We start from the raw sequence: 60,948 nt of genomic DNA on the forward strand, positions 1-60,948 counted from the left end.
GTATGTCTTCTTGCTTCCAGTATTGTGCATACAATATTCTTGCTGCAACAGTCATATAATATAACAGTGTCCTGTCCCCCATATTTACTTCTTGCATGTTTAATCCTAGCAACAACGTTTCAGGGCTCTTCAACAGTTTACACTTCAAAATTGACAGCATCTCCGCATAAATCTTAGACAAAAATATTTTGGCCTTGTCACAAGTCCACCACATATGGTAAAAAGAGCCCTCGTGTTTTTTACATTTCCAACATTTGTTTGACATTTCACTGTTTGCATTTGCTAATTTTTTCAGCGTTAAATACCATCTATACATCATCTTATAACCATTTTCTTTCAAATTATTACATGTAGAAGTCTTCAAAGTGTTCTTCCATAAATATTCCCAACTTTCCATTGTAAACTCTTTATTGACATTTATTGCCCATTTCACCATTTGAGTTTTAACAACCTCGTTCAATAGCACTCAATAATGATACAAAATCCCTAGGTCTAAAAGCACCCCAGTTTTAGGCTTTTTTCCCAATTTGGCCCCCTAGGAGAAGAAAGAGTTGATCTTGGATTCAGCGCCAAAAGTTGTGCAGATGTCAACTCACTATCACTTCAGTTATCATTTTAGATGTCCTTTCTGGGAGATAACAGCATTCATCTCCTTTTGCAGACTCAGAGAACTTATGTGAGAATGAAAATGGTCATATGTGACTGATCTTTAAAAAGGCAAGGCAGTACGGGGCAACCATAGTTAGCCTTGAGCACTCTGTGTGGATGGAATAAGAGTTATTTGGAGGCCGGCAGAATTAGCTGGATGCAACATAGCAAATTCCTTTGGCAGAATCCATTTCTATCTCTCTGGGGTCTGGTTATATACAATTGGTACTGAAATGACACTTTATGTTGACAGGCAATAGAAATTCCATTCTAGAAGAAACTACAATCTCTCAGAGTTCTGATGTATCAAAGCTCAATAAACTACATGCCAAAGCCCTCATATATGATGTGAGGGAAAGATTCTGTCAACATTGCTTGGCTGTAAAAAATGGGGACAGGTTCTGTTTTGACTGCCGTCCTGAAGCTACATTCTCTTGAGAAGTTCTGTTGAAGCAACTTCTATGTATTTCAGTAGCTCTCTAGAGCCCATGTGGTATAATGATTAGAGTGTTGGGCTAGGATATGGGAGAACCAGGTTTGAATCCCCACTCTGCCATTTAGCTTGCTGAGTGACTTTGAGGCACTTTCAGCCTAATTTACCTCATAGAGTTGTTGTAAGACAATAATGGAGGAGAGAATAATAAACAGCTCTTCCATGAAGGAAGAGAAGGATAATTGTAGTACTAGTAGGAGGAAGAACAAGAAACATGTTCAGTATTTCCAGGAACCTAGTGATTACCTGAGTGTTGTAAATATGTGGAAAAAGTGGTTATCTTAGGAATGCCCCTATGCTTGCTTAGAAACAACATAGTATATACGTTGTATATCACAACAAAAAAAATCACTGTACCACTGTCTTAGGAAGCAGTGAGCATCTCAAAATTACTAAATGTCCTTAATCAAATGTTTCCACACATTTAACAGATCTTTCCAAATAAAACAGTAACTCCAAAGTATGCTTCTTTATTGTGTAATATAAACCTCTTTATCATGTAATTTACAAACATTGTGAAATTCCCAGAGAGGGCAATGTTAACAAGGTTTAAATGACATTAATTTACACTTTGACAAGCTGGTGGTTAGTGCATAGCAAAGCACACAAAATCTAAAAATCTTAATGTTTCAAGATGGGGTGGGCGCTACTAATTATCCCAAAAATAAGGAGAAGAGTTTCTCATGCCCAGTGGCATTCTAACTAAAAGACAGCAAGGATAAATTCTACGGTGTATGTTTGGAATTTTTCACCAGAATTGTAAAAGAGCACACACTTTTTTTTTTTTTACTATTACTTTAATGGGCTTTGAAACATGTCCACGAACCATGGTTCCTGGTTCCTTGCCATTACATTTAATAGCAAAGTTCCCAGTGACACAGATAAGGTCAGGATCTCTTTACCAGATACTCTGAACCACGTTGATATTGCTAGAATGATTTTACATTTATTTTCTGCAACCATGTACCAAATACTTCTCAGTTAATGCTTGATTTCACACATGACCAGAAGAGTGCATCCAAGTCAAACTTTTTTTCCCCACATTTGGGAAATACCCACAGCCAACCCAGGCCTTCTCCCTCACAAGGGATCAGGTAGCAGAGACGGGGGAGGTGTTAAAAAGTCCCAAGGAGCCCCCACACAAGTGCAACTGTACCAGCATCAGGTTTACATTGGTGTGGCCAGGGCTTTTTTTCCAGGACCTCTTGAAAATGGTCACATGGCTGGTGGCCCCACCCTCTGATCTCCAGACAGAGGGGAGTTTAGATGGCCTTCTGCACTGCTGGAGCAGCACGGATGGCAATCTAAACTCCCTTCTGTCTGGAGATCAGGGGGCGGGGCCACCAGCCATGTGACCATTTTCGCTGAGGGCAACCCAACGAGTTCCACCACCTCTTTTCCCAGAAAAAAAGCCCTGGGTATGGCATTGTCAGGACAAGCATGTCTCCCAGTTATGTTAGCCTATTTCTGCATGATGCCAGCATGGGGTTTAGTTGCTCTCCTAAGTCAATTACAGATTGACCTTTCAATTATGCATTCATTTTTTCAGTAGATTTGCCCCCCCCCACAAAAAACCACCCCCAAATGCTGTCGATTTGGAAAGAACATAGCTGCAATCCATCAAAAAACTTATCTAATTTTAAGCCACATTTTCATCAGTGGGAGAATTAAGTACATGCTTCACTTTCTCCCTTGGAAATCAATGAGACTTCATAATGCTTAACTTTGGTTGGATTGTGCCCCACGCCAGCAAATAGTGACAGTGGCTGACACTTTTAAAGATTCATTTCTGATACGAGCAACTACCAAAGCCAGGCTATTCATTCAAAAGAGCAGCTTATCATGATTCTTGCTGTGTTTGACAATTCCTTTCATTTCTGCTTAATTTTCACAAGTGTAGTACTTTAGATATTCTACTTTCCATGAGAAAGACAGAAGAAGGAATGAGATAATCTGTTTGAAGACAGCTGACCTAAGAAAGAGATAACACAGATGAAAATTTCTTGACATTTTTATGAACTCATCATTTCTGCCATTTAATATATATACAGAGAAAATCCTATTTCCACTGATTGATTACTTTAATGAATAAATGTACTGTACTCTCAGTGATTTGGTGAGTTGAGCGGATTAAATTCCCTTTGCTGGCAGAAAATGGACTTGCATGAAAAGGGTTTGAAGACTTGTTCATTTTCAGTACACGCACACAGATTTTTTAAAAAATCTTAATCTGAAACAACTTTCATTTGTATTTCTTTTATGAAGTATTACCTGTGATCTTCCAGCTCTGATGTATGAAATACCATACGTGACTAAAATTAAAAGCATACCCGCCCCCTCCTCAAAAATGTTACTACTATATAAGGGCTTCATTTCTCCCTCTTTTACATCTGTCTTTCTGGCTACAAGCATCATATATTTTCTACCAGCCAAGTGTGGCCCCATCTGCAGATATTTAAATCTACAGATCAGGGCCACACTGGCAGAAAAGATAGTTTTGCAATCTTGGGGGATCCACCAAGGTTTGTGGGAAAATCTCAAACTTTAAAAAATAAATTGGGGCGTATAAATCCTCCCCCCCCACACACACACAGAATGGCGTAGCGCCCCAGGCAATGCAAGTTTCCTGCCTTTTCTTTTTTGATCTCCCAGCTCCCAGCCAGGCCCATGCAATGACATCATTTCCGGTGATGTCACCACGCAGGAGGCAGCCACCCCCCTCTGCAGCAGCTGCCTGCCTCATCACAGCCAATATACTGAACCAGCCTTCTCGAATACAGAACTAGAAAATGAAAGTGGAAACCCATAATTCAGGGAAATGAACAATGTTATGCAAAATTATACAAAACTTGTTTATATTTAAGTAGAGTATAAAGTGAACAAGTGCTCAAAAATATACTATTGTAATAACAATAAATATTTTATGCAAAATGAATATAAGCAATATCCCAATCCAATGATATCTCTCTCTATATGTCTGCTCAAAAATGGGCAACAGCCAGAAAGTTCATGTAAATGAATCCAACAACATCTTCTGAAGTGTTTCCTGTTTTCTTATATGTGCGTGGATCCAAGGTGCTCCAGGAAAGGTATGTATTACTCTCACAGGTAAGTAAAAGACAGGTCAAGGACTACTGTTTTGAATTGAAGATTCTCAGTTGTTTATCTTTTGTTCTCTCTTTGTGTAGATGGATCCAGAAAAGTCAGGACACAATCCTGTGTAGAACCCGACAAGCAGCCAAGTAAATTACACTTGTTTCATATGGAATCATTTCATCAGGAGTTCCATCAACAGTTCCACCAAAGAGCGGCAGACACACTTGCACATTCCTGTGGGTCTGTCCCGGCACACCCAGAACTAAGCCGTGTGCATCTGACGAAGACAATTGTGGTTCTCGAAAGCTTATGCCTCAATATAGTTGGTTAGTCTTAAAGGTGCTACTGGACTTTTTACTATTTTTCAATTGCTGCAAAATTGATTCTCAAAGCTCTGCTATGCAGGTGTGGCTTTTATGCAAGGCAGAGAACTTGCAAAGGACCAGATTTTCTTAGCCTGGCTGTGGTGGGCTTTCCAGTTTTTCACAGAGTATCACATTCTGTCCCAGAAATGCATCATACAGTATGTGTATGTTGATGTCAATAGAGATGTTTGTCCGAGGCTGGGATTCTTGTCAGATCTGAAGAAATGCTCTGACAAGCAAACACAGGCCACAATGCGTAGAGACACATATACTGATGCTCTTATGCGAACTGATAGATCAGATCTAAATTTGCACTTAGCGATTATGTCCTTTGTGAAGTTTTTAGGTTTGAGACACCCACTCTTCTGGGAGCTTATATAACAACAGTCCTGTACCAAAATCTTGTGTATCCTGTATGGGGGTGCAATATTTTTTTCTTTATAGTCCAAATGGCTCTTTTTTGTATAATTAAGTGTTGTCAACTCACAACTGACTCATACTTACAAGTACAAACAGGCGTTTACTGAGTAGCTACCAGGTTAGAACTTTTCACACGTGCACGAAATTCCACCCACATCAGCCTGTCCTTTCCCAAGAGTTAGGCTAAAGGGCTGCTCGTACCAGAGACAATTCTCACAACTCTGTCCTCTGTCCCTGCTCTTTTGCTGAGGCAGACGCCAACTGAACTGCTGCTGCGTTTCCCTCCAACGTTCCATCCCTCCTCTGAAAGGTGACTGGATGCTGGAGCAGCGCTCCCATAGGCTCAGGGATGCAACAGCTGAGTGGCTTCCTGGGGCAGGACATCCTCATGTCTGTCACAGGTCCCCATGAAATCAATTATCTTAAAAGGATGTAACCCTGTTTATGATTGTACTAGAAGTATGGGAAGTAGTGGTAGAAACCTAGAAGACAAGGACTCAAAGCCTTGTTCATCCATGTATTCTCTGGAAGGCCTCAGATAGACCTCAGTCACAGTTCCCCATATACTGAACCCAAGAATTACTGAGTATTACATTCATTAATGGAACAGTTCACTGCTCGAAACAGTCGATGCCACAAATTAAATTACTGTTACAGTCCCAGTAGGGGTTACATCTACATGCTCCTTATGCATTCTGATAGTCAGGTGCTTCACAACACAACACAACGTGATCCAGTGTTGCTCAAGTCAAAGCAAAAGGACTCAGACAGGAGTAATTCTGCATCAGATTGCGCTGTCAGTGTGTGGTACAGGAAACTTCCATGGAGTGCTTTTTTGTATACAGTTCTACTTGGTTTTTAAAGCTTAAAGTTCAGCAATATAGGACATGACACTGGCTGCAACTCAGACCAGGGTTTTCTGTGGAGTAGCCCTTACCTCTGTGGAATCATCATCTAGTAAGATGTGTTATAGCGTGTTTCTGCAGCCATAGTGCAGTCTTCAGTGGTAAGCTGAACCTTTGAGTTCATTTTAGATGGTGGTGGATTTTTGGTTATGATTTTCAGTTTTCAACTACAGTGAGCTTTTAATTAGAGATGGGCATGAACTGGGAAAATTCTGAACCATGTGGTTCATGGTTCATCATGTTTCATGAACCACAAACTTTCACGAACTCGCCCCAATTCACTAACTGGTTTGCTTAGTTGGTGAAAACGTCACTTCCGGGTCAGCAGAAGGGCTGCAGAGAGCCCATCTGCACCCCCCTACCATTGCCTAGGAAACTGATTGATCGGCACCAGACTGTCTGCAGTGATGAACCGAAATACGAACCAAATGAACCAGCTAAAATTCATCATGGTTCATGAGAAATGAACTCCCATGAACCACCGGTTCCCAAACCACGAACTAGTCTAGTTCGTGACAAACTTCAGTTTGTATTTCGGTTCATGCCCGCCTCAACTTTTAATAGTATACAATTATTTCTGTTGTTGTTTTTTTTAATTATGGGCTATAAATGAAGCAACAAATAAAAAACAAGTAACTTTCATGCTTGCACACACATACATAAGCAGGGCCAGCGCCAGAGTTTCCTGCGGCCACGAGCGCGCACACTGTGCGCGCACACACCTCTGACTGTGTGATGATGTCACGTCATCACGCAGCACAAGATGGATGGGGCGGCGCGCGGAAGCTTCTCCGTGCTCCGCACGCCGCCCCAGCAGCTGCTCGTAACTTCTGCACCCGGCTGGGGCGTGTGGGGGTGGAGGAGCGCGCAGCAGAGCTGGCGTGGCTGGCTGCAGCAGTAGCTGCAGCCAGCCAGCCCCATGCCACTGCCGCTGCCACACACCCCAGCTGGGCGCAGAAGCCCCAAGCCGCTGCTGGGGCGGCGCACGGAGGCTGCTCTGCGCGCTGCCTCAGCAGCGGCTCGCAGCTTCTGCGCCCGGCCGGGGCGTGTGGGAGTGGAGAAGCACGCAAGCCAGCCCCATGCCGCCGCTGCTGCCACACGCCCCAGCTGGGCGCAGAAGCTGCGAGCCGCTGCTGGGGCGGCGCACGGAGGCTGCGCCCGGCTGGGGCGTGTGGCAGCGGCAGCGGCACGGGGCTGGCTGGCTGCAGCAGTAGCTGCAGCCCAGTCATGCCAGCTTCGCTGCACGCGCCTCTGCCCCCGACACGTCCTCCGGCGCCCCTCCAGTGCCATCGCGCCTGAGGCCACCGCCTACCTGGCCTCCATGGGCGCGCCGGCCCTAAGGCACAAAACAGCAACAACTACTAATCTAGATATAGCTCAGAATTCTGCTGTAGTTTTTCTTCCTGTGAACCAAAGAAAGAACAGCATAAGCCTGAAGAACCAAATGGCACATTGATTAGTGGCACTGACACAATGCCTCTGATTTCCTAAACAACTAAGCTTATGGACACGCCTTGAGTAGATTTCAAAGTATGAAGAATCACCTGTACAAATAAAGCCAAATAGAAATTTTGCAAATCCAGATCACACTTCTGAAAGACTGAAAGCCTGTTTGGAACAGGCAGATGCTGCTGTAGTGGGCCCATGTTAACATTACATGGAGCCTGTCCTTAAAGTGGAGAAGTGCAGGAGTTAGGAGCAGAAAGTCCATTGCCCAGTCATTTTCTGGGGGGCTTTAGATCAGTCATTCTCCCTCAGCATCCCTCACACTTTTTCTGTAATACAGGCATAATAATACAGCTTTAATGGACAGGGTTGTTAAAGATCACTAAGATATTGTCCACCAAGCACTGTTGAACACTGCTACAGACATTCTTGTTCGTTGTCATTGATGCCTATAGTTTTTAATCAATCCAGGAAAAGAACCTGTCAGTATATTGGAGAATGAACCTTGTATTACATGTTCTAGCAATTTAACTAGATACCCAACTTGAGGGCAACATTGAGGTCACCTCTCTTCCTACGGCAAATTCAGAATATCATAAAGATGTTCTGTTACAAAAATTTCACGACAAGCTGCCATCGTATCCTGTGGGGCAAATCCAGGAGCCTGCTGCTGAAGACGTGCCATCAGAGCCTGCCTCAGGTGCTGACAGCACTTCTTTAACATGTTGGCTTTTCTAACACAAGCCTCCTTCACAACAACAGCTGCTAGTGATCGAGCCGCTACTGATCAGATGTCTCTCTTCTGGGTTAAGCAAAAAAAAAGGCTTTGGGAAATTGAGGGAATGGCTGTCTGCCGTGGAAAGTGATAGATCATTGCATACAGTTGTGGAATAAAGAGAGCCAACACCTTCAGATGGGTAATTAAAAGGGCAAAGTTTATTTATTTTATGTCAATTAAAGGGGATCTGAGGCATCCACAGGCTAATATTCTGTGCGGGCCATTAGTAGGAGGCAGAAGAGTCAAGCCTCCTCTTGTTTGACCGTCCCTGAATTTACAGGCAAAGCCACCCCAGATCCAAGTCTTGAGCCATCACGTACGTATGTCTCAGGTTCTTCCTTGCCAAACTTTCTTGATGCTCAAGTGATGTATGCCACTTCTTGTCCCCCTAGCCACGGGTTTGTGGGTCAACGGTAATGATACCGCTCAAGGGCTTCCTGCCCCAATCCCATGAATGCACCTAGGCCTGGTCTGAGGATGAATCTTTCATAATCTAAACTCTCCCCTTGCTCCAGCTGACTGGCCCCAGTCAGCTGGAGCAAGGAGGGGTTAAAGTTTAAATCGCCCTTGGCGCCGTCCCCCCACCCCTGCTGGAGCAAAGAACAAGGTGCATGCTTTACCCAGTGCGAGAGGGGTGAGGGGATTCCCTCATTCTTTTGGTATTGGGAGAAGTGGGCGCCCCAGTGGCGGGGCAGCAGGTTTTTAAACCTACTGCCCCACTGCGCTTCCTTCACCCAGTACAAGAGAGGTGAGGGGATTCCCTTGTCCCTCTGGCATTGGTTGAAGTGGGATTTTTTTTTCAGGGAACTGATCTCTTTCTGGAGATCAGGGGGTGGGGCCGCTGGTCACGTGAGCATTTTCAAGAGGTGCCAGAAAACGTTCTGGCTGAAAAAAAACCCTGAATGTCAGAGATCAAGGAAATATTTTTGAATATTTCCCTGTGCAGCTGTGATAAACTGACTCGCCCAAAAGTTTATTTATGTCAATTAAAGGGGATCTGAGGTTACAACCACAAAAATCGGTCATAAATAAATGCTGTTTCAATAAAATCCTACCCTGTGGTGTTTATCTGAGAAGACTTTAGTAATTCTAATGGCTATCACTCAGTCGGAATCGGCAGTGTTCTTCCACATATGCAGTTTTTGCAAAAATCTGACGCAAACCAATTTGGCAGGCATTTGCAGGTGTTCAGCACAAACCACACATCAGGTGATCAACACATCTGATCAAGATGTTCAAACACAGTAAATTCGACTGTTTAATATGTTCGTGGCGAAAGTAGCATCCCTATATGTAACCAATGTTTTTATACTGTGATTTTATTCTGTGGTTTTAGTGTTGATTTATGCTTGTTTTTATTTTATTTGGTTATTTGTAGCAGAAAGTGAGCAGTAAAAATGTTTTAGATAATAAATAATGGGTTGGACCTCATGGATGTGTTCCTTTAGCAGTGCCGTCTTCCCCTGATGCAAGCAGGAGAGCTTCTTGCATCAAAGGACGGTCCCTTATACCTGAGGCAGAAACCACCAATAGTAGAACGGATTTATAAAATTACAGATGGAATGAAATGGAAGCTTCCACATTTGTATGGAAGTGCATGTCTTTGAGCGCACCCTAACATTTAAAGTTCTGGGATCAAATTAACATGGGAGGAAAAAATGCCCTAATGCATCTTTTCTTCCCATTTTTCCTTCCTTGTGCAGACTAACTTTACATTTATGATTTATAACTGAATCACCAATCTCGACTACAACTCAGGGAAAGCATGTAGACAATATCTAGTTATATTGTTTAGCTTCTGCCTTAATTGGCTACGGCTTCTGTAATTTTAAGACTCAAAGCTACATTGACCAAAATTATGGTACCGCTAACAGCAATATGACACACAAATTTGCTGGCTACAAAACTCATTTTAACAGATCCCAAAAGTGACATCCATAAAGCTGTCAGGCTTTCTCCAAAGGACAGTCATCCGCTTCATGTTTCAAGCGCCAAATTAATTGCTTCTGACATTTAATTCATAACCTAAGGTACTTTCAAGTTAAAACTTGACTATGATAACAGTAGATTAGAGTGGCGTTCTGTTTGACAGAATCGATTTTTCAAATTCCTTTCACTGAGAATGAGGGTCTTGACATGGGTGTGTGTGTGCGCGTGTGCGCGTGCGCAGCATGCTCATGGTACACTGATACCTCTAAGCAATGTACAACTGCACCATCGACCTCCATCTCTATGCCCCCACGACTTCAATAGTCTCATGCTCCCAGGCAAGTCGCTAGCCATGCTTTAATCATAAAGCTCCACCTACTGGAACGAAGGAGAAATGCATGCAGAAAAGGGCTAGGAACCCGTCCCAAAAGAAATGCTTCCTCCTAACACATTTAAGTGCCCATGAAACATAAATATATGAAAAAAATGCAGGAAACAAGTATTATAGAAAAGAATCTAAATCCTGCTGACTACACTGGAAACTGTATTATTGACTGGCAGGGTACTTTAAATATTCTAATAAATTAATCTAAATTATTTATTTGCTCTGTCAATTACTACCTCTCATTCGAAAAGCGGTCAGGGTGGCTTACAATATAAACCTATAGTAATATTTTAAAAAATATACAAATTACAGCTGATCCCATGCCAACAATTTAAAAAAATCCAATATGAAACTCACTGCTACCCACTGACTAGACAAATTCACGGACGATAAATCGTGATATCTACATGGAATCTCCAGGGTCAAAGTCGATATGCAATTTACAACACAATTCTATACAGAATTACATCCGAGTCCTTTAAAGTCAGTGGCCTTAGAACGGTGTGACTCTGCCCCATCAATAACAGTCGCTCCAGAAGTAAGAGGGTGTGTGTGTTAGTTTCACGCCCTTCTTTGTCAGTTTCATGCCTTTCTTTTCATACCCTTCATGCCTTTCTTGTGAACTTCCCAGGAACATCAGATTGACCACAATGGGAAACTGGATGCTGGCATACATAAACATCTGTCTTGATCCAGCAACGCTTTGATCATGTTCTTATCTCCTAACTAGGGTTACCAACCTCCAGGTGAGTCCCAGAGATCTCCATGAATTACGACTGATCTCCAGCCTAAAGAGATCATTTCCTTGGAGAAAATAGTGTCTTTGGAGGGTGGACTGTATGGCATTATAACTCATTGAAGCTCCTCCCTCCCCACTCTCCTGGAATTTCCCAACCCATAGTTGGCAACCCTACTCATAACAGATCCTAATCTCTGCTCAAACACTGAGGACAAAACAAAACTACGTCTGCCACCTGGATAAGAAACATTTGGAAACTTGAATGCATTTCTTACATTACCAATTGTGCACAAGAGAGCACAGCTTATCAGCAACTGACAAAATCCATGTTGTATTATGCACATATGTGCTATTAAGTCTCAACCGACTTATGGCAACCCAAGCAAGGAACTTTCAAGGTAGCGAGAAGAAACAGACGTGGTTTGCCAGGGCCTTCCTTGACAGGGCCAAAACACGTTGCCTTCCTTCCCCATAATATAGTCATATTAGGCAATATACATATACTAGAAAATGCTGCTTTATATTTGTTCTGCACAGAAAAGCATTACTTTATATTCCCTGTATTTCCAGGTCTGGATATTCGTTCAGATGGCACTACATTTTTGTCGTAAGTTATAAATTTTATGTTGTTATTTTATGACTATGATGACAGAATATTAGCATACAATGAAGATTAATTATTTAAATCCTTCTTTCATGACGTATTTATAGTCTTATTTTGTTTATCTTATATTCTTATATTCTTATTTGTATTTTTATTCTTAATTTAAAGAAATTTAAATTACAAACATCTTTGAGAAATCAATATTTAGTCATTTTAAAAATCTTATCAAAAATTTGTCAAATTCTTTTGGGATATGAATGTCAACTGGAACAGGTCAAAGAAATAAAGTGAAATGGGCCTGAGGTATTGGAGACGGCATACCAGATACCTGGGAACTTTTGTTTTCATTAGAAGTGTTTCAGGAAATAGTTTTAAAATATGAAGAGAATATTATTCCTACTGTACTGAATAAATAACAAATACTATACAGAATGCTGAAAATATTAAGAAACTAGTCAATTATATTTTTTATGATTTGAACTATATTTTGAGATACAACTATATTTTAGAACATTCTCATGTTCTAAAAGGAACTTCAAAGGAAGAATCCAACGCAAAATTGCTGAATTAGAATTCATTAACAAGTCTATTTACTAAGTGTTAAGTGGACCCTGAGATTCCTTGTACATTATAGCTGCTAATACTTAGTATGCCCCTTACAGATGTCAGTGCAGCTATACTTCTTAACGTTCTGTTGTACCTGCTTACTTTGCACTGGGTTTTACGTGAATCCTATTTTGCCTATTTAACAAAAATTGGTTATGGTTCCCCCACTCTGAGTGAACCGAGTACACTTTTGATTAGATCTAGTTTCAACTTATCGCTCTCTGTAACATCTTCCCACCCACCCCCTTCAGTTGTGAATACAAAAGCACCAAGCAAATAGACGCACACTTCTCATGACTCGTGAAACCTCACCTAGGAATACATTTTGTTCATCTTTAAGGTGCCATTAGACTCCTATTTTATTTTCTTATGCACAGTTCTTGCTAGAGTCGTCTGTGACAGGCATTGGAGGCAATACAAATTCATAAAATCATGTTTTGATATAAGGGACTTTCTAATAAGGGTGAAATTAAATCACTATCAATGCAATCCTATGCAGAGTTACTCAAGTCTAAGCCTATTGATTGCAATGCTGCATAGGATTGTACTGTATAGACGGTTAAAGACAAAAAACATGAATATTCTTGTAAGAAACTGAACTTTATTCAATTAGATAGCAACAGCAATCCATCACGTTTTAGTGTCAAATATTGTTTAAATATGGTATGAATTAAGAAATACCAGTTCAAAAGAGAAAAATGAGATAATTAAATTGGTACATGTGGGAAAGAGTTTTATGTGATGGAAGCAAGAATCAGTGAAGGATTGGCTTGAATTACACTATGCCATATAAAAATTCCGCAGTAGAAGTTTTCATCACCTATTTGCCAAAGTGGCATGTGACCCACAAAACCTCGTATTGAAATAAATGTTAAGTCTTTAAGATGCCACTAGGTTTTTGTTTTACTTCTCTTCTATAGAACCAGCCAGAGGAAAAGCAAGCCCAGCCCCCTGCTTTACTATCTTGCAGCTGCACCCTAGGCAGTGTAGTGCAAAGTACCTTCAGTACCTTCTCTTAGTATGGTTCACTGTTACAGTTATTCTGAAATGGTCTAACCTTTACAGGCTTACTGTAGTCTAAGTCCACTTCCGCCGGGGGCAGGAGGTGGTTCTCTTCCCCCCTGTGCAGGCGAAGCACACACGTGCTTCAGCCCTGCTTGACGACGTCAGGTTTGCCTTCCCACTCGCCTCCCCACCGCAGGCAAAGGGACAGGAAGGCGAGCAGCCAGGCAGCCCGCTTCCCCGCTTGCCTCCCTGCTTCCCCATCTACTGGACTGCGGGGGGGGGGGGGGGAGCAGTGCTGGTGAAGGGGCAAGAAGGCAAGCAAGGAGGCAGGCTGCTTCCTCGCTTGTCTCCTCGCTTCCCCGCCTGCCACGCTGCTGGGGTGCCCGGCCGCTCCGGTGAAGGTGAGCAGCGAGTCAGCCTGCTTCCCTGCTTGTCTCCAGGCTTCCCCACCTGCCACACCGACGAAGGAGTGAGAAGACAAGCAAGGAAGCAGCCCGCCTCTCTGCTTGTCTCCCCACTTCCCGCCTGCCACACTGCTGGGGCGCCTGGCAGAACCAGCGAAGGTGTGGGAAGAGGAGGCCCACCTCCCATGCCGCTGGGGCGCCCAGCAGCGCCGGTGAAGGGGCGAGAAGGCAAGCAAGGAAGCAGCCTGGCTCCCCACTTCCCTCCCTGCTTCCCTGCCTGCCACACCTCCGGGGCACCCGGCAGTGCCAACGAAAGGGCAAGAAGGCAACAGAGGAGGCAGCCTGCCTCCCCGCTTGCCTCCCCTTTTTCCCACCTGCCACATTGCTGGGGTGCCTGGCAGCGCCGGCTAAGGCATGGGAAGAGGTGGCCCACCTCCCCGCTTGCCACACCAATGGGGCACCTGGCAGTGCCAGCGAAAGGGCAAGAAGGCAAGTGAGGAGGTAGCCCGCTTCCCCGCCTGCCATGCCGCCGGGGCACCTGGCATTGCAGGAGAAAGGGCAAGAAGGTAAGCGAGGAGACAGCCCGCCTCTCCGCTTGCCTCCCCACTTCCCTGCTTGCCACGCTGCCAGGGCGCCCATCAGTGCTGGCGAACAGACAAGAAGGCAAGCGAGGAAGCAGCCCGCCTCCCCGCCTGCCACACCGCCGGGGCACCCGGGAGTGCCGGCGAAGGGGCGAGAAGCGAGGAGGCAGCTTCTGCTCCTCGCTCTTCTGCTCCTCGCTTCCTCACCTTCCACGCCCATCGGGACACCTGGCTGTGCCAGAGAAAGGGCGAGAAGGCAAGTAAGGAGGCAGCCCGCTTCCCCGCTTGCCTCCCTGCTTCCCTGCCTGCCACGCTGCTGGGGCGCCCGGCAGTGCCAGCGAAGGGGCGAGAAGGCAAGGGAGGAGGCAGCTCGCTTCCCCGTTTGTCTCCCCACTTCTCGCCTGCCACGCCGCTGGGGCGCCAGTTAGTGCTGGCAAAGGGACGGGAAGGCAAGCAGCGAGGCAGCCCGCCTCTGAGCTGCCTCTCTGCTTCCCCGCCTGCCACGCTGCCAAGGCGCCCGGCAATGCTAGCAAAGGGGCGAGAAGGCGAGGAGACAGCCTGCTTCCCCGCTCGCCTCCCTGCCTGCGGCAGTGCCAGACCGCCCAGCTCGCTGGGCGCCAAGACAAGCGGCAGCAGCAAAGGGTCGCTCCTGGGGGGGGGGGGGCATGGACCAGGTGCCCCTTCAAAATTTTGCTACGGGGCGGCTGCCCCCCTGGCCCCCTGCACGCTAAGTCTCCGGCCCGCTTGTCTTCCCACTTCTCTGCCTGCCACACCACCAGGGCGCCCGGCAGTGCCTGCGAAGGGGGAGAAGGCAACTGAGGAGGCAGCCCGCTTCACTGCTTGTCTCCACGCTGCCTGCCGCACTGATGGGGCGCCCGGCAGCTCTGTGCTGTGCAGCCCGCCTCTGCGCTTGCCTCTCTGCTTCCCCGCCTGCCACGCTGCCAGGGCGCCCGGCAATGCTGGCAAAGGGGCGAGAAGGCGAGGAGACAGCCCGCTTCCCCGCTCGCCTCCCTGCCTGCGGAGTAGCCGGAGCGCCCGGCTCCCTGGGCGCCGAGGCAGGCGGCAACGACAAAGAGGCGCTGCTGGGGGGGGGGGGCATGGACCAGGTGCCCCTCAAAATTTTGCACCGCCCCTGCACGCTACGCCTCTGAAGTCCACTACACTGAAGTCGGTGTAGACAGGAGTAAACCTCAATGGGAACGCTCTAAAAATAAAGGTGCTTCCAGTCCTCCGCTTGCTTACTTGGAAGTAAGGCACATATGCGTTCCAATACCACTTACTTCCAAGTAAACCTGCAATGCCCCTAACTCTGCATAGGCTCCGGATGCAGCAAAGACAAACAGGGAGGGGACCGAGATCACGTGGTCATCAATATCAACCAACCGGGCGAGAAACAGATGCTCCCACCCACAGATATTTTTGCACAAGCGCAGATGGGACTTTCGCTATACGTCTGCTCGTCCCTCCTCCTTCACCAACCTACGATTGCAGCGAAACTGATTTGTTAAGGAGGCGGGGCTAAGTACCTCTCTCCTCCAATCACCGCGCAGTTTGTTGACCGACGAGCCGGGAGCAGCTTTCCTCCTTCTCTCGCCGAAGATGGCGGTGGCTGTAGGGCCTGGTTTGGGCGTTGAGGAGCTGAGCTTGTTGGAGAAGTCTTTGGGGTTGAAGAAGGGAAACAAGTACAGCAGCCAAGGAGAGCGGAAGGTGAGGGAAGGATGACGTTGCGTCATAGGTGAAAAGAAAAGACCACCCGTCTCTCATCGCGCATGCGTTCCCGGGTAACGGTTTCTGTAGAACTCGACATCTCTAGCCCCGCAATTTAATTCTTGCGCATGACGGATGCGGTGTCTGGCCTGCAGTTTCCATGGAATTTGACGGGTCGCACTCGTCGCCCCCCTCCCGTTCCTCTGTGCTCTTCTTTTTTTAACTCATCGTTTTATTGGACGGTCAGTTAAACGCTTTACAAATTGTATTGACAAAAGGATTAGGAATGCAATACGCGCACGCTTGATGTATGATCGTTTTTCGTTCTCCAAGTTGCTGTCTCTGCAACAGTCTTCTGGAGTAGGTTAGGGTGGGGTGATAATAACAAGAACTGGCCCAAGTTCACTCATATCCTTCATGGCTCAGTGTTAGAACATCAGCGTGCCATGCAGAAGATCTCGGGTTCACTTTGGCTTACCCCAGTTTTCAAATTATTTCCAAGAATATAAGTATGACGTGTTTAGAACTGCAGGGGCTGTCTGCAGCGCAAATTTAAACAGGCTCCTGAAATGAGATTTATAATGTGTGATTTTGGGATTGCTGTATGTACTGTGTGACGGAGTAACTCGTGTATCAATTCATGTCAGTCAAATACATCAAATGAGGGGCATATGTTTTCAGGCATGTTACAGTTTAAAGAATTGACAGGGATTAATCTCCTAAAACTAATGGTAGTTCTAGATTATGCAACTGTCTGTAGAGACACAATAGCTGGTGCTATTTCTCAGTGCCACTTGTTTGTTTGTTTGTTTGTTTATGTCATTTATAGTCTGCCTTTCTCACTGTGACTCAAGGCGGATTACACAGTGTGAGATTAGTACAGTCAGTTTCAAGGACATTTCCATAAACAATGCCATAGGGTAAATAAACACAATTTTACAAAGACATAGGAACAGAACATAAGTAATTCTAGGGCTGACATTAGACCACATGAAGCACAAGTGGCTCATAGGAGCACAGATTTAAGACTATAGGTAGTACATATGGCAACATAGTGGTGAAGTCTATGGTCCTTAACTCATTAGCAAAGCATCTGAGAGCCCCACCCCACCATACAAAGCCTTTTTCAATAATGTGGTTTTGCATCATTTGTGGAAAGCTAGGACAGTGGGTTACTTCTATTTGCTCAGCTTTAAAGCCTCTCCTTGTGTTGTTCAAAATGATACAAAAGAAATTAGAGTAATGTTTTGACGACATGGTTAAAGGTTTCTGCTCCCTTTTTTTCCTTGATTCTAAACCTGCTTGCAAGACAGTGTTATTGGCTTTTGTGTAAGCAGACTTCCAATGCATTTATTTATGATTTCCCTTTTAAAAAAAAAAACCTAAACAAAGATGAAATCGAATTCAGTTCAGCAGTTTTGAATCGACTTTAACATGCTGAGTCAACTTTAACTTTCTCTGTTCAGATTCCTGTGCTACAGACAAACAATGGCCCCAGTCTGACAGGACTGACCACTATAGCCATGCATCTAGTCAAACAAGCAAAACAGGACCAGTTGCTTGGGAGTACCGCAGAAGAGAAAGCAATAGTTCAACAGTGGCTAGAATATAGAGTGACGCAAGTAGATAATCAGTCCAGTAAAGAAGAAAGTAGAATCATTCTGAAGGTAAGAGCAATTTGATTTGTTAAAACATTGATTTGGGGGGGGGGGGGGTTGTAAGCAGCATGTTTGGACTTCCAGATGAGTAGGAATTATTTCTCTTTTTAGTGCTCTGTTCATGTTTCCTAGTGACATTTGGCTGGCTGGGATTCTTGTATAATCCAGAAAGTGAGCATTATACTCTTAGTACACTACTGTGGTAAACAAATGTTATGTATATTAGTTCTCCTCTAAAATGTTTAGGAATCTTTTACCTTTTATTCATGATCCTTACAAGCACTGGTGGCATGGCACAATCAAGTATAAGTTAACTGCTTTCAATGTGTATTAGCATTTACAATATGGTCCAAATGTAACATAATGATTGTTAATAGATTTTAACACCATGTTAAGGTACTTATTTGGAGTTTATTGTGACATCAATGTATACTGAAAGTAATGAGTGGCCCTTGATATTAACAGTGGCATGCTCATTAACAGACTCTCAACTATTAAAAGATACAGTAAACAGATACAGTACAGGAAAACAAAACAACATCTCTGTGCAGATGTTGCTGAAAGCTGTAGGTGTGGTCACCCTAGAACTATTGTTTTGGGAGCAGTTAAACATTTAATTGTTTCTGCAGACCTGGGGTTTTCTGGCATAATGATAGATGGTTGAGGGTGGCTCTGATTTCACTTTTTGCACTTCAGAATTAGATACAGTGATGGTGCACACAGAGAAGACAAGTGTGTGTGTGTGTGTGAGAGAGAGAGAGAGAATAAATATGAAATAAGGCAGGCAGGTGGTCTAAGGGAAAATTTCATGCCTGTATTTAAAATCTGAGCATTTAATTTCTTAATACATCAGGTAGTTATAAACGTGAGTGTAAAAATGACTCAAATATTTCTCCTCAAATCCTATAACTTTCCCACTGACACATTGTAAATTAATGGATTGATTAATGTATTATTCACTACTTTAGTTATACAGTCTTCAGAATGACTTACAACGCTTAAAGTATATTAAGTATACTCCTCATTTATTAGTTTTCATTGCTGAGTGACTGTTTTAGTTCCTCCACTGAGAACAAGACTTCTTTAATGTCCTGAAAGCCAGGTAGGTGCTGCCCTTTCCTGATGACAGAATGGGAGTTTGTTTGATCAGCTTCTAAAGTGTCTTTCAAAAAGATATAGTTGGTCTCAGTGATATGAATATTTATAAATTAAAGGCACTACAAGAATTTTCTGTTGCAGATTAAGTTCTATCCAAATAGTGAGAAATTTTTATTAAAAACTTGGAATGCCATTATGCCAAACAAGAAAAAAAATAATACTCTCTCATTTTTGAAGTAGCTATTCTTTCCTTCACGTTTGAAAACCAAATGGTTATTCTTCCTCGATGCTTATAGGACCCCTGCTAGTATCTGAAACAAGGTGTATGTTTAGCAAACATATTTAACTGAAAATTTGTTTAACAAGTCATCTCTTAATGCATAACTAGGTGGATAAGAAATGGTGGGATAGGTGTTTAGGGTGTTTAGGACCTTCTGTTCTCTGAGTTGCCCTGGTACACTTCTCTGTGCACATGCTGGAGTGGGAAAAGAGAGAAACAGAACTGCCTTGATATTTGCCTTGCAATTTGAGGTGCATTTAAACTATCATATTTTCTTCTAGGATCTTAATTCATACCTTGAAGATAAAGTCTATGTTACTGGAAACAACTTTACGTTAGCAGATATCTTAATGTATTATGGACTGCACCACATCATAGTGAGTAAAACTGTTAGTCTTGGAAGATAATTCATCCCTGTAAAAATTCCCATTCAGCAATCAATTGTAATTTCAGAAGAAGGTTCATAATATTTCATTATATTAGAGGTGATTTGCATGTATGTTATATTAGGGATAATTTTGAATTCTTGTCAACCTTTTATATTATGGCAGGATTTGCTATCTTCCATGAATGGATGTGGAAATTAAAAGTGCATGAAAGCAAATAATTGAATTCCATTCCATTCTTTAATAGGGCTAAAGTAACAAGTTCAAGAGTAGGAAACAATTAATCAACATTCTTATTTTTCATTAAACCTTCCAAAAATGCTTTAATATTTTGTAGACATTACCATGTATCAATATAACAATAACTTGCATAGATCAGCTATTTGAATATCCTAGGTAATGTTAAGACGGATGAAAACTTGGATTACCCTAAGTTTATATGTCTAGTGATAGGGATAACCTTAAGGAAAATGAAGTCAGAGCAGTACTAGGATCCATTATTTTTATGAATCTTATAGACAAGAGGATTGGGTTACAGTAGTAAGTTCTTGCAGAAACTTTCTTATGGAGAATGAAATCAAATGAAAATCTAATAATTGTGAAATTTCAAATTTTGAGCTTTAATGGGTTGAATGTTTTGTAGTTTGCATAAGTGATTATATGATGGTGTAATGGCTCTTTCTTCTATTTAGGCTGACCTTACAGTGCAGGAGAAGGAGAAATACCTTAATGTGTCTCGCTGGTTTAATCATATTCAGCATTATCCAGGTATCAGACAACATCTGTCCAGCATAGTATTTATCAAGAACAGACTCTATAATGCACATTAAGAGATTTTGGTATTCCTGAGAAATGAAAACCATTGTTTGGATCCATTTACAAGCAAGCATTGTTCTGTCACTTCCTATATGTGAAGCTGAACAGTCAGTGCCGAAAGTAATAAAGTTGCAATGAGTAGCTATCTAGGAATGTGGACTTCATTAAAACGATTGCCTGGCAAATTCAGCAAGTGAAATATGAATCAAGTTTTTTTCAGAAAGTAATTTTAATCCTACAGACATATGGAACCTTAGCATTTATTGTATGAAAACATACATTAACATTACTGCAATATTTGTTGCTGTGCTATTTGTCTGAATTATCATGCATAGTACTTACCTGTATTTTTCTCCTGTGAATGTTTACACTAATTTTGTAAAAGTTACTATGAAAAAAATCTGTCGTGCCAAGGATTTTGGAAAAGACAATGTATTAGTAACAAATCATATTTATGTGATAAATTATTTTAAAATTCTTAGTTTGACCTTGATTTATTTTCTTGAAAAAATACAAATTGATATGAAAGATTAAAATGGCAGAATAGATATATATGTTATAGATATATATGTTGAGAGAAACCTTTTTTCCCCTTTTGATTCTAGTACTACAATAGAATACTAGTTGCCTTTAAGGGAAGAGATGCTTTAATAACTCCCCATCCCTTGATGTTTCCTTTTGAATGCAAAACCCTCTCTGCCCTCCAGAAGCCTCTACAGTTCCTCCTGTGTGAGATCCCAGGAACAGCTTAGTTAACTGTCCTTGTTTTGTGTGCCCCATCGCATGTAACAACAGCATATGTGCATTTTAGTCAACACAGCAGTCTCTTTCTTGCACTTAAGGATTTTGCACATTCTAGTAAAAGATTTGGTGTTTGTAGGAACCCCTGTATATGTGTTAGTGATTGCATTTTGGAACTGTTGCTTACAGGATGGTGTGTGCAGTTACGATATACATCTATCCATGTAGGTAACGTGGCCAGTACCTGGATGGGAAGATGGCTGGAAATCACTTTGCATGCTAGAGCGTAAATTTTGACAATGAAAAATTAAAAGCTGTTCTGTAGCAGAATACATTGGCAAATTGTTCATATTGACTCATTTGGTTTGTTAGTCTACGAACATGTCCCACAATTATCTTGAAGTTTATCTAAATGGAGCCTAATTTTAATTTTATATATTTGAGAAATAGTGCCTTTTTGGGAGATGAGAGAAGCCTGCAGCTGATATGGGTATGAATGATCTTTTAAGAAATTGTTCTGATCGTGGAATGAAGAGAGGTGCATTCCCAGTGTTGATTAAAGGGGGTGTAATGGGTTAACTCTGATGAGCCAAAGGGTGTTGTGGGGGTGACTTCTGCTGATTCCCCTTTCTGCCTCCAGGCACCATCTCATTACTTTCCACATATGAGCTGCAGCAGGAAGTTAGGTACTGTGTGGGGGGGGGGAATAATCCATTCCAGAATGGATTTCTACTCATAGAGTTTTGTATCCAACCCTTTGTTTTATCCCAGCAGTAGGTTAAGCATTACATTTCAGTAGTGTGGTTTTCTTTGTCTTCAGGCCCTGCCCCTTTCCTGGAAAATGTTTTTCGTAAGTGTAATAAATATTGGGCATTTCTTAACTTTGCTTTGTTCCTGCACAGATTTATGAGAATGATTGTAAGAGAACCCCATAAGCTTATTTTCACAGCATTTTCTGAACAAAGATGCTCATTGTTAATGCTCGTCCTTGAATTAATATTTGCATAATTGCTGCATCTAAATTCACTCAAGAGCCTGATATGATGTTGTCTCAAGTATGTGCCTCTGGGGTGCAAGGTCTTCGCCATATGGTGTGATGATGCTCCACAGCAACATATTCAGCAGTGAGATAAATGTTACCAGAGTGCAAATAAACTGCCAGTTGTCACTCCCGCTGCACAAGAGATGACTTTGATGACTAAGTCAGGAAATTGATGTAACTAAGAGAAAAGAATTATGCTGTTGAGATGGATATTCAGATAACTTCAGCCTTCTTCTTTTATCTTAATTTTAACCATTCTTAATATGTTATCCTTGCCTTTTGCTGATGGGAGTCACTTTGTGCAATAAATGTGGTATGGTTTATTTTTGAGAGACCCTTTTAATGCAGATAGGTGTGGGGGGTGGGGAAGGGCTGTATGGAAATGTTATAGTGATCAAAGCACCCCTTTAGAAGGTCAATGGATTTTCCTTCCTTGTCCACAATAAAAGCCACCACGCACTATGACTTCCTTCATTATGTTTTCCTGTTTATGATGCCTTTATTAACAATGTATGTATATTTGTAGTGGCCTCTATTGTGTTAACCAGTGCAAGTAGCCCTTCTAATTGGGGGAAATCTTGTTGTACACAGCCATCTGTTATGCAACAGAGTACAAACTACAATGTCTGTGACCTAGTTTAGAAGAACTACATTTGTTAGCCTATTTCAGGTAGCTAATAGAACATTTCCTGCTTTGTGATTTATGTGCTTTGTCATGCAAATAAAGCTTTCATTTTTTCCTCAGTGTATGGGTAAAGGGAACTAACTCAATGGTGCTTTGCTTCCAGATTTCTTCATCTTTTTTGATACCTGGTGCGATGTGTATTCCATTTAATCATTATACTCTCCAGTACCAAAGTTCATGATTGAGTATCTATTTAGCAGTGAAATTGGCTTCTTCCATTTACTTGTAAAGTTGGTGTCTCATGCCAATCACTACAGCGGCACAACATAGCCCTCAGCCCATGAAGAAATTTCTCCATGTTTATGGGCACCTGCAGGTACACAGAAATAATTTCATCCCTTTCTACTAAAAGGGGGAAAACCTTTAATCTGTCCCTAAATGAATAAAGGCTGCTACTTTCATAGTACTGTAGTTTGCTTGACTGCATAATGGGGTCAACAAACAAGTCCTCACTCTGCATGCTGGCAGGATGAATTGAAATTTGCTGTTTGACCCCATTCAGCTACCAGGTAATGATGGAGGAAGGAATGAAACATTCCTTGTACCCGAGTGGAGTGGTGTGGGGGGTAAAATACAAGAGGTATACCTCTCTGACCACACCTCAAACAATAGTGCTGTAGTCCAGGCCCCTATCCAATGTGAAATTTTGCCCCTGTGGCCCTTGATAACAATGGAGGACTGAAAATTTAGGAGCAAGTGGCTTTCCTTCCCCATACCATCAATAACGTTACGGAAAAACGTGCCTTTAGGACTTCAAAGGATAATTTGGGGGCTTGGCAAGACATGGTTTTCTTAAAATATTAAACATTGCAGTAGTAGAAGGATATTTCTCTATAGCATGGTAATTCAGCACATGGGGAGATAGAGCAAAAGACTATCAACTCCACCATCTGCCAACAGTAGTATGTGGCAAGGGCAGGCCCCTCCCCTCTAAGTCTGAAAAACTTAATAGCAGGTTTTGACTGGCCAAGCTGCCTTCAGTAACCATATTAAGCAAACTGCTGCATTGCCACCAGCAAATTCAAAATGTGCCATGGCTTTTTATTGTGGATCATGGCTTGTTTCCTCTAGTACCAAAGATCATGGTTTGGTTTAAAACAGTGGAAAGGGCTGCCCGTAGACAAAAGAATGCGGAAATGCTAAGAGATGACAAAAAGGCGGCAGAACTTGGTAGCTCCTCTTTTGCCATTGTTTTGTCCCAAGAGGGGGATTGTGTGCAACCTAATAAATTTAGCATGGGTAGTGAGGGGACAGGATTGCAACCAAGGGTGTTAAAAACTGGTGGTGGGGGGTACATAGCTCCTTAAATGAATCCAAGGCTTCTAGATTAATTGCATCCTAGGGTGCTGTTGATGTACTCTCAGAGCAGCTGTCTGTCATATTGGAGGTGCCGCAAGGCTGGAAACAGGCTAATGTCAATCCAGTCTTCACAACAGGGAAAAGGAGGATCTGGGAAACTACAGACAAACTCCTGAAGATACTGCAGTCTCTTCAGTACCAGAGATTATAAATGCAGTGATTAGTAGAAAACAGGATGGATTTGTTAAGAGTGAATACTGCTAGACTTACCTCTTTTTAATCAGGTTGCTGGCTTAGTGAATCGTAAGAATGAAGTGGACATAATGGTTTAGATGCTGCAAATCACCAGCAGAAACTGATGATGATACAAGATCTTCTCCCTCTTGCCCCAAGCCCTTTCCAACCCTAGGAAAGTTTATTCCAGTATGGGGTGACTCATTTGTATTAACAGCAGCATCTGCAATAGGGAGGAAGGACAGGGATTTGCCTTTTCTGTCTTGCATGAGCAGACATTCATTCTTGGAAAGGGCTGACTTTGCTTCCTTCCCCCTCCCCGTTCACCACCTGAACTGTGTAGCTATTAGCACACACAAGCCTCTAGCCAGGGAATAAACTTTCCCACAGCTGGAATGAGCTGTGAGGGGAGGGGGGGGAGATCCAATGATCCTTGTGCCCGTGGATTGTGAGATCCAATCCAATGAGTTGGATCCAAACTAAATCGGCAATTTCTACCAATTTCCCCTTCCAATTGAAGACCACTGACATGTCCCTCGGAGCGTCCTAGTTTCCAGAAGCATTTTGTGGGATGCTGTAGGAAGGAGGGAAGCGAGGAAGTTCCATTCCAATGATGAGAAATTTAATTTGGATCCAACTGAATTTAGCTCGATTTCAACAAAGCATTTGACAAAATTCCCATAGATATTTTTGTTAGCCGTCTGGTTAAATGCAGGAGAGACAATAGGTAATACCATAAGGTAGACTCCCATATGATTGGAGAACCACACTGGAAGAGTGCTCATCAATGGCACTTCATCAGTTGAGGGAGGTTTTGAGAGGGGTACAACAAGGCTCAACCCAGTATTCTTCAACGTTTTTATCAGTGAGTTGGATGGAAGAACAAAGGCAGTCTCTATCACATGTGCAGGTGATGCAAAACTGGGAAGGATAGAAGATGATCCCTTCCCAGTTTCCTGCCTTTCAAAATGACCTTGATAATTAGGAAAGTTGGGCTGAAACTAGTTTAGTGAAAGAGACAAAACTAAGACCTGCATTTAGGCAAAAAGAAAAAATGAACAGGAATAGGACTGGTGATACTCGCCTTGCAAGTACTGTATGTGAAAAAGATCTTGGGATTATCGTCAATCGAACACAAGCTGGCATTGTGACATGATGCAATAGGTTAGTTTTAGTGTGCATTAGTAGAAGTGAATACATGAAAAATAATCATAGTTGCACTTCATTACATTCAGACCTGATGAGTAGTTCTGCTCAGGCACCTGCAGTTCAGCTCACATCCTCTTCACCAGTCACAAGCAGGTCGGTGAACAGTTTGGGTACATTTGAATGTGTCCATTTGCATGATTACCCTGCTGTCTCGCACACAGAATAAAAAAAATGAGTTTGAAACTTTTTAGTTGAGCCTTACTACTTAGGTGTCCATGCGTGCTTTTGGTGTTTGCTCAGGAATCCAGCTAGTTCTTAATGATCACTTCTCAAACAGATGCTGCTGACTGCACAAGCATATGAAGCAGGCAATGCAATCTCTTCAGTGTTGGTCATTTAAAGGATGTACAATGACTGCTCAGGTGCACTGCAAAGAGGCAACAAACAGCAGTCAGTGCTTTATACAAATTGTTCATTTTAATTACCTGAATTACCAGGACATCAGGGTATTCTGTGCCTTCATTGGTAAATGAGATGATTTGGTTCTTGAACCAGGCAAAACCAGCTATAGGCAGCAACAATCCAAGTGGATACTGCAAAAGCTATTTGACATGGCACCATTGTTGAGTTGAACTGCGCCAGGAAACATCAAAGCAATTCAATCAGGATCTGCCCACACATATAACAGGGAATTTAGACAAGTTATGCTTGTGACTATATTTTCAGCACACCTGATCTGGAATCCTGAGTTCTGAGCAAACATACTTTCAGAAGGACAAATTGGAACAAGTTCACAGATGGGCAATAATGGTCATCTTAGGAAAGACTGAAGCAACTGGTATTAACTTGAAGAAGACATGAGGGCATTCTGCAAATACTTGAAGGGCAGTCACAGCGAGGAGGGAAAGGATTTGTTCTCTGCTGTTCCAGAGGGTAAAAACTAAATCCTGTTGCATGGCATGCATCCTCAAACTTTTACCTCTCTCTTTGCAAATCTAGGATGCTTTTAAAGGCACAGACCACTTGGAAGCGAAAAAATGATATTCAGATTACAGTAATATTTATTTGATAGGAGTAATCGAAAAGCAATACCAATTTGTAAACTATATAAAGATCAGATAGTAGATTGGGGGGAGGGGACTTGTATCTCTATGCTATCTAGAAAATGAAGATTTCCATTGAAAGATGGGATTGCATTAACTCCAATTATCCTTGCTCTGAAGGATTTTTACTTTTTAAATATCCCTTTTGGCCTAAAATTAAATAGGTGTTTTTTTTTGTTCTCATTTTCTGTTCTATTTTTGTATGCCAACTCTTTGTGGACTTTCTAGCATCAATCTGCAACTTTCAGCGTACCATCTACAACTTTGGCAGTTTAATGGATTAGCACCTTAACTTTAGCCCTTTGGAGAACAATATTTCTTCTTCACATCCATCATTAAACAAGCTTGCTTGCTGCCCATTATCAGAACACTACATTTCATATACTCTTTTGCACACTGAACACCTTTCTATGCATTAGACAACCTTATCATTTATATTTGATTTGATGATATGTTATGCTGGCTCCACTTTCTTTCTCCATCAGCTTGAATTTTATCAGAAAGTATTTGTAAAAACAGTTTCTCTCTTCTTGCTTTGCTCTGCTTTTTGGATCCATACAAAGGGCTTTGTATTTCAGTGCTACATGCTTTGGATGGTGGATTTAAAACACTTAAGCCCCCCAGCTTTCAAGTAACAGAGAAGGATGTTATAGATCGGAGAATGAGCTTGATTTTGCAGCAGTGATTACTTGTTGCTGCTTTGCCTTGCTTTCCTTCAGGCGTAACCTTTATTTCCCATATCAGTAGCGTCCGCAATAATTTCAGCTGCTGCCTGAACACAACCTGGCTCATCCTTCACTCTAGAGAAAGTAGGGAGGTGGGCATTTTTTTTATTGTCATTACATCTTAAGGATTCCCTCTTTCCCTTTCCTATGTTACCTTAGACCCCGTTAGGAAGATTTGGAGCCATTAAACTTTCCCTTTTATTGGAAGAACTAAATCTCTTTCAGCATTTTGCAGTCTCCTGAGCTAATGTGACAGCTCTTTGGTGATGTCTATTCCACTTCAAAGAGGCAGGTAGCCTAGGGCCAGCCAGCTGTATTGTGGATTCCACAGATTTGGCTTGCTGTTCCTGCTGGGTGTCATCTGTCTTCTTAGTCTTGCGGTGGATAATTTTTGTGCTCCCCTAACATCATCTGCCTGAGCAGCTCTTGCCTGGCAGGCCTGTCTGTCCAGGTTGAGCATCAAATACTGTAACCGTACAACTAATCTGACAAGGCAACTACTCCAAACAGTGCAGCCCCAGGCCTGCTTTGACCAGGATCAGCATCACAACCCACAAACTTCCAACAATCACAACTGTGGTCTCACTCTTCCACCACAGATGCTGCCCATGGACTTATTCTGCTCAGGCAGAGAATGCCTCCTATTCTCTGCCCCACTACAACCCTTCTCTTAAAGGATGTCATTCTAATTCCTTGCATCTCGTGAGAAGTCTGCCTCAACAGGTTTGGGTTTCCCTGCCTGTTGCCAACGTTTGACTCAAACACCGCCACTCGGAAGAAATAATCCTTTAGTGGATTATCATTGCTAGACAGCCTGTGGGGAAAATGACAGGACTCGGCATGTTAATCTGAAGCTTTCGCAATCTGGAATGCTGCTAACACTAATCATAAATGGCAAGATGATCCCTAAAAGAGAAAACAGGTTCCATCGCAAAGCAAAAGTGACACAATTTATTTAGTAAATCCTCCCTAAAACTCTGTATGATGACTACATATGTTGATTTTCATGCTCGTAGCCATAAATATTCCCATAGCTTTATGACTTGATTATTGTTTCTTACAAACTGACAGGTAGTGGATCTAAAAGCCCTGCCTTTTTATAACTATTGGTTCTTATCCCTTCAATTTTATATATATACAGTTCTACAATTAAATCATAGGAAGACTGTATCAGCATCCAAAGTGAAAACAAAACAAAACCACATTATTGTGTATATGTGCAGCAGTATTTTCTTAAAGGGTAAAAAAATCCAAAACGTGGTTCTAAAGACCTCTTCATTAACCTGCTACAATATTGGGCCTGATGCAGTTTAGTTTGGAATTTATGTTAAATCTTCCCCCTGACTAAAAAAAAAAAATCAGAAATGTACATTGTTATGTTTGAAAATCAGAATGTTCATTTTGCCACCAATACTTGTAACTGAATCATCTATGTACTTGCACAGAACATATACTCATGCAGCTGTGATGAGTATTGTTTACATTATAAAAGTTCTGTGTTTGGAAGCAATATAGTTCTAAAATCTTATGTGATCATTTGACAGCATAGGAAAAACAGTCTCAAAATGTACAGTAATACCTAGAAATTGTTATACTCTTTGATAAGAAGCCAATAGATCAGCATCTTGGTAAATTGCAAGGCCTATCACAAGGGCAAACAGAATACAGTAGGACAGACAAGCAATTGGCCACTTAACCAATTAACCAAACAGCACTTGACTGCCTTCCCTAGCCTACCACATACCCATTTTCTGCCCTTGCACTGGTGATCCCTGATCCTGTCTTAGTCTGTTGAAGCTGGGAGTGACAGCTGCCGCTGAACTACCCTCTTCCCCAATCCAGGGGAAACAAATCATAACAACAATGTACATGGGGGGGGGAGATGGACCATATGATCCCCCCCCCCACTGGCAGGAGACCGGCAGGGAGGCTAATTAGATGGATCCAGTGCAGGCCTCAACCATATGCCTGGTGGAACATCTCTGTCTTAGAGGCCCGCCGAAAAGATACAAGATCATGGCGGTCCCGAGTGTCTTCCAACAGAGTGTCAGACTGTGGCTAGATAAGGCACTCTCTGCAAGGTTCCCTTTAGAAGCAAGAATAAGTCCAGTGTCTGGCAAAAGAAGTTTTATTGCAGAAAAGGTCCATTATAGTCCACTGTCCTGAATAGGAGACTCAGGATGGTACATGATCATTGTTACCAATGAAGAGCAAGCATAGGATACAGAGTAACAATACCCATCTGGAACAGCCTCCCCCCACAGTTCTCAAAACAACATCTTTCAGTCCTGGGAAGCTGCTCTCCTTCAAGGCCAATGCTTGGTGGAACGGTGTTAGACACAACAATCTCCTCTGGTGGGAATGCTGCCTGGGAACTGGTGCACCTGGGGAGAAAGCACTTAAACACTAGAAGCATTAGAAAATGGAGTCAGTACAGTTTAGATATATACTGGACCTGACATTCTGCCCCCCTTAAAATAGATCCCCCCCAGGCTTATATGGATAGCGAGTATGAAAAGCTTTGGTTAATCTAGGAGCATGAACATGTGCAGAGTTCACCCATTCATCGTAACCAGAATCAAAGTCCTTCCAGCGAATGAGGTAAAAAAGCTGGTTTCGCTTGAGCTTAGAGTCCAAGATTTGTTGTACCTCATAGTGTATTTGGTCGTCAATCAAAGTGGGAATGGGTGGAGCTTTGATGTGCCATTTGTTGTCGGTGGGAGCTCTTTTTAGAAGGCTGACGTGGAACGTATCATGCACATGGCGCAGGTTTTTAGGCAAAGTTACAGCAACAGTTACCTTATTTATTATTTTGCGCACAGGAAAAGGTCCCAGGAATTTTAGAGCGAGTTTGCGGCTGGTTTGAGCTAGCTCTAGGTTCTTTGTGGAAATATACACATGATCTCCAGGTTGTAATTCCCATTCGGCCACACGATGGCGATCTGCGTATTTTTTGTAATCCAGTTTGGCTTTTTCAAGGTGTTTCTTAATAAGAGTCCACTGCTGCGCCGCCTCCCCCCACCATGAAGATACATCTGGCAGTTTAGAGGAATGGAGAGGGGGTGCGTCTAACGGGAAGGGATCGAAGTGAGTCCCGTACACGATTTTGAATGGAGCCTCTCCCGTTGAAGCGTGTACACTGTTGTTATAGGAGAATTCGGCTAGGGGGAGAAGGTCCACCCAATTATCTTGTTGAAAATTAATGTAGCAACGAAGAAATTGTTCTAAAATTTGGTTAGTCTTTTCGGATTGTCCGTCGGTTTGTGGGTGGTGGCTTGAACTGATGCCTTGTTCAATATTCAACATTTTCAAAAGCTCCCGCCAGAAGTTGGCAACGAACTGTCCGCCGCGATCCGAAATCACCTTGGACGGAAAAGAATGTAATTTCACGATGTGTTTTAAAAACAGATCCGCTAGCTTTCGCGCGGAGGGTATAGCAGTACAGGGGATAAAATGTGCTTGTTTGGAGAACAGATCTACCACCACTAAAATACAATTATGTCCTTTTGAGATAGGTAGATCAGTAATAAAATCCATGGATATTACTTCCCAGGGTCTGTTTGGTGTTTCCAATGGTTGCAGGAGACCCGGAGGCTTCCCTTTCCTGGTTTTGGCGCTGAGGCAAACAGGACAGGAACTAACGTATTGGGAAATGTCTTTGCGCATGCCCGGCCACCAGAATTGTCTTTGGACGAGATGCAAAGTTTTTAGATACCCATAATGTCCAGCAGTGGGAGCATCATGACAGCGCTGCAAAATTTCCAGTCGGAGGCTGTCTGGGACATACAACTTGCCCCCGGCCAACCAATCCCCTTGTGGGGATTGGGTCAGTTTGCTCCGCGGAGCTCTATCCCCCTCCTTCTCTATTTCAGCTTTAAGTTTCGATTTCCATTCCTGGTTGGCTGGGAGGGGCTGTTTGGCGCGGCTGCGAGTAGTCACCACGCCCCCAAGTTGCTTAGGCGAGAAGACCGTGTCGACCGTCTCCGCCCGTTTGCTCTTATGTTGGGGCATGCGCGATAGGGCGTCCGCCAGAAAGTTAGTTTTGCCCGGGAGATAATTTAGAGTGAAGTTGAATTTCGAAAAGAATTCCGCCCACCGCAATTGCTTGGCATTCAGTCTGCGTGGGCTCCGGAGGGCCTCCAAATTTTTATGGTCTGTCCAGACCTCAAAAGGGTATCGCGCCCCCTCCAGCCAATGTCTCCAGTTAGTAAGAGCTGCTTTTACTGCAAAGGCCTCCTTCTCCCACACATTCCAATTCCTTTCCGCTGCAGAAAATTTTCTAGACAAGAACGCACAAGGACGCAATTTCCCATCCTCCCCCTTCTGTAGCAAAACCCCCCCTATCGCCGTATCGCTGGCGTCGACCTGTACTATGAAGGGGGATTGTTCGTTGGGGTGGGAGAGGATGGGTTCTGTTACAAATTGTTCTTTTAGGCAGTCGAAAGCCGTTTGGCAATCGGGGGTCCATTGTAATTTGGAAGAGGGTTTCTTAGCTTGGTCCCCTTTATCTTTGGTTTTCAGCAGTTCTGTTAAGGGGAGCGTGATTTGGGCGAAATTTGCTATGAAGTCTCTATAAAAGTTGGCAAAACCCAGGAAGGATTGCAGTTCTTTGCGGGTGGTGGGCGTTTGCCAATCTTGTATCGCCTGTATTTTGGCTGGATCCATTTTCAGACCCTCTTGGGAGATACAATACCCAAGGTAAGTGAGTTCTGTTTTATGGAATTCACATTTGGACAATTTGATGGGCAGTTTATTCCTCATCAAGGTGGCTAGGACCTTTTGTACCATTTGAACATGTTCTTCCTCGGTGTCCGAATAAATTAAAACATCATCAAGGTACACCACCACCCCTTTGTACAGAAATTCGTGTAGAACTTCGTTTATCATGGACATGAATACAGACGGGGCTCCCGTCAATCCAAAGGGCATAACTAAGTATTCATATTGTCCGAGGGGCGTATTAAACGCGGTTTTCCACTCATCCCCTGCCTTGATACGAACGTGGAAGTAGGCATCTTTTAGATCTAATTTCGTAAAGATCTTACCTTGGGCCACGACGTTGAGAAGGTCTCGGATGAGCGGTAGAGGATAGGCGTTGTTGGTGGACACTGCGTTCAGTCCTCGGAAATCCGTGCAGAGTCTGAGTCCCCCATCCTTCTTTTTTACGAAGAGGACCGGAGCGGCGTGGGGGCTAGAGGCTGGGCGGATGAACCCACGTTGAAGGTTGGTGTCGATGAATTTCCGGAGCTCTTCGCGTTCATGGAGACTCATGGGGTAGAGTCTCCCTTTGGGTAGCGAGGCTCCTGGTAAAATTTCCACCGCACAGTCCGTTCGTCGATGCGGGGGTAGAGTGTCCGCTTCCTCCTCCGAGAAAGCGTTTAGAAAAGGCCAGTAAGGTTCGGGTATTTGGTTGACTTCTTCTTGGGTAAGGAGGGCCTTTTCTTTCTGAGTAGGGTCTTCGCCCCAGTTTTGATTCCAACGGTGATTTCCACAGTTGGCGTGACTGAAGGTAATGCATCCCTGTGCCCAGTCTATGTAGGGGTTGTGATCACATAGCCATTTGCTGCCTAGGATTAACGGGTACTTGGCAGTAGAGCTGATGACAAAGGACCTCTTCTCCCAATGTTGTCCCATGCCTGTGATCACCGGGATGGTTTCAGTTGTAACAGGATTCATGTTGGTACCATCCATTTGTTCAAAGATTACTGGATTTTGTAAATCCCGAGTTGGTAAAACCAGTCCATTAACTAGAGCAGGGGCTATGATGTCTCTTGAGCAGCCCGAGTCGATTAGAGCTTGCACCCGAATGTGCATTTTTCTCTCTGGGTTGATCAGAGTCACGGGCATGAATAAAATGGACCCAGGTGGCCGGTTCGGTGCAGGAACGGGCTTGGGGCGGATCTGTCGTTTGGGCCCTTTTACGACAGATCCATCTCGTTTCCCGACTGGGGGCTCTCTGGATTGACTTCTGCGTTTGGGGAAGCGGGGTCGTATTCCATAACTTCTTCCGCTTCTAGCCCCCTCTCTGAGGCGGGCCTTTGGGAAGCGCCGCGGCCTCTGTTCGCTCGAGGTGCGGGAATCGGGCGTTGGAGAGTAGGAAATGGAGCAAGGGTTGGGCGCCTTAGTTGAAGCGGAGGTCTTTGCACAGGCCGGTAGGGGCATTGTGCTGCAAAGTGACCGGCTTGTCCGCATTGCAAACACAGCCCTTGTTGCCATCTAGCATCTCTCGCTCCACGGGTGGCGTACCCAGCTCCCCGTCCTCCCTTCTGCAAAGTCAAGGGTCTTCTTTGTCCCGTTTGTTGTTGTTGTTCAACCAAACGGACTTCCAAAATGCGATTCTCAACTTCGCATGCAAGTTGGATCCAACCCAACAAGGTAGGGGGATTGTCCTGCATGAGAGCTCTGTCCAAAAGTCTCGGGTTTAGTCCTTGCTTGAACAGGATGATTTTGGTGGACTCCTCACACCTAGGGCATTTGGCAGCCAATTGTCGGAATTTCGTGATATAGTCTCTCGCTGACATGCTGCCCTGTTTAATGGCCTGCAATTCTGTTCGGGCCCTGGTTTCCTCTAAGGGGTCTTCATATTGTGCTCTAATAGCATCTACCAACCCCTGGAGAGTATCGAGTTCTGGGGCCCCGATATTATATAGTCCTACGTACCAGTCCGCTGCTTTCCCTTGTAAGCGGGAGCCGAGATGTTCAATTTGGCTGGCCTCGCTGCCGAAGAGGTGTCCCCACCGGTTGAAGAATTGCACAACTTGCACTAGAAAAAAGCCCAGTTTGGAGGGATCCCCATCAAAAGTGGCTTCCAGTTTCACCCAACCCATTGGGAGGTCTTGCCTCGGAGCCGGTGCTGGGTAGAAGTCCGCCGGAAGCATCAATGGCACTTGAGGTATGGGGGGACCCGGTTGTGCTAGCGGTGCTGGTTGCGCTGGCGGCGGCATCACCGGTTGAGCCGGGGGTAGCGGCCTCGGCTGGGCTGGCGGTGGTGCTCTCGGCTGGGCTGGTGGTGGTGCTCTCTGCTGGGCTGGTGGCGGCAGTCTGGGTCGGGCAGGCGGCTGCAATCTCGGTCTGGCTGGTGGCAATGCAGGAGGTGCTGGCCGTAGCGGTTGAGGTGTTTGCAGTTGAGGTCGGTGCGGCGGAGTAATGATCGGCCGCTGAGGGGTGGGTTGGTGGGGTCGTAGTGGTGTAGGCCCCATCGGTTGGTTCGGAGGTGGTCTTACGGGCTGCTCCAGTGGCAAATGTATCGGCTGCAGCGGTGGGGTTAGTTGTGGTCGAAGCGGAAGGGGCCGCAGCGGCGAAGGCTTAATGGGTGGTGGGCCGCGCGGGCTTGCCCCTCTTGGCGTCGTGTCTCTGGGACGCACAGGCTGGTCTTGTGGCGCCGGTAGAACTTCCCCCGAGGTTTGCTGAATAGGAACCACTTCTAGCGGTCGTTGCGGTAATTCCTCCTCAGAAGGGGCCGGGAGTTCTTCCGTCTGACCCGGCCGAACTGTTGTTGGAGAAGCGGGAGGGTGTATCACTGTCGTCTCGGTTGGACGGGTTGGTCCCTCTCCTTCTCTTGGCTCCTCCGCTGGAGTCTCCTCGGGAGACGGATCCCCGTCCAATTTAGGGGGTTCCGTTGGAGTCTCTCCGGGCACCTCAGCTGGAGTATCCCCGCTCGGCGGAGTTTCGTTTAGTCCAGGGTGTTCCGCGGGCGATTCTCCCGGTTCTTCAGGGTAGGTTTCCTCCTCTCCCGAAGGTAGCGGCTGCTGCGGGTCGCCCTCCACTGGATAGGACATGACACTTTGAAGGGTGGCAATTTGTATCGCCATTTCTTCAGGCGAGATTCTCTCTCCTGCCCCCATTGACGAGATTAGGTGAATGGCATGAGCCAAACTTTCCTCCATATCGATCAGCCTAGCTTCCAACTGTTGCATTCGGCTAGGATCCGGTTGCCCCATCACGGAACCTCCCTCAGTTGTACTCACCGGGGAAAACGGCCCCCAGGGCGGAGGATCGCCTTGATCGACTCGCGATCTCGCTGCTAGAATTCCTTTGGCTAGGCCCGTCACGGCCGAGATGCCGGAGTCTACAGCATGGGTACGGCTTTGTATTTGCACCCAACTTTGCTCAGGAACTTCCGTTGGCTCTTTCCATGGGGCAAGTTCCGAATAATCCCAACTCAGGGCGCCGCGGTGAGATGTATTCCCGTCCGTCCGTTCGGTCGTCCGGTTCCAAAACAGCCACGGTTGGCTGCTGTCCAGCTCAGGGACCGTCTCTAGGCTTCGGCGCCCGTCCATCGAAACTCTTGGATGTAGCCCTCCGGCCCGGCGCTCCCGTGTTTCTCGGGGTCGGGCTCCCCACTCCGACGGGGTGGGTAGCGAGAGCAAGGGAAGAGCTGTAGCCCTCGGCCTTGTCCCCTCACTGCTGAGGTCGATGAGAGGCGGTGTAGGCGTCGAAGCACCAGCCCCGGCTGGCACCTGCGATTCTTGGGGTTGCACTGTTTGACTGTCGGGGGACGCATACGGATCAAACAAAGGATCCCTGTCCGGGACTACCTTGGATTCCGCTGGGCCCGACTCAGGCATGATTGGTAACAAAATGTCAGACTGTGGCTAGATAAGGCACTCTCTGCAAGGTTCCCTTTAGAAGCAAGAATAAGTCCAGTGTCTGGCAAAAGAAGTTTTATTGCAGAAAAGGTCCATTATAGTCCACTGTCCTGAATAGGAGACTCAGGATGGTACATGATCATTGTTACCAATGAAGAGCAAGCATAGGATACAGAGTAACAATACCCATCTGGAACAGCCTCCCCCCACAGTTCTCAAAACAACATCTTTCAGTCCTGGGAAGCTGCTCTCCTTCAAGGCCAATGCTTGGTGGAACGGTGTTAGACACAACAATCTCCTCTGGTGGGAATGCTGCCTGGGAACTGGTGCACCTGGGGAGAAAGCACTTAAACACTAGAAGCATTAGAAAATGGAGTCAGTACAGTTTAGATATATACTGGACCTGACACAGAGTTCCACCAGGTTGGGGCCAGGACAGAAAACGCCCTGGCCCTGGTCGAGGCCAGCCAAGCCTCCCTGGGGCCAGGGACCACCAGTAGGTGTTTACCTGCAGATCTAAGAGCTCTTCGAGGTACAAACAGGGAGAGGCGGTCCCTCAGGTATGCTGGTCCCAGTTCGTTTAGGACTTTATAGGTCAGAACCTTGAACCGGATCTGGAACTCCATGGGAAGCCAATGCAGCTGCTGCAGAGTTGAAGTCACATGTGCCCTAAATGAAATTCCTGTCAGGACACGAGCAGCAGCATTTTGGACCCGCTGCAGTTTCTGGGTCAGACCCAAGGGAAGTCTTGAGTAGAGCGAGTTACAGTAATCTAATCTGGAGATGACCGTTGCATGGATCACTGTCGTTAGGTCACGGGTTGAGGGATGGGGGTAAGCAGCCTGGCCTGCCGGAGATGGAAAAAGGCAGTTTTGGTACCTGCCTTGACCTGGGCCTCCATTGACAAGGAGGAGTCCAGTGTCACACCAAGGCTCCTGACTGATGAAACGGGTACAAGCGGTACCCCCTCAAAGGCCGGGAGCACTACTGGGCCACACCCACATATGGCTTCTAGGTTGTGGGAGGCCATTAGATAGGCTCCAGGCCAGCTAGGGCTTCAGACGGCTTGAAAGAAGAAACCAAGGACAGACCAGTTCTGGCTCCCAGCTCAGAAGAGAGTAGAGCTAGGAGAGAGGAGGTGGATTGGGGTGGTTTCCAACCTCCCACCGCTCTCTGCCTGAGGCCCAGAGCCCTGGTGCATGGTGGCTAGGACTGAGATTCCTACAAATAACTTGTTTCTTCTGATGGTTCCCTGCTCATCTGTTGAAACAGCATCTCACCATATTCTCACACAACCCACTGCTTAAAAGTGCAGGATCTTCAAGCAGCATCAGCAAGGCCAGTCCACTTTAGCTTCACATTAATAATTTCATTCATTCCCAAGAGGTACGTCTTTCTAATCCCATTTAGGGGTGTGGGTGCCGGTCATCATTGCTCCATTACAGAATTCAACTTCAATCATCTTAACTACATCCGGTTCCTCCCCATCACCTGACTGAGGGCAAGAACCCAGGTAAAATGCGATACAAAGAGACATTGAGTGTTATCAGAACAACAGTGGCAACTAATAATATGCCTACATATGCAGGGGCGGAGGGCCTATTGAGGCCAGGTAGGCGGTGGCCGCAGGCGCGGGGTGCCGGAGGGAGCGCCGGAGGAGGCTCGGCGGGCGGGAGCGCGCGCCACAAAGCACCAGCCTTCTATCCCTCCCACCCCGCACCGCTGCCGCCGCCAGCACAAGCCCCTGGCCAGGCGCAGCCACCGCGGGCAGGCATCTGCGGCGGCGCAGGCAACCGAGCGGGAGAGCTCGGAGGCTGCCCGCCGCAGCAATTGGGCCAGCGGCGGTGCGTGCGCTCCCGTGATAACGTCACGCTTGACATCATCACGCAGGCCGGTGCGCGCGCGCGCTCATGCGCACGTGGGGGCGGCCGGCCGGCCGGCTGCGAGCGAGGTAAAGCCTTGCTCCACCCCTGTACATATGATCTTGCTCAGCAGCTTAACAGGAAAGAACAGGATGAATCCCTGTGAAACACCACCTGGGAAGATGGTGGAGCAGCCTCCTGCCATTTCCTGAGGCCTCCCTCCTAGGAAGAGTGCTTTCCATAGGGTCCCACGAGCAAACACCTCACAATCAAAGGCACAGAAATGTGAAATAGGATCAATAGAGTTCTACAGACCTTGCTGATCTCTAAGTAAAGATTTCCAGCCAACAGTAATAGACGATATGCTGGAAGGGATCTAGGAAATTAATGGCTGATCTCCAGATGAGTCAATCCTGCACCTGTCCCATCCCCTCCCCCCCCAAGGGAAGGTTGAAGATAAAAGTATAGCAGGTTGGGGAAATCCCTGGCCACTTAATTTTGTGCAAGGGCTAATCAAGTTAGATCTCAGCTTTCCTTCTACACTCCCTGAATAAATGGTCATAGATCCAGAGGAGTTAGCCGTGTTAGTCTCTAGTAGCAAAATCAAAAAGAGTCCAGTAGCACCTTTAAGACTAACCAATTTTATTTTATTGTAGCATAAGCTTTCGATACAGAAGAGGAGGGGAGGGGAAAGAACGGGACATATATCACAAGAAGACAGGATGCAATTAGTGTGAAGGCAATCAAAACATTCCTTTGCTTGTAAATGTAAACATCTCCTTTTGGTGTGGAGTCAGTTTGCCGCAGTGAAGGTATACAATTCCTATGTAGTATAAGCCCTCGATAACCACAGCTCTCCCTGCCAGCTGCATCTGACAAAGAGAACTGTGGTCCCCGAAAGCCCACACGCACTCAGGCTGAGATAATTGACAAACAAAGCCCACACCAGGCGTCTCTGGGCTCCCCCAGACCACGCCTCTGTAAAGGAAATCTGTTACCTGTGATAATGTGATAACCATTCATAGTCTCTATTCAGTCCCAGCTTGACAGAGTCAAATTTGCATATGAATTCCAATTCAGCAGCCTCCCCTTGGATTTTGTTTTTGAAGGGTTTCTGTTGAACCACAGCGACTTTTAAGTCTTTGGTGGAATGTCCTGGTAGATTGAAGTGTTCTCCCACTGGTTTTTGGACGTTTCCATTTCTAATGTCAGATTTGTGTCCATTTATTCTTTTGCATAGAGGTTGGCTGGTTTGTCCAATGTACAGAGCAGAAGGACATTAAATGGTTTTCCATCCCAGCTGACAATGCAACCTGTTTTTCCCAACGGATTTTCAGCCACTAGGATGGAATCAAACCAATCACAAAATGAGATAAAACATCCTCTGGAGTCCCAAATTTTGGGTTCTGTGTTTCCATTCACAGTGGCAGTCTGACTTACTTGAGAGTAAGCCCCATTGCACTTGCTTCTAGGAAAAGGTGCATAGGATCCCACTGTATTCAAGCAGAAAGGAAAAGGAACAAAGGGGAAGCCCAGGTAGGAGGTGATCTCAGCAGGAGCCAAATGACAGAATTAAGCCCAACACTATTTGTGACGTCGTTTATGCGATGTATTTCTATTTCGTTTTTCTTTAGTCTAATTCAGTTCTATTGTACTGTCAACTGCATGTATTACACTTTTATAACTCTAATCCGTTGTGAGTCTCTACGAGAAATGTGTGCTTGCCAACCCCGAGGTGGGGCCAGGATATCCTTCAGAATTACATCTGGTCTCCAGACGACAGAGATTAGTTCCCCTGTAGGAAATGGCTGCTTTGGAGTGTGGACTCTATGGCCGTATACCCCGCTGAGGTCCCTCTCCTCCCCAAACCCCGCCCTCCCCGTGTGTTTTTGACGTTGGGTTGCCAACTTCGGGTTGGGAAATTCCTGGAGATATGGGAGTGGATCCCATATCGCCAGGAATTTCCCAACCCGAAGTTGGCAAGCCAACGACAAAAAATGAAGTAAAACAAACACTTCTAAGACATGAAATCCTTCCGTGACGGCAATTGTCTTTATATTCCCTGGCATCTTGTTATGGCACTTCAAAGATTAATGCATAGAATCCAGCTTGTCAGAAAACGCCTTTATAGCGTGCGGCTCCCTCTGATGCCGCTTATACTCTCCCAACTCTTAGGTTCCAAAACGTCACAGAAAGCCCTGCCCACCAGGCAGGCACGAAGACGGCTCTGTACGCATGCGCTGTTCATACTACGGCGCTTTTTTTGCCCTGGTGTCGCGCGTGCGTGATTTTGTCGACTGGCCCAAGGGATAATATTAGCGGTGGCGGCGCCCCCATGACTGTGCCTCAGAGTAAAGTTGAGGAGTTACCGGTTTGGGGCGGTGTTAATAAGAAGCGGGACTCGTTGGGGTCAGCTGCGATTCATCCTATTGTAAAAGGTAAGTAGTGCTACGCCTTACTCCCCCCTCCTCTTTTGTTTCGCTTTTGTGAGAGAATTTGTTGTTAACTGCCGTTGGAATGGCGCATGCGCCTTGACAGGCCTTTGGTGTTAGGAGCCTGCTCTTGTGATTGCGGCGGAGTCGTTTGAGTTGCACGCGGTGGAAGGAGCCGGTGAGAGGCGGTGCTGTGCATGACTGCTCAGAAGGAAACCCCGCTTCATGCCTAAGTAAAGGTGCATAGCGTTGCAACGCGGCCGCCTCAGTGAAGTTACTGTTTTTAAGTGCATAGCAGCGTTAATGCCTAAGCCTGTTGTAAGGTGGAAATTCTGATGGAGTAATTGGGTACAATACAGCTTGTATTTCTTGACGTTCTTTAAATACTTCCCTGCCCGCCGCTGCAGTCCTGATCTTAACTCTTAGGAAGTCGTTGCTCTTAATAGTCACTTCCTCATAGTTTGATCCTGTACAGAGTGAGGCGGATTTAGGTGCAGAGGATCAGGCCAGTAAGAGACCCAGAAATTATGACTAAATTAGAGGACAGCAACTGGAGATGGGTGATCAGTAACAGACTAAAATATGGGACAGATAAAGGGGGCAGGCTGAAAGAAATCAGCGAACTGAATAGTACTTTAAATATAGCAAGGCTCTTATATGTATGTTTCAAAATGTTTTGCCCTTCCCACACTATAATATACCCAGATGGTTTCCCCCTGGGGAAGAGCATGTGTAGCTTCCTTGTTGTGTGGTGCAGCTATAGATAAAACTTAGGGGCACTGAGCCTTCCATATGGCAGGTTTACCTGTTTCAGTGCCCACCAGCCCTCATGTTACCAGGGCGTTTGCAATTTAAAAAGAAATCAACACTAGAAAATTGTAACAGTGATATGCTGTTGTGACAATAGGTGTAAAAGGTTCTGTGAATTCCCAGTTTTCTTTGTTTTTTAAAAAAAGCATCTCTAGCTCCTTTTGTTGTGAACATATAAAGGAAAAGGCATAATTTTTGTCATAAATGGGCTAGAGCATTTTTTAAAAAAATGAAAGCTAAAATGTAAAGAACCTATTAACACCTGTTGTTACAACAATATATTGATATGATATACTAGTGCTGATTAAAAAAACGAAATAAGCCCTGGGTAGCCAAGGGAGGAAATGGCTGCCATGGCTGTTTGTTGCATCAAATTACCGTCCTAGGCAATTCCACTGCAATATAGAACCAATAACCATGCACATCTATATGATCATTAATATCAGGATACAAGCTTTTAAAAAAAACACTTCTAATAAAGCTATTTCTTCAAAACAGTTTTATCTCCAGACCTGATTCTGCCCTGATTCTGTTGCTGTAGTAAATAAAGTAGAACTTTATTACCATTGCTGTGATTCAACAAAGTTATGTACTAGTTCTTCCGCTTTCAAAATTGTGTGTCTTTGCACCTTCCAGATGGCACTGCTAGGCCTTCCTAGCAGGCTATATGGAAGATCTCATTATAAAACAGCTGTTGGAAGAGGAGAAGAAATAAAAACAAATGGGTGAGGGATGATGGGAAAGGAGGATAGAATGAGGGAGGAGAGCTGTTGAATTAGGTGACTCAGTGTGATTTCTTGCAGGCCCTAGTAAGTCATAAACATTTAAAAATGATTGTCTTAACTTTTCTTATAGATGTTGGAGAAATATATTCCCGGCTTTTGGATCACAGGCCAGTTATTCAAGGAGAAATCCGTTACTTTATCAAAGAATTTGAAGTAAGCTTTATTTAACATTTTGAAGTAAATGTACCTTGGAAATGGGGAATGAAGGTAGTTCAAAAACATAATGAACTGTAGCTGAGATTTCAAACAGCTAGAAGTTTGGAAATGGTTTTAAAAATAAGCATTGTTAACATGGAATGTATAGTATGATCCTAAGCACACAGGATTGATGGTGAGGAAAGGGACTTGGGATCAGAAGTTGAAGTTTGGGATGCTGTTTGGAAGACCTCTCCCGTCCATGACAAATTAAAAGAAAATTCCTTCAAGTTATTGTATACTATAGCTTTAAAATTTAAGTATGACCATAAAATCTTCATTATGCTGGAGATGCCATGATAGTAGAGGTGCATACTTCCAAATGTGGAGTTGGCAAACATTTTTTTTTCAAAGTCGATACATGATGAGATTTTTTAAAAATTAAATTGAATTTAATACCTGATCCAGAGGTGACTTTGTTAAATTTATTTACAGAAGAAAATAAGAATTTGGCACATAAATCATTAATACACTTTTTAAAATAATGACAAGATCTGTCATATCTCAGCACAACAAAAATTACAATTGCATTATGAGAATTTGTGGGATATAGCCCTGCTGGAAAAATTAATACATCAAATTAGATTGGTAAATAAATCAAGTGAGTGTAGAAGCTCGTTATGCTGTTTGGGATCCATCTATAGCTTTTGGTTTTTATGTTTTGTTTTTATTTTAAGCTCTGGTTTAAAATTGTTTTAATGATGTATTTGTGTGTTGGTTTTGATGATTTTTAAGAAGATTTTAATCTTTCTGTTTTAATTTAGTGATAAGGACCTAGGGGAGACTCAGGTTCAAATCTCCACTTTGCCATGGAAGCTTGGTGGGTGGCCTTGGGCCAGTCATGCACACTCCACCTCACCAGATTGCTGTGAGGATAAAATAGAGGAGAGGAGAACTATATAAGCTGTTTTGGGCCCCCACTGGAGAGAAAGGCAGGATATAAATGAAATGAAAATATTCATTAAACAAATAAGAGTACACAGAAGGCATTCATAGGGAGGACACCAGCCATATCTGGTGTATAAAGGGAGTAAGTCCTTGAGTTTGAAAGTATCTAAAATATATCCTGAAATCTTTAAAATGTGCATCTAACAAAAATTATCATTTTAAATGTTAAAAATAAACTCTTTAGTATAAAAACAGTATAACTTGGTTTAGTTTCCACAAGATGGCAGCAAAACTTTAAGAAATTATGCAGTTGGAGAGTTGCAAAATTTGACTGGTAGTAGCTCCCAGTTTGTTCTGTTGATTTTCCTTCAAATTTGGTTGATGTAATGATCAAGATTACACCGAAATATTAAAGATTTTTTTTTATTGAGCGTGGTAGAAATTATCTGATGATGAGACAGACCTGCTTCAGGCACTTTAAAACTCAATAATTGAGCAAGATCTACTGTTTAAATTATTTAAATGTACTGGGGAGATTAGATATCATTTGAGTGTCAGCAGCTAATGTACACTTTCTCTCTCTAACTTTTTCAATAGGAAAAACGGGGCTTCCGAGAAGTGCGGGTTCTTGAAAACCTAAAGAACACAGTTTTTGAAGCAAATGATCAAACTCTGCCTAAGTGTGAACAAGTAATGCATGACAGTCTGAATGAAGCACTCAGGAGATGTAAGCAGAAATATGTTGGTTTTATCAGTGCTTTTTGCCTTTAAAATAATATTGTCAAATTCTGTGTGGGTTTTCAATCTGAACAGTTCATGTCCCGTGTGAAACCAGACAGTTTCTGTGGCTGCTCATCCCTATCTCATTTCTGATAGAAAGGAAGGATGTTACGTCTTCTAAATAAATAAAGTCTGGTGAGAGAGACCATGCTGAGCATCTGTGCTACACTATCAAGGCCCCCCTCATATACCCATATATTGTATTTGAACACCCACATGGAGCTGCCTTATATAGAGTCAGACCATTGAACTATCAAGATCAGCACTGTTCACTCTGACCAGCAGGAGCTCTCCAGAGGCTTGGGGAGAGGTTTTCCATCACCTACTATCTGATCCTTTTAACTGCAGCTTCCCTGCATGTAATCAGGTGCCCTGCTGCAAAGCCATGGTCCTGCCCCACTTATTTAATTTTGTTTGGGATATTTATATCATACCGTTAAATTTGAAATGTGTGTTACCATAGCTATTCCACAGTGGTATTCAGTACTCTGCATTAGTAACAGGTCCTTCCTATAAGGCACATAGTGATTTCATTGCATGGTATTATTGTTCAGCATTTTCATTGGCAGTGTTACCATTTCTGAAAAGGAATCATATACATTGGACAGTGGCAGTCTAAATAATCATGGACAGTGAATGCTGAGACTGCTTAGGAATAGGATGGAGGAGGAGGTGACTGTTGGAACCATATGATTGTTCAGACTTGTGTTTTGCCCTTTTTTAAAGAAAAAAAATCACATGAGAGAATAGAGACGGGCACAAAACGAACCACGGAACAAAATTCCATACGGAACGGCTGGTTCGTTTTCAAAGAAACGTGTTCCACGGGTCCGCGTTTTTACGGAACAAACGACTTTTCTTACTGTTCTGTTCTGTTGCTGGTTCGGGAAGCCAGACGCTTTGGCGCCATTCACTCCATCACCCAGGCAACGGTGGCAGTCTTTAGGTTGCCCCTAATCTGAGGTCTCCATGCTTGATTGGCAGCTGTCCCTGCCAACTAGAGAGCTCCCACTCCGGCCCATCCAGCCAGGAAAAGGGGAGGGAGGGTTCGAATCTCTAAGGCAACTGAGGAGATGGGCCTTCAGCAGCCATGGTAACACCATTCTCTTCCTCACAAACCATGTTAGGCAGGTCTTTCTGCCAACCAGAGTGCTCCTGTGTTGTTCAGTCTTGGCTTTTTCCATAAATAGGGGAAGCCGTGTTCCTCCTGGTTTTAGTTTCTCCAGAGTGGGTGAGGGAGTGGAGAGCTTGCTGGCTGTATTGCCAGGAACTTGGGAGGGATCTTTGGCCTGCAGTGTTCTTCTTGCTGATTGAAAAGGGACTGAAAAGCCTCCTCTTTTCTGATGGTTGCTGTGGGTTTTCCGGGCTGTATTGCCGTGGTCTTGGCAATACTGGGGAGGTGTCTGGGAAAATGGTGCTTTTTTCCTTTCTCCCCCCACCCCTCCCATCCTAGTCTTAGCTTTTCACACACACACACACCCAACCCTGTGTTAGGCCTTTGAGTAGAACTGTGGTCTTGCTTGACTAAGATTTTTATTTGCTTTTATTTTTCTCCTCTGCTTTTTGAAGGCTTTCTCTTCTGGTTTGGTTTTTGGGGGTTTGTGGCTCCTTCCCTCCCCCCCCCCCAGGAGCTTCACTTTTACTTGCTTTTATTTATCTCTTTCTCTGCTTATTGGAGGGTCTCACTTCTAGTTTGTTTTGTGGGGTCCCCTCCGCCCCAGGAGTCTTTTCTGTGTGCACTTGTGTGGTAAAGTGCAGTTTGACCTTTTTCTGCACAGTGCCCACTCCTTCAGTGCCCTTTATTTTTCTTTTGAGTGCCTCTACAGCTAGTGCCAGTGACTGGGTGGCGGTTTTTGGGGCTTGTGCCTCTCTGACACACCTGCACGGAGCTATTTGCTCTCAGTGTGCACTTGTGTGGTGCAGTGCCTTCTGCCCCTTTTTATGCACTTTTATTATTTTATTGCAAAATGTGGTGCCTTTTGTGGTATTTTATTGCAAAGTGTGATATTATTTTATTGCAGTGTGGTGCAAAAATAAAATACTTTTATTTTGAGCACCTCTACAGCCAGTGCCAGTGACTGGGTGTGGGTGTGGAGGTAGTTGTGGGGGCTCAGACCTCTCTGACTCACACCCGCATGGGGCTGTGTGCACTTGTGTGGTGCAGTACCTTCTGCCCCTTTTTTATGCACACTCCTTCAGTGTCCTTTACTTTTATTTTGAGCACCTCTACAGCCAGTGCCAGTGACTGGGTGGCAGTTTTGGGGGCTTGTGCCTCTCTGACTCACACCTGCACAAGGCTGTTTGCTTTCTGTGTGAACTTGTGTGGGGCAGTGCCTTCTGCCCCTTTTTTCTGCACACTCCTTTACTTTTATTTTAAGCGCCTCTACAGCCAGTGCCATCACTTCAAATGGAGGCATAAGGCAATTGCCATTGATGGCTCCAATTCTGTTGAATGGGGCTTTCCTGGGGGCCCCAGCTTTGGGGCTGTATAACTCGGAGATATGCACTGCAATCTTCACATAACTTGGAGGGTGGCAGGAAGAGAGCCTGCTGAAAACTCCGTGCGAGTTTGGGCTTTCCAAGCGTGAAGGGGGCCGTCCTGGTCTCCGACGAACCCCAAACCTCAAACTGGTTCAGAAACCAGTTGAGTTCATGGTTCGTAAAACTAAATGAACCACACACCAAGCGGTTCGGTTTTTTTCCATTCCGTGCCCATCTCTAAGAGAGAAGCAATATTCACTGACTTTGGGATATATATATATATATAAAAAAGTTCCTGACCAAAGCAATTGCTCCGTTCAGGAGCTGGAATATTGTTGCATGCATTTATTATTTTTTAAAGGTCAGTTTCAGCAAGTGAAGAGTGAGTAAGCAGGTAAAATAATAAACTGGTAGATACAGATGCACAGTGGGCACATATGCTTAATTTAACTATGAACCAAGTAAGAATTTCAGAGTAAGGAGGTCAGTTGGCAATACAATCAAGTATTTTGAGTTAGAAAGATTATTTCAAGACAACCAGTGTTTTTAAAAGATCCATCATTACTGGTTTACAGTAAACCTTAATATTTAATTATTCATATGTTCATATTCATTTGCCTGTAGAATACCAGTTGAGCATTTTCTGTGGCTGATCCATAAATGTATAATTCCCTCTTTGTGGAGGGATTCACTGGAGTGTGAATACCTTTTGGAAATTTTTAGATGTAACTCACATGGGCAGGGTTTTAATTCATGTTTTATGTCTTTGGTGTGTTTTTAAAAGGTTTTATTATCCATATTTGGGATGGATTCTGGTGGGTAGCTATGTTGATCTGCAGTAGAAAAGTGAAAGAGTTGATTCCAGTAACACCCTAAAGACCAACAAGATTTCCAGGGTATAAACCTTTGAGAGTCAAAGTTCATTTGACTGACAAAAGGAGCTTTGACTCTTGAAAACTTGTATCTGGAAATTGTGTTGGCCTTTAAGGGGCCACTGGACTCAAATCTTACTCTCACATTTGGGATGGAGTGAATTATGAATTTCAGTGAATGAATATAGGCATTAATTGATTGGTGAGAATAGGGAGATGGGCCCAGGATTGTGGCATGGAAGAGGTGGGCATTAGGGTGATGAGGTTCTCAGACATACACCCTGTACCACCAGCCTAGTTCCTCCATTAACTGAGGATATGTTGAGCTACGATGGAGTATTATTCATATTCGTCTGTAGAATATCCAGTTGAGGGTGCATTTTAGAGTTATGAATAGCCGCAGTCAAAGTGGAGGACTCTTACAACCTGAGCTCTCCTTGAATCTATTGGGGGTGAGCCTTTTTTAATTTAAAAATCAATTTGCCCTGTCAGCAGTAGGATATGCTATCTCAAAAACAACAAAGATGACTCCAGTTGAGCATGTAGTTTGTTAATTTGAATCTGTTGTTCTGGTGATTATATTTTTATCCTGCTTCTCAGACAAAATTTGTCTGCCAGAGTGGCTCAATTAAAATTTAGTTGGCAAGCATGATACATAAATAAAAATAAGACATGGGGCTTGCTCTCTCTGTTTTAAACAGGACATGCATAAAGAAAGGAGTATGAAGAAAAGGGGAGGAAGAAGAAATAATCAGATGTTGAAGCAAAAAGAGAAATGTTATCAGAAACTTGCATCCAGAATTATCTTTCCTACTTGGTGTTCTTGTTGGAATGGAATGGTGTTATGCAAAATATTGTTATGCAAATTAGTGGAATATGCATGATTTTATGTGAATTGCAACATTCCATTTTTCTTGATGCAAAATGGTGCAGAATTTTTTTTATATGGTTCACACATCTCACATTTTTATCATTATTATTATTGGCCTGCACTGGACTAATTTCAGTGGTGGCCCTGTCGAGGCAGAAAGGCAGGGTACACATTCTGTAAGTAAATAATTCAGTAATAAATGAGGACAAGGTGCTGTGGCATTGTGCTTTTCATGTAGATGGTGAAAATAGCTAATGAAACCATTGTCATCTCTGTATTTCAGTACAGGCAGGCAATAACATGATCAACAGACTCCAGCAGAGAGACCAAGAAGGAAAACAGGTAAGGTTTCATATAATTTATTTGTAAATTAACTGAAGCTTAAGACTGTGTTTATCCAGCAAGCCATCCTGGTGCTCTTTTATGTGATCTTGGCTTAGAACATGGCACACCTTCAAAGTATTTACTCTGTGTCTCCTGTCTATGCTTTCTTTTTCCCTTTTCCCTATAAATGATTTTGTTATAGTAATTAATGTTTTTTAAAAAATCTACCAAGAGGTGTGCTATGCGTCTGCATTAATATACTAGACTAGGATGGTCAGTGCATCACACAAACAAGGCAAGTAAACTCTGGGAAGTGAACCAAGGGTCCTTTAGTTCATTCTCAGTGGCTGTAGTGCAGTGCTATGGCACTAATGCAAGATTTCTGCTTACGTACAGCTAGTTGATTTGTAAATGTAATCAGCATCTTGATTTGGTCTCTTTTCAACCTTGATGCACAAGCAATACCAGTCTCTTGTTTGCCTTCAGTGACCCTGTAGATAAAATTACATTCCTGTGTAGCAGTGTGAATGAGCACTGAGATTCACAAACTCTCTCACAGTGAATCTGTATGTTATTGCTGAATCAGTCGGTAAATAAAAAATTCTGAGGTGCACATTCCTCTGAAATAACTTCAGCAGCTGTAGAAAAGAGCAAAGTAAAGCAGCCGTTAGTGAGTCTTTTAGAATTTCAAAAATAATGGTGTTACCAGATCAGCTTTTCTTGTATGTGGAAACTTTTTTCCTTGAATTGCCTTCACAGCTAGAGAAAAGGGAAAGAGGCAGTTAAAGAACTTAAAATCCCTCTTTCTGTGGAACAAAAAATACCCAACAGAATGGAAATGTAAATCTTTCCTGGTTAACTAAAAACTCTGAATATACTATGAATACGGCTTATTGAAATGGAAGTGTTTCATACTTGGGGATGTTATTTAATGAAAGGCCATATTATAAGAACATGTGACTCACTGGAATCTCTCACATGGCTGCACATTGCTTGTTTGTAATAGAGATGCTCTAAAACCTCAGGATTAGGAAAATCTGTGCAAGAAGTTAATTCTCCATATTACTTCTGTACTTCACTGCTATGGATAGGCAACCTGTTCAGGTCTATGGTCAGAAATAGAGATTTATTTTAAGTAGGTTGCAGCTACATTTAATGCTTTTATTTCAATGTGAGTACAGTACTATGTATGAACATACCACATGGCAACAAAACGCTACATTTTTTTTTTTTATAAATTTTTTATTTTTCAAACTACAAAACACTACACAGCACTACACAAGACTATCACAAGGAAAGGGGAGAGGGAAGGGACAAAGGGGGATGGAAAAAGAAGAGGGGGGGAATGAACTACAAACACTAAACACTACACTTCAATGTTTTCCCTTCATACTGTCATAATACAAAAATAGCTCCATAGGATAATGATGGAGTGGTTAATCATACAGAGAATAAACATTTCAAATTCTGATTAAACTTTCCTCTCCCTTCTAAGTCCCGGACGCAATTCTCTCTGTGCAACCGCTGTTGCGGTGCTCTCCTCCTCCTCCCCCCCTCCGGCTTCTCCTTTTCTTCGTTCTCGGTGCAGCAGAATTCCGGGTTTTTATCCTCAAAATCCTTTAGTTGATCTTCTGATAGTATCTTATAGGCCTGATCTTTATATCTAAACCATATTCCTTCCGGGAATAACCATTTGTACTTTATTCCATGGTCCCTCAGAAGAGCTGCAAACTTTTTATACTTAAAACGCCTTTTCCGGACTAGAAATGGAACGTCCTTCAAAATCTTGACTTTCAAACCCATAAAGTCCAAATCCGCATTGTATGAGTTATATAGGATGGTGTCCCGAATCTTTTTAAATGAAAAGTCAATAATGATCTCACGAGGCAACTGTCGCTTTGTTGCATATTTTGAAGAAGCCCGACGGACCTCCAAAATGGCGCTTTTAACCTCTTCTTTAGTCGTCCTCGCGGGTATCGCCAATAGTTCCGAGACCACCTCCCACAGATCCTCATTTTCCTCCTCTTTCACGTTTTGGAGACGCAAAATTGTCTGCGTTCGTTCCATCTGTAGCCCGATCAGCTGGTTCTCAACCAACTTCAGCTCCTTTTTTGTAGCCTTCACAAGTGACGCACTTTCCAGAGCAGACTTCTCTGCCCCCCCGCTACTTCCTTAATGGTTTTCACTTCGCTTTCAATTAAGCCCACCCTTTGATCAGTTTCGTTCAGCTTGTCAACAAAGGGTTTTATGGCTTCCACCACCGCCCTGCGCACCAACTCTTCGAGCGACTCTCCCTTCAAGGTAGCCGAGACTGACTTACCGAGAGCGGGACTTTGCTTCTTTGCTGCCATTTTGGGGGGGGGGCGCCAACAAAATTCTGGAACTCACCGAAGGGGAAGAACGAGTCTTCTTCAGATCAACCTCTCCTTCACGAACGCTTGTAGAACAGAAGGGATTCGCTTGTTTACGGGCTTCCGCCTGTTTCTTTTATTTGCCGTTTCTCGTTGCCCGGCGGCACTCGAGGCGCCGCGCACGTCTGCCGGCCTCCATAGGGACAAACGGGCAATTCCCCCCCCCCCACATTGATTTCGGGGAGTTCTTCCCGCAGCGTCCCGGACCCTGGCTCCCTCCCTGGGAGTCCTGGGGGCTAATCCTTGCAGATCAGCCGCCCGGTCAGGGTGCCCGGTCGTTTCCTCCCAGACCAGCCGAGAGGAGCGTCCAGCATGGCTGAGAAAACGAAACCGAATGCCAAAACGCTACATATTTTTGATTTCTTTTATATGTAGGAGATTGAGAGTGTGCTTCAGGAGCACGTATTCTCATCTTCCCTTTCATGTATTAATATCCTCTCCCTTCCCTTTTTCAGAGCTAAGAATGATTCAGTGCTAACATCTGCACAAATTATGGTCACTGTTAATAGAGTTTGTAAATTCACTTTAAACTTCAGTTGCAAAATGTGGGTTCAGACTAATCATAGTTCACATTACTGTTGGTGCATATGTAATGCAGCTTCATCATATGCATGGAAAAGCAGATTAGTAAGAACATAAGAGCCCTACTGCATTAGACTGGTGGTCCATCTAGTCCAGCATTCTGTTTCACATAGTGGCCAACCACTTTCTGTGGAGGGCCAACAACAGGACATAGAGGCCTAGACCTTCCCTCAATGTTGTTTGCTGGCACTGGTATTCTGAGGTTTACTACCTCTGAATGTGGTGGTTCACTTTAGTCGCCATGACTAGTAGCCCCTGATATACCTCTCCTCCATGAATCTGTCTAATCCCCTTTTAAGCTGTCTGTGCCTGTGGCTATCACTACATCCTTTGGTGGCCAGTCCACATTTTAATCACTCTTTGTGAAAAGAAGTATTTCCTTTCGTCTGTTCTTCATCTGCCACCCATCATCTTCATTGGATGCCCTCAAGTGCCTATTTTGGGAGAAGGAGAAAAAGTTGTCTCTTCTCACTCTTTCTAATCCTGTGCATAATTTTATAAACCGCTATCGTCTCTCCCCCCCCCTCCCCCCAGTTGTCTTTTCTCTAAACTGAAAATTCCTGGACTCTTCAATGAGGAATGTGGACTTTCTAGGGGAAGGAGGCAAGGAATGAGGAAGAGATATCAATCCATAACACACTTTGAAATGTCATTGTTCAGAAACTTTACATCTGTGTTAGGATGATAAAAGGAGGATTCTTTGTGAACCCTCACTCAAGAACATCAGCTGTGTCTGAAAAAGTTCAGTGAGAAAAATCCATAATGAATAAATGAGAAATGCATGCTCCTGCTGACTTCAAGACATATCATCTTTGTGGCTGAATACTATCTTGTTTGTTAAGCTTTATCATATGAGATCTGTAATAGATTTTAAAAGGTAGCTAAAAAAACCAGTTGCTCAATCATAGAGTCCACACTTACAAAGGAGATGGGAAGGGGAAGAGATTCTAACCAGGCAGAGGGATTGGGGAGGACAATTAAATGTTGCGCTAAGGAAAGCTGAACTGTGTCCCTTGATTTGAAACCATCAGCCGGAGTCTTAGTTCTTTAGCTGATTTCTGCTGCTGTGTAATCAGCACTGCTCTGGTTTAGAAACGTCTGCCACAGAGATAAAACTTAACTTTCTGTTTGGACCTCTTAACACAGTCATTTAAATACAGTGTCATTTTGGGCTACCATTGAACTCTGTTCTGAAGCTTCAACTGGTGCAGATGGTGTCTTTCGGCTGTTGATTACAATAGTAGTCAGTATTGGTAGTTACGAAGTATGGGCTGTGAACTAAAGTATGGACCTGGAATATACAGTGTAGCAAAGATGAAATAAACCAGTAACACACAGTGAAGTAACAATTCTTTAAGAGGAAATCTTCCCATAGCTCAGCAGTACTTTGCCAGTTCAAGCCTTAAACTCAGCCCCACTTCAACCCTTAGGGAGAAAATTGCACACTAGTGTCAAATAAGAGAGCTTTCTTGGCTTTCTGCAAACTATGCAAAACTCAATTATTCAGGGGGGCTTTTTTAGTCAGGGCTGTGCTATAAGAAATTATTCAAAGAGATGCTTCAGTAAAGAGACAGGGTCCATAGACTATACTACTGGGTACTGTCTGTTGATGTACCTATGCTGTTGGGTAGCTTCTGCATTTAATACGTCGTGTCAAATTACTTGTTTTGTTTCAGTGATGTTTCTTCTCTGTATTCAGAATTATGCTCGTTTTCAAACTTCTATAATCTAGACCCTATTGTATTGTTTATTGAATGTCCCAGGTACTGATCGTATTGGCTTATACTGTGTAATCTACCTTGAGTCTCAGTGAGAGAGTCTGACTATAAACAACATATAAATAAAAATACTATCGATTTATTATTTGGGGAAACAGGTTTTTTGTGTGTGGAAACATTCATTATTGTTACCTAAAAGACAGGGGTTTTGCGTTTTTCTCAAGTACAAGATGTCAACAAAGAGTATCGACTTTGGTACCTCTCTGTTGAATATATGCTGCAAGCCATAGCACTACCTATGAATCTCTTCCCTGAGTCTGTCTCATCTTACGCTGCTGCATTGCTTGGTTAGAAAGGGTTGCTGATTTTTTTTGAGGAATCGGCTTCAGTTTATTTAAAAGATTTCCCTTCCAACATCTGGACTTTCCTGGGAATGCCAAAAATTAATTTTTTAAATTGATGGCTTTCCTAAGTTTGTGTGCGTCATTGGGCATTTCGTTACTCTGTGAATAAGACAGTTCTGTCCTGGCTACACTACATGCTTCTAAAGTTTACCTATAATAGAAAAAGGTGTCTTTTGATTCAAAGTCCCTTTCTATGGTGAGCATATCAAAATTAGCAGCAGTGGTACTTCTCAGCTGTTTTGCTGAAGCTGACTTGATCCTGGATAAGGGAGATGATTGAATACAGTGCTTATTAATTTTTCAAGCTAAATATTAATGTCTTGCCAGACCAGAGTGAATCAAGTACTTACTGGGTCTGTCTGGTTATTTAATTAGTGTTTTTAATATAATGTGTCCAATAGGATTATTCAACACACACAGGAGGGCTGGTTTACTAAAATTTACCATGTACTACTCCCTCTGCTCCAAAAGCACCAAAGGCAGTTTACAGAAGAAGCTGTAGAAAAGTATATCCCGCTCCAGTATAAACAGAAAATCAATTAAAACGGTATTCTTCACTTTGGTGACAGCAGTAGAAGAAAATAAATATTGTGTGCAAACAGGTGAAAGTCTAGCTTCTGCCAATCAAATGCCTTTGGCTTTTTGTTGTTTGAACAGTTGCAAAAGGTTGAAAGCAGACAAGACTGGACTGTTTGAAGCTAAGGACTATTCTGCAGCAGTTTTCAAAGAATGAGAAGGACTTCTCTAGGGAAGTAGGATGGTTCCCAGGGCTCTGACACTTCCCCAGCAGCACACTATGGGGGCGGGGAGGGGGGGATGCCTCGCAGCATGCCTGTGTTGGGGGTGGGGGGCAATGAGAGAATTACCAGTTGCAGGGTTTGGGGCTTCCTAAGCTTCGTTCCTGCAAAGCACTGTGTCTTTTCTTTTCATGACCCTTGCTAGAACTACAAGCTCTTCTAGTAAAGCTGTTTTTCTTCATTACACTAGGCTTTAGTGGCTCTTGCTGTGGCCTTCATGTGTCTGAAGTTTCAACACTTTGTGCTGAGGCCATCTCTAAGCAAATATGCTTTAAAATAGGTGCACAAACCTCTGGTTTCAAGCAGTAGCCTATAGAACATGCTCATCTACTTAGATGTTAAAGGGTGTCCCATAACATTTTGGTATCTGCCGTCCTTTCCCACCCTCTGTGTTTTCAAGCAGTAACCCGTCACCCCATCTGTGAAAAATACCTGCTTCTTAAGCTGGCACAGTTTTTGTCTGTGTCTTCTGCTTCATAGCTGCTCCACTACCCTTTGCAGTAAGTAAGAGATGGAAGGCATCTAGAACAGAGGCACTCTGGGCAGATACACCTGGGGAAATGGTTTTTCTTATCTATGGAAGTTCCCTTACAATAAAGTTTGAGAACTACTGGTGAAGTCTGTTTTCTTCTTTCGGAGCTGCGTTTAACTGCAAACTCTGCATTCTAAACCTTTCTCTTGTCAGCTCCAGACAGAGAAGCTAATGGCTGGTGAAAAACAACGGATAGCCCAATGGGAGGAATTCCTGAAGGAACAGCACCACCTAAAAGCAGTTGTGGATGAAGAGCATGCCAAAGCTATGGAGCGCCTTAAAGAACAGTATGCCATAATGGAGAAGGATCTGATCAAGCACACTCTTTGAGTGCTCTCATTTTACAGCAAGACTGCTCCCCATTTGCACTATCATTGCTCACCTGGTTCCAACATCTTCCATTGCCAGCTCAGTATCTCAGTTCAGACAACAAGGCAACAATAAGAACTTTTTTATAAAACCCTTGGTATTAACTGAAATGAATTCGTGGAAAACAGTTGAACTGAATGATTTTTCTCAGCTTCTTAACATTTCAGGTGTGTGTGCAGTAACAGCTAATGAGGTTAGTTTTACTGTATCCACTTGAATTACCTGTTTTTCAGTATATCTGATTCTACATACAGTCATTATAAAGAAATCCGTGTTGTAAGAGTGCAGGCTGGTGGAAGATGGGCATAAATTTGGCTAGGGAGAGAAGATAAGTATTTTTGAGAAGTGATGAACTGACGTATTGCATGAGGTGGATTGTGAAAATTAAAACCACAGGGTACCACAGAGTGATGGAAGTAGACTTTGGTTGATACTTAGCATAAAAAAGTTGGATTACAGAGAAAGCCAAAAGGTCTTTTGGAAGAAACAGTATTTCTGACACCACTTCTTGCTGTTCAGAAAAGAGCAAAGTATTTCACAAGTATTGGTTCTTTTTGTCTTCTGTATTTGTCTAACTGACAGTTCAACATGTCTTACAAGAAATGACTGCCATGTTGAAGAGTTCACCTGAAGTCTGCAGAAGCAAAGTTAGCATTGTTAGGGGATAACAGCTGTCTTCTGTGAACACTGCAAAGAAGACTGTTTTGTTTGAGACAGGGGACTTTGTATTAGTTTATGTTCTTAAAAAGAGATCATATAATAGAATATGACCATCCTGCTATCATTGTGATAATTTGTATTAAATATTAACATAATGGATTAAAAGCTTCTTGGTTAACCGTTTGTAATTGAACTGTAACTAAAAAAAGAAAAGTATCAATAACAGGATGAAAGTTGGGGCAAGCTAAATGGGGGACAGGAAAATTGAGTGTTATTTTAACGGCTAGGCAGTGTGTAAAATAGGAACATGTAAAACAAAATTACTCATTATCTGTATTGCAAATAGGCTAACAATGGTTGCCTGTGTGAATGTATGGCTTGATGTCAAGGCTCCATCCTGGCAGCCTGTTGATAATGTGATTAAAGCAAGCAGAGGAGATGGAATAAGTATTTGTGATTTCTTTCAATAACACTGAACTTCTGCCAAGCTACTCCATCCACTACCGTAAGGCTGACAGCTTCATCAATCATCATCAGGTACCTGGGCTGAAAAGAGTACTTGCCAACACTGAGGCATGTCGGAATGTTGCTAATTCTCTTGTGGATTTGGGGGGGGGGGGAGAAAGGATGTCTTTAAAACATTTCACAGACGGAAGGGAAAAAAGAAAACTTCTAATGAAAGTTTTAACAGTATATAGTGACAGACCTGTCTTGTTAAAAATGGGAAGTTTATTCCTAAGATGCCAAAAATATTCTAAATAAATCAAGTGAACTGCGTGCTAAGGTTTGTTAGAGTTTTTAGAGAAATGTAAGAGTGACTTCTTGGTTCTAATGTAGACTCCAGGACCCAAGTTCCAGTGTAATTTCTGTGTGTGTTTTACTGTTACATAAAAGCATGTAATTTAGATTTTTACAGTGATTTTGCCCAAGGTAGGTGCCATACAGTCCATAGACCTTACACTGAGTATTTCTGATTCAGGTATAAGGAGAAATAAAGTATTTAAATAACAATTTAATATGTACAAGTGGGGAATCAATTAGACTTACCAGATGGGGGATCCTACCATTTTCCCCACACATTGGTGAGTCCACTCATCTGCAGTGCTATTTCCAACAGCTGTTGGGGCTCCTTGGGGGGTAACTCCAACGGCTCCAGCTTCCCCTTCTTCCTTGCCATATTGCCTGCTTTGCTCATGTGGCAGTGACTGTAGCTCCCCCCTCCTGTTCTGCAGGTCTGCCCCACTCAGGCAGTGGCTCGAACTTCCTCTTCCTCTGCCAGTTTCCTGCACATTGGGATATTCCTTTACCATGTCTGAACAAGCTCAGATAACATTCTTCACTTTATTTTTAAAAAAACTTTCCCATTCTTGTGTAAACCCAGGGGATGAGTGGGGAGGAGTCCTCCAGGATTGCTAGAGAATACTTCCTGTCTGGACTTGATGCCATTCTCTGCATTTTTCTGTCTACTCAAGGGCCAGGTTCAGAATCAGGTATCTGATTAATTTATGAATATTTAGTCTCTAGATAGGTTAGTGTATAATGTTGAAGAAGCTTTGCTTAGCCATGAATTGACTGGTCTTAGTTGCATCCTTGTCTCAGTCTCTGGTTTGAAAATGCGAATAAGTGATGGCCCTATTCTACCTCACAGAGTTGTTGCGAGGGCAAATAATATGTATATTATGTATTTTTCTACCAGTATCTTACTGGAATTTACATATGCTGTCTTTACATCACTAAGGGTTTTTCTAATCACAGCTGAAACATAAATGGTTTTATGCTGATTTTAAAACCCTTGTGCATATTTTTGGTAAACTTTTGTAGATCTGCATGCAAATATGTTAGAAATTCTGAAAGCTTTGAGTTTCCTTCTTGCGTTTTTTGAAAAATTGGTGTTTAATAGATGCTTGTGCAATGGCTACTGAACAGCACAAATATTACTGATACATTTCACGTTCTAATATAAAACGTCACCATCTGAGCCAACATGCAGAACGCTGTTGTATTCTTCTTTCCCTAGGGGTTGCTGTAGCTGTACTTGTATAAATTACTGATATGATACACCATTCACATCAGTAGGCTGTTTACATTGGTCAAGACCAAAGATGTTAACATTATATTTGTTTGCTTCATTTATACCTCACCTTTCTCCCTAATGGGGGCGAAAAGCAGCTTTCTTCATTCTCCGTTTTATTTTCACATCTTACTCTGATGCTGTAACCACTACACCAAACTCTAATAGCTCTCATGTGTGAATTGGTCCTTTATCAGCAAAACAGAGTGAAAGATAAGAATGTGTGCACAGCTCCATTTAGGCTTCTAGAAGTAGGTGCTTTGTAGTAGACCATTGCATAGTAGACCATTGCAGAAGATATTTTGGCATACTGATTGGTGTTCAATTACAGTTCGTGCATTATCACTATGCTTCTACTAGGCAAAATGAACTAAGGTAAACTTTGTCTTGTCTCCTGAATTTTAAGCCTAAAATTACATCGTTTATTATATTAAAAAGATGCCCCCCTTTTCCATTTATTGTTTCCCCAAGAGTATATCCAAAAAAGGAGTAAAAATAGAAAGGAAACAGTAACTTGTGTTCAGTCTCTTGGTAGAGGTTGAGGGTTAACTTCTGGGCACAATGATTATTGTACAACTTGGTGCCAGCAGGGGTCAGTATTAGCTTTTAAGGTACTGTGAGGTGACCTTAGCTGTAAATATACCCTGCCCTTTACTCCCAGTCTTCAAACAATACTTAAAAACAGGTTCCATCGACTTCAGTGGGGACCATTTCCTTTATTAAGTTACCATTCTTCCTATCAAAAACCATATAGGATGAAACAAAGTTTTTCTTGAATTGCATTCAGTATGTTTATTCCCTGAAGGAGGAACATCATGGAAGCAAAACTGAGAATAAACAGGTTTGCTTTTGTGATTCTGTACTTGTGATACAAGTAATACGGGTTGCTTTGTTGTTTGTTTGTACTGAGGGGATGTGGCCAATGAAGACAGTAATTGAGCTGTTTTTTCCATGACAGAATGATGTGGTAGAATTCTGAACTGTGACTCAAGACTGCTGGTGGGAAGGTAGGGGGATATAATGGATAATTTCAACTAAAATGTTCCACATATGTAGTAAATTAGAACATTGAGAGAGAAAACTTTCTGCTTGGTGTAGAGAGCTAGCATATGCAATTGGCTTTTCTTACATGAAAAAAAAATTAAAACCCCAGTCCTTGACTCACAATTTGAATCGGTGCTGCCTGGGGCGTCTACCAATTCAGTCTTGCAGCTTTCTGCAAAAAGAGAACGGAGAAAGGGCTCAAGCAGGTGCTCTGTCCATGCTTCCATAGGCCTGCTTTGTGATGAGAGTGTCATTAAAAGAATAAAATTGTACCCTCCCTACACCTTAATCCTGCTTTCTTATTTCATATAGCATGAAAAATCTTCTGGAAGTGGGTAACTGATCAGTGCTGGGTTTGCCATAGAAATTAAGGATTCTTGAGGCATTGGATTCTTAATTCATGCATATGGCCTACACGGAGATGCTGTCAGAGTTACTTGAGAAGAGAGGAACCGTCTGAAGCAGCCCTGAATCTTGGAGCTAGAAAACATTCTCATTGCCAGCGTGCTCCCACAACACTAGCAAGGAAATACTTGCTTTAAGCTTTTGTTCCCAAGCTGGAGTACTAGTACTAAGACCTGTATTTTGCACATCACCTACTGAGAGTACTATGAGAATGAAATTTCCTAGAAACTGGTTTCCAGTTTCCATTTAATAAATGAGCTGTCAGTTTTTGACCTGAAGAAGGAAATGTGTTCATTATTGAATATGCTGAGTAAACACTTTTCTTCCATCTTTGCTTTCGGGGAGATTTTCCCCCCTCGTGCTTTTATATAGTGGAGTCTACAGGTGGCTATGTTTAGCTCAGGTATAAGGAAAGCAAACTGGTAGCTACAGCATGGGCTTGTAAGGCTGTACTCACGCATACACACCCATCTGGGAGAAGCCAGCATGCATAGGATTGGACTAGAGAGAAGATTTCTGGAAATTTTGAAACCAATGAAGGTGATGGCAATTTATTTTTGGAGTGGGAGGGGACAAAGTACCTATCAGATTTATTTTACTATTTTAACAACAATGAATATTTTTAGCAGCATAAAAGATGAAAGAAGAGAGGGGAGTGTTTATTCATCATATTCATGGAGTTTAAGTTTTTTACAAGCAAAATTACAAATATACCCAGGGAAGCAAACTGCTGCACCCTTCATTACCGTACTCTCTGAGTCTATGGTGGTATTTTTTCTCTCAGCTGAACTTCTCTCTCAGGATCCATTAGCACTATCCCCCGTCTTGGCTGCTAGGGATGTGCAGCAAAAAAAAAGTATTCAGATCAGAGTATCAGGAATAGCATAAATGTTCAGTATTCTTCATACTCAGGTCTGATTTAGTATTCAGATTTGGTTTTATTATTCTCTATAAGGGCTGAAGGGATCCCCCCCCCTTTTTTTTTTTAGCAAACTCCACCAAAATTACAGGGGTCTTACTGCTTCCTGTCCACTAAAGACCCCACCCCCAAGTTTCAAGAAGATTGGACCCAGGGATCCAATTCTATGAGCCCCTGAACAAGATGCCCCCAGCTATTTTCAATTGTTTCCCGAGGGAGTTGGGAAATTCTGAAGGTTTCCAGGGCAACAAAACCTTAACCAAACACAAAGAGGCAACTCCTGGCCAAAAGCCAGTCCCAATGCAAGCTGAACCTACAAAGCTCAACACAACCAACATCAAACCAGAAAATCTCCGCAGAAGCAAGGGACACTATTATAAGCCCAACAGAACCAGTGTCACTCAAAGATACTGGGCAAAAACCAATGCAAGCCCAACAGAACCAACATCAAACCAGAGGATCCAATGAGAACCAATATCAAACCAGAGAATCTCTCAGAATCAAACTGAAGCAAGGGGATGCTGTTGCCAGCCCAACAGAAGCAACATCGAACCAGAGAATTCCAGCATCCAGCCTAGCAAGCTAGTAATACCAAGGCAGCAGCCAGACTTAGCAATGGCATATGGCACGCAAGCACCACAGATACTGAAATGCTGCCTTACTCCCCACACTTCCTGTTTTCTGGGAAGCCCACAAGATGGGGGACGAGTTGCTGCAACCGTTAAAATATGATTCCCAGCATTCCCAGATATATCCAGATAATTTGGTAATGGAAATACTGGTATATCAGTTTGGTGTCGTGGTTAAGAGCGCAGGACTCT

General features: G+C 43.5%; 1 protein-coding gene across 2 annotated transcripts; it reads left to right on the plus strand.

Annotated features, from left to right (window-relative positions):
- The first annotated feature begins 15,952 nt into the window (after positions 1-15,952).
- On the plus strand, positions 15,953-56,202 carry LOC129333209 (eukaryotic translation elongation factor 1 epsilon-1-like). Of its 2 annotated transcripts, none has more exons than XM_054984712.1 (8): positions 15,953-16,111; positions 17,578-17,778; positions 19,429-19,524; positions 20,226-20,301; positions 41,875-41,957; positions 43,485-43,614; positions 48,175-48,233; positions 54,813-56,202. In XM_054984712.1, exons 1-8 carry the CDS (start codon positions 16,004-16,006, stop codon positions 54,987-54,989), a joined length of 930 nt encoding a protein of 309 aa, XP_054840687.1. In that variant the 5' UTR covers positions 15,953-16,003; the 3' UTR covers positions 54,990-56,202. The 2 variants fall into 2 exon arrangements, with proteins under 2 accessions (XP_054840687.1, XP_054840688.1); XM_054984713.1 differs by lacking the exon at positions 54,813-56,202 and adding an exon at positions 53,988-54,123.
- The last annotated feature ends 4,746 nt before the right edge of the window (positions 56,203-60,948 follow it).

Source organism: Eublepharis macularius, chromosome 7 (genome assembly GCF_028583425.1).
Source record: "Eublepharis macularius isolate TG4126 chromosome 7, MPM_Emac_v1.0, whole genome shotgun sequence".
Taxonomy (NCBI): Eukaryota; Metazoa; Chordata; class Lepidosauria; order Squamata; family Eublepharidae; genus Eublepharis; species Eublepharis macularius.

Bases quoted from the DNA above. Each gene is read 5' to 3' on its own strand.
- LOC129333209 (XM_054984712.1), top strand. From the start codon at position 16,004: ATGGCGGTGGCTGTAGGGCCTGGTTTGGGCGTTGAGGAGCTGAGCTTG. The intron at 19,525-20,225 runs GTGAGTAAAACT...TCTTCTATTTAG, and splicing joins ATGGACTGCACCACATCATA to GCTGACCTTACAGTGCAGGA. The intron at 41,958-43,484 runs GTAAGCTTTATT...CTTTTTCAATAG, and splicing joins ACTTTATCAAAGAATTTGAA to GAAAAACGGGGCTTCCGAGA.